This window comes from Thermobia domestica, chromosome 3 (genome assembly GCF_964235325.1).
Source record: "Thermobia domestica chromosome 3, izTheDome1.hap1.1, whole genome shotgun sequence".
NCBI lineage: Eukaryota > Metazoa > Arthropoda > Insecta > Zygentoma > Lepismatidae > Thermobia > Thermobia domestica.
The window spans coordinates 330,238,269-330,310,357 of NC_137456.1; the positions used below are offsets into that span (position 1 = coordinate 330,238,269).

The 72,089-nt window shown below is 34.5% G+C and overlaps 1 protein-coding gene across 4 annotated transcripts; it reads left to right on the forward strand.

The window, feature by feature from the left end:
* Positions 1-5,353: 5,353 nt before the first annotated feature.
* On the forward strand, positions 5,354-58,011 carry LOC145681210 (uncharacterized). 4 transcript variants are annotated; one of them, XM_081752738.1, is made up of 3 exons: positions 5,354-5,482; positions 30,254-30,804; positions 57,653-58,011. In XM_081752738.1, the coding sequence occupies exons 2-3, from the start codon at positions 30,368-30,370 to the stop codon at positions 57,939-57,941; spliced, it is 726 nt and encodes a 241-aa protein (XP_081608864.1). In that variant the 5' UTR covers positions 5,354-5,482; positions 30,254-30,367; the 3' UTR covers positions 57,942-58,011. The 4 variants fall into 4 exon arrangements, with proteins under 4 accessions (XP_081608864.1, XP_081608867.1, XP_081608866.1 ...); XM_081752741.1 differs by lacking the exon at positions 57,653-58,011 and adding an exon at positions 56,314-57,644; XM_081752740.1 differs by lacking the exon at positions 5,354-5,482 and adding an exon at positions 5,492-5,614.
* Positions 58,012-72,089: the final 14,078 nt, after the last annotated feature.

Genomic DNA, 72,089 nt, shown 5'->3' on the forward strand with positions numbered 1-72,089 from the left:
AATACTAATTTATACTATTACTGGGGTCTACTAATTCATAATGTAATAGGTCATCAAGAAAGAGATCAAACCTTGTTTTGGTAATTTTATTCCCATAAAAGGGAACGAAACAAGCCATCATAAGCTCCAAGCTAAAAATCCCAGTTCAGTGACGTCAAACGAACATATTATCTCGAACCAACTACCTCTAATTCATTCATACCAGTAGAAGTGCGGTGGCTCAGTGGTAGAGCGTTCACCTCTGCTGTAAGGAGCCCCTAGTTCAAACACCGCGAAAATAGTTTTGTGGTGAACAACATTATGCTCGGGATACTCCAATTTTCTCCCACACTTTCATTCCTTTCTCATCGTCACCGTCTCCTTTAGCCTAACCGGTATAATAGTGGGACGTAAAACTAAAGATTTCATTTGCACCAGTGTTAGTGCATCTCATCAAAGATATAACAATCTCCAAATTTTATGCCATAAAAGGGAACGAAAAATAAAAAGCATTCGTAAACCTGTACTATTTCATAACGTAATGAATCATCAATACCATATTTTTAGTAATTTTAAAGAATCATCATGACCTCTGATCCAATAATCCCAATTCAATGACGTCATAGCCTGGCCAAGGTACCTCTGATTTATTTCTACCAGCGTGCATGGCCCCTGAATAAGCATAAGTAAAATTTCAATAGGTGACGCAATCCCGGGCCAAAACATCCCTGATTCATTCACTATGGTCCATGGAGACCCAAAATTGGATTATTAAGAGTGTGGTCAAGTCACGCCATTACTACTTCTTCACTAAATTAAAAGACTGGAAATTCATTTCTAATATACTCAACTCAAGAAGTGTTTAAAGTGTTATTACAGGCAGAAGAGTAGTGACAGCTAACACTGCATCTAATAAAAGCATGTAAGATGACATATGTTTATGATACTTTGGAGAGTTTGAATGAAATCAAAGTTGAGGCCATAGTGCTGGGATGTAAGAAGGAACATTCATTCCATTGAACTAATTCCCAAATTGATTTTACATTATATCAAATACCGTTTCTCTTTTCGCTCAAAGGAAATTCGGAAGGAGCTAGCGCCGTCAAAAATCGCAAAATGAATACTCAAGTTTTCAAAAATTGCTAGTGTCTAATTACTGACCCAGGGCTCAACGAAGAAATCTTGCAGTATAGTTATAGGTAGGCCTATATTTCCTGCTTATAATAAAATATTATCTATGTTATCAATTTATTTTTATAATGAAACTTGCATAAAGCACGGAAAGCAATGGGTCCGACATTTTCGTCCGTTTAGGACAGATTTCCGTTTTATACAAATTTGAAGAGCAATATAAAGACACACCGGGACTTTGAAAAGTTTCCGTTAATGACAGAATTGCACTTTATTGAAGTTCCGGTTTATACAAGTTTCATTATATTTTAAAATGTAACTCGGGTTTTGTCTCAATGCCATGTATAAAATATACAAAGACTATATTAATAGATGGAAAATATTATAACAAATTCCAGAGTTTGGAAATTTGTGGGTGCAGAATTTCTTTTTTAATTATTTTTTAAAATTTTATGTTTATCTACAAATTACTGCTACATATGTACAGGCACGTAGCCAGGATTTCGTGAAGGGGGGGGGTCCGTGACATGAAATATTGTGGTCATCACAAAAGGGGCTCGATCACTCTAAACTATTTTACTGGAACATATATTAGTTGGTTTAGCCAGGATTTCGTAACGCGGGGGGGGGGGGGGGTCGCAGTGACATGAATTTCTGAAGGCCCAGGAGCTCGATCAATCTAAACTACTTTACTATCAATATATATTTGTTTGTTAGGACAATAAAATGACGATATGTTGGTAAGTATTTTAATAACAAACTATGAAGAAATTTCGAGCAAAATAATAATAAAAAAAATGTTGAAAAAGAATTTGCAATATTTACGTCCTTCTCCTGTTTGTTCAAATATAACAATTTTCCTTTCGTTATGACCTCAATTATTATAAAAAGTACATACTGAATACTGTCTTGTAAACTATCTTCTAATACAAATAAAATAAAGTTTTTTTGTGTGTTTGTCTGTCTGTGTGTGGCCTGGGGACTAGACGAGTGGACCGAGAGTTACCAAATTTTTGTCAGGGGTGCATTGGCCCAGGCCCCAGATCAAGACGAAGCGTTTTTCTTTTTGAAATTTTGAAACAGTGGGGTCTCAGGGGGGCGTTTACCGAAACCGGTTTGGGAACCAGACAATTGGACCGAGAGTTGCCAAATTTTAGTCACGAATACCTTGGTCCAGGCTCCACACCAGAGTTAAACGTTTTTGTCGAAATTCGAACCAGAGGGGTCTCACGGGGGCGTTTACGGGGATATGTAAAAGTAGTAGAAAATGACCAATATTTATTTATTTATTTATTTATTTATTTATTTAACAATCACCAGATACAGCTCAGAGGCCATTTTACATGGAATATCCAACAACATTAACAATGGAAAGGATTTGGGAAGGTATCGGCCAGGGCCTGCTTAGTAGGTGCCATCCCGGCATTTGCCTTGTAGGACTGAGGGAAACCCTGGAAAACAGGCTGAAATGATGGTGAAATTCCAGTCGCATTAACTTCCAAATTCACGCTATTCGGCTCCGGGCCGGGTGTCATCAGAGGGGGTGAGATACCAAGACATAAAAGTAATCCAAAGTGACCTATATTAGTGTCAAATCCATAGTTTTCGTGGTCGCGAAATCAATGGTGACACTTCCATTAGCGACGACTTGCAAGTATGCGAGCCGGGAGTCAGCGGGAGGTGGATACCGAGACATGTAAAAAATAGCCCAAAATGACCGATATTAGTATCAAATCCATAGTTTTCGCGGTTGTTGAGATCAATGGTGATACTCCCACAGGCGTTGACTTCCAAATACAGCCCCTGTGCGAAGCATGTGTATATTCAACTAGTTTTACAATATATGCTTTCCTTTCTCTGTTGAATCAAGTGCTAACAGAACTTTCTTTCAACATAATATTTGTTTTATGTATTTATATTTTTTGTATTATTCCGTCAGCTACTTCGGTTCCAAATGACAGGTTAAAGGAGCAACAGAAAATTGTCCTTAAAATAACATGTTTGATACTGCAAGGATGCGATGACGAAAAGTTATGATTAAAAATGTCCACGCTGTTACACAACAGCACTTATGTTTTCGAAAGCTTGAAATCTCCCTGACTAGTAGCAGGAATTCTGAAAATTAGATAACTTTTCTTGAAATTTCAAATTCCATGACTCTTCCATACCTCGCTTACCTCGCCACCATATTGCAAGTAATACAAATCTCCTCATAAGAAAGAGTAAGCAAATGGTTCCTGTAGTTTTCTTTTTAATTTTTAACGCTGATCCTTCTTTTTGTCATTTCATTTTGTTTTATCCTTCCTTATTTTTTTCATTTCTGGTCTCGAAGGGGGGGGTCCTGACCACCCCTTGGCACGTGCCTGATATGTATTAAGTATACAATTTAATACTGAAATCAATTAAGTACACGCTACGTTTCTGTAGGTGAATTTAAGAACTGTTAAAAAAAGAAGAAAAATGTATGAGATTTACATATATTTCCGTAGCATTTCATACGAAGTGAGGTCGTAAAACTACGACAGCGCCTCTCTGTGGTGAACCACTCCAACTAACTGAGTGTCTACACTTTCTCTTCAAAGCTCTATGGTATGTATATAATCGGCAAAGATATATATGTGGTAAATTTCATGAGAAAAAAGCAGTAAATAAGAACAATATTACGCAAAAATATTTCTTGTTCATTTAGCAACATTTTGTTTTATTCATTCTAATTTTCATACTTATAATTCTTTTCCTGTGAAATTTACCACAAAATACATTTCCCAGTTATACACATAATAACAGTATTAACTTTATTACACACATGTGGCTGGAGTTAATCAATAGTTATCAATAGACGGAAGTACAAAGGGAATATAAAATGTTCAACCTAAAACATGGAAATACTCAGTGGTTAGCCATACTCAGAAGGGTTTACTTAATTAGAGATTAGAACCTGCATTAAACAATGCGGTAATGAATAAAAGAAGCTTCTATATCTATAAATATGTCAATGAACAACGAAGATTTCAATGTCATATAGATTTCAGTGACAAATTCTACAGCAGTAGTTCGTGATCAGGAGTTCACCGGTTGCACGTAGAAAAAATGGGGGGCGAAGAAGGGGTAAGAAATAATATTGGTGTGGTGGTAGCACCTCCTCGTCCCCTGTAGAGCCGCCACGTTCAATTTTTGCCCATTGTATTTTTTTATATATGAAGTGGAAGGACGCCATTTTTTTCGGAGACTCCCCGCATTCCCCCACACTTTTACTGGTGCTTATAATGTGATTGTTGTTATAAAGTTTCTACTAGATGACATATCAACACTTAATTTAGATACCCGGTAGATTAAGTATGTACACTTGCACTTGTGTATCGCAAAGTAGTAGATATTAGTGTAGAACAAGTAACCTTCTCATGTCGACTATTAGCGATTATATGAATAATTTTATTGAGATTGTGTGTTTTTTTAAATATTTATATTGAACTGGAATCACGGCGAGCAAGGGTGCCTATTTCTCTGTAACTTTGGAGATGGGTCATTCATACGTGTGTTTTGTAGCAGACAAGGGTCTAAGAAGCCATTTATGAGGTTATTATGAGAAATTGAATTCAAGATATGTAAAATATTGTATATTCATTAAAATATATATTCATAACACACATGGGGCATTGGGGAGCCCAGGTCCCTCAGAATTGGCGTCCTTGACGGCAAGTCACGTTGAGTTTTTATGCTAGAGACATTAAACGGCTACGGCTTATTTGGGTTCTTAATGCAGTATTGTTATTAAATTGTATTGATTGACGCATTAAGGCTAATTTAGAAAAGTATAACGATTTCAATGTGTTATTGTTAACTTTAGGATCATTAACCAATTGATGGGTTACCCGATATTAATAAGAAATATTCATGAAACTGAAGGTCATCGGTTAAAAAAAAATAATTGTGTAACACAAATTCATGCTGAGGCTCCTTCAGTGTCATCAAATATTCTGCATACAGTAACGCAACACACACAAAAAAGTAAAATGTCATTGACTACTATCTCCATTATCGTAATATTCTCTTTGCGTTTACGCAAACCGTTAGCGAAAATTCCGTTGTCTTTCCAAAGAATTTTTTATTGACACCGAAAAAATTATACTGTAAAATTGAAGATTAAATGGAGCATGATATTAATGAAAACATCTTTTTTTATTTTAGGCAACGTAACTGTTATCATAAATATTTTGAAGTGTATCGCAAGTATAGCGTTGCCATAACGCAAACCATTACTTAAAGTCTCCATTGTCATTACACAGTCTTGTATCGGGACCAAATAATTTATATCGTCCTGGCATCCTGCGTCTGTGTGAGCCTTTCTCATGAAACTGATTGTCGTTCTCTGGTATGGCGAGTTAAAATCTTTTGTGCTACAGTTTATATTATCATACATAGTATATGAAAATCCGGGTTAAGTTTAGAGTTGCCCTTCCGTTTTTTTAAAATAAAAATTAGGAAAATTTACAGAAGAGATGAGGTAAGAAATGATTTCTAGTTCTTATGTGATGTCTGTGTGTGTAAGTTTGGCAATAAAGTTATGCTTAATACTAGAAAAGACTATTTTTAAAACTCGGAAGGTTCGATGATTCAGTGGCATGACCAGTTTATGTCGAGAACAGAAAGCAACTAACCTGTTCCTACTTCTGCAACTACTACTTCTGCTTATATAATGGATCTGTGTAGTAAAACGGCTTAAGTTTAGAGTTGCCCCTCCAATCTGAAGTTGCCCTTGGATTTTGTAACATACAGAAAACTGTGCTTAAAGTATTAAAAATGTTACATTTCACTTATCTTCAGTACTCCGTGTGTTTCACAAAAATTTGAAAGGTTTTCTTCATTATTTTTGCGCATCCGTTACGCCTGTTCGCCATATTCGCCATATTTTACAACTACCATGCTGCTGAAACCTTCCGCATCCGGCAAATAGTACTAACTTCCACATATCTTTTCTCGTATTAAACATAACTCTCCTGCCGAACTTACATTCATAAACATCAAATAAAAACTTCAAATTATCATTTCTTACCTCATTTCTCCTGTAAATTTTCCTGATTTTTATAAAAAGCGGAGGGGTAATTCTAAACTTAACCCAGTAAAACTGCATATTTTAATGTGTTTACTGCTTTTTTGTAGGTTGGACACTGGGAGGGCAACTCTACACTAAGCGAAAACTCCTATTGTCTGTGCCCGCTCCAGCTGGTATTCTCAAAAAAATTACACTATTATTTTATGAAAATGGATCAAAACTTCTTTAATTTCAAGCTATCTCGGGAGTATGTTTAGTACAAGGGGTCCAGAAGCACGTAAAAAACAAAATTTACAGGAGAAATGACTTATGCAAGTACTTAGACGTAATAAAATAACCAAATCTAACCTAACCTAACATAAACTAACCTGAATCTAATATTAGTAGAAATAAGCGAACTTCTATCATTTTTGGAAAATTATGTGGGGCCCCTACACTAATATAGCAAACTAACCTACCTGTAACTTAAACTAAAGTAAACTAACCTAACTTACCCTAAACTAACCGAATGTGAACAGAAATTACCAAAATTGTAACATTTTTTAGAGAAAAGAGCTGGACCCCTTGTGCTAAACATAGGCCCTATCTCGTTCCTACTTAAATCCTACTTGCCCCTATCATATTCTACTAGCAAGATTCTAGAACACAGGTCCCCCTTTCCATTTAGTTGTAATAAAGACCGAAAACAATGTGCCCTGCGGGTCTCCAACCCGCCTTCACTCGCTGATGCTCGCTCGACAATACTATTTGAAATTAATATTAAATTTTGGTACAGAAAGGGGCATTTATTCCGAAGTTGGGCTTCCGCTTTCGCGACATGCTTTCGCTGTTATCTCCTTTCCACACTTTCTGCAAATTGTGATTTGATTCATTAATCCGTGCTCTTCAGAAACTTTTAAAAGATTTGGCTCGTTATCAACGTATTGCATCACAAGTGTTAAAACTGTTGGTCCATTGCCCTTGTATATTCCCATGTTGATAACATGAATGCTCATTTCTTTCCCACAATGCAACTATTCAGTTACCTTGCGCCGAGTAGTTCCATACGCTTGTCGTATAGTACCATGTTTATAACCGGTTATATACAAATAATGAAAAGATTTTTTGAGACTCTTATATATTATCAAGCACACAAGCGATCAAATTATCCATATCTTTCCTGTAAATTTTAAAAATTTTGCTGGAAGCGGACGCCCAACTTTGGAACTTAACCCCAGAAAGGAATCAACCTAGGTGCTAACCTATATAGGGAGGACCTGTGTTCTAGAACCTTTCTGATTCTACTCTATTCTAGTTTACTATACTGTTTTAAAGCAGCCTTACTTTTCGATTCGCAGGTGGAGCGTGTATTGTAAGGTTTTCCGGATTCTCCATATCAGCCATAGATAAAACGAGTTTTTATTGTTGGTAGGATCTATAGCTGGGACACCAATGTCTGTAACCGGTAGTTCTTTTAGAGAAAAAGAGAAGAACATATGCTTACTTGAGTTGGTATAATGTCTAAATTCACAATGTGCCAACGTGAATTTGTATATAAATAAGTAGATGTTTTACGCAAAAAAATTCTTATTTCATACAGTTTTTCTCATTGTCCATATTTTTCTCCGTGCCGTATGGGAATATCCTACTTAACATTGATTAAACTCAGAGGATTCACCAGAAATAATTGTTGAAACAAATAAATACTCTTACGACTTGCGTTTAAATATTGGGTCCAAGAAAAGGAGATTGAATGCAGAATAGACAAATAAATCTGTGCTAAGTGGCTACCAAAGAGCATGAATGTTATGTACCTTAGTTACATAGTGCGAATCTGGTAGAGCCCCGCCGCAGTTCGCTTGCACGTCCGTAGGACCATGGGCATCAGAAACACTGCATTTGCTTATAAGCGATAAAAGTGGTAAATCGCGACAAAGGCATTTCCATTTTTTTTAAACCTTGATATTTATTTGATGGAGGGCAGGATTTGCGTAGAATCATGAAAAGAGTTATAATTTCGCTAATTTATATTAATGCTATAGTTGATGATCTTCTAAACATTTGGCCTCTTTCGTCTAAATGACCTTTCTTCTATATTAAAACAATTAGGTTTCTAAACCTATATACGGAAAAATTATGTATCATGAAGGTTTGACTTTTCCTCTTTATTTTGTGTGTCATATTTTGTATTGGAAGATAATGGCAATCTCAAAAATGTCATTACGTATTACACTAAGTTCACAAAATATAATAGGTTAACGAGGCATATATGCAACAATAGATCACGTGCACTATACTTTACATATTGTATTTTGTTTATTTATAATAGTGTTTGAAAATAATCAGCATTTCATCTCACTACATTGTAACGATTCATGATGTGAACCCTTTATTAAAAAATGGGAAAATATAAGCAAGTATCTTTAGAGAAGCGGTGGTAGAATTTTTAGGATTCTAGAATTTTGCATAAGTTTGTTTTCGTAAAATTAGCCCAGAAAATCGAAAATTTTCCTCAGCGGTCCAATCCTTTGTACAATCAGTGGCTTGTAAATAATTTTCATAAGTTCCAAAGAAATAGTTTGCTGCTCGTAGTTTTGTTGTACAGTATGATAAAATTGACTAAGAGCATTGACTAAGTGGCTCTGTATGAAAAAGAACTTTCCTTAAATTTTTGTTTGAAATTTAAGAATATGACATCGTCAGAGATGTTTTTTCGCCATTTTTCTCGTAGGACAACGTGGACGTCGCTATCGGGTAAAAATACCAAGAGAACAGTAAGAATTATTTGCGCATCGTGTACTATCCATTACATAAAAATGAGCCCCTGATTTCGCGGTGCTGCCCTGACGTTCACTCAAAACTTATATTCCAATATTTAAAGTTTTTCCAGGAACACGAACTTTGTGGTGCTCTCTAAAGAGGGCAATGTCATCGCGGACTGACCGCGCACTCTGTGGCGTTTTTGAAAAGTTTTTCAAAATATCTTAGGAGTGAAAATTTAAGCGTTGCAATCTTGACATCTTTGTACCAACACGGTCGAGTGTTGATCAATAGCACATGCGGATTTCTGAAACAACATCTATTTCAAAGTAATTTGTTTTCCCACTCCCTCTCCTGTTGTTGGGAAGGAGAACCGGAACTGGTTTCTGGTTTCAAAGCATGTGGTGAAGAATAGGAAGACTGTGTGCGGTAAAAGTATACGAATGGCATGCTAATTGTTACGAACTTATGAGTCTTGTATTGTTCCTGTGCCACCGCCCTAGCGAGGAGGAGAGTGAGTGAGTCCAGCATGCTGTGTCCTGTTCAGAGAATGGTGGTGACTTCAGAATTCTTTTCCATTATAAAAGTCTTTCTTCGATGCATAGTGTCTGATAAACATCGTTGCCCTGCGATGATGTACACCACAAAGTAGATGTTATTGGCAGTATTACTTATAAGAATTACGAAATGAAATTAAACTTTAACGTCCCACGATTATGCCGGTTAGGCTAAAGGAGACGGTGATAATGAGAAATGAGTGAAATGGTAGAATGAAGAAAGTGGGAGGAAACGGGAGAACCCCGAGAAAACCCACGAGCACGGTGTTTGTCCACCACAAAGTCCACACGGCGCGAGCTGGGATCGAACCAGGGACCCCAAGCATCGGAAGTGAACCCTCTACCACTGAGCCACCGCGCCCCCTTATAAGAAAAACGAGTCATAAAAAAAACTTTCGATGCACATAGAATTATTGAATATGGAAACTAACACCAATATCTTCATCTTCCAATATAAATCACATTACACAGAGTATCTACCTATATGCAGGGACGGCGTAAGGCAAACTGGGGCCCGGAACCAGTGAAGTAGACCGTGATTTATACATTTTTGACGTTCATTTACATAATCTTTCTTTCTGTTTACTCCTCCCCCTTTCCCGTTGGTATGTGTGTGTGTTTAGATCATTTTAATCTGAGATATATTAAACAAATGGGGGCGACATTCAGAATCCATGTCTATTTTTTAATGCTTAGAACCGCCTTCAGCTGATATCTAAAAATAAAACTGGACCAGGACTATCATTGCATTTTTTTATTCATTTTTAAACAAAGGACACGATAGAAAAAGGATTAGGAATACAAGTGTAACGGAAACTACAACCCACGGCAGAAATAACATAATCTTAAGAAAAAACAAACCGTAAGAATCAAGAATCCAGAATTTATCCTACACCTATACTATCCTAGTATCAACGCGTACTGTAATTAGATGGAATAGTGGAAGTAATGCTCCTAATAATACATTTAGAGACAAATTTACGTACAAAACATAATGAGCTGATATTGCAAAAATTGCAAATAGCAATATAATCGATACGATTTCTAAATGTAAGCTCTATGTTTCGTAGAATATTCTTGTTCGGTTCTCGCATTTGGTGATTCTCCTACGCAATTTCTCATATAGTTAAGTTTATCCATAGTTTCTCCCTGTCTGAATTTTTCTCTCCAGTACACATACAGTACATATACACTTTTTTCTTCTTACCGAACTATCGGTAAATAATGGCTAGAATAGATTTCTCCCCTGCGTTGTCTTCTTCATTTATCTTTTACTAGGTTTTTCTCCTGTGATAATGTATCATCTATTTAGTCCCACTGCTTTTGCCGAAGTATCAATGAATAGTTAAGCACTAAAATATTTCTCTCTTGCTTCTCTCTTTTTTTTACTATTGTTTCCAGATCTCACACTTGTTTCATGATTATATTATTTTGTATTTAATAATTCAGTCATGTTTATATTCTGTCACTTTATGACTATTTCCATTACCACTTACTAACATACTTAGTATTAGAATATATTATAAGAAAAAATCCTGAATATATTGAATAATTAGGGATATATTATAGATTAATTATGTGAGCACAAAATTCTACTACGGGTTATACCATCCTATTTTTCATTACCACCTATCACCAGTCAATTGACAGATTTTGATGGCTTTTTATTACTCTTTTGGTACTTTTGTATTTTTATTGCCTTTACTTGAAACACGAAACTACTTTCGACAGTAGTTCCACTACCATATTAACTTGTGTTCCAAAAAAATTCAGAATGATACCTTCCTTGCTTTGGTAGCAGCGAAAGTCTCAACTATATTATCAAAATCCAAAGTGGATGCTATTTCATTTTCGATAGAAAGAATGGCCAGATTCGTGAATCTTTCTGGACTCATTCTGGAACCCAAGTATGATTTTATCAATGTCATTTTACTGAAAGATCTTCCATATGATGCGACAGATACGGGCAGTGTTATCAAAATCTGAAGCGCGGTTGCCAAAGTTTCATTCAAGCCCCATTGAAAATACATATTTCAGGATGCCTTGTAGGGAAAAATCAGCAGTCTTTTCTTCGACATAGATGAAATCAATAAAATGCTTCCCGAACTTAAATAGTATCATGTTGTATGTGAACAAATCGAATGATTTGTGACAAGTGTTCCACATGAGAACAATCAGGAGTTGAATTAAATATAATGCTGAAGTATTTTAAATATTTGAACCTTTGTTTTCTTATTGAACATTTTCTTCACTCTAAATTTGTGGGCTGAAATGTAAATTCACACGCCAAAACCAAGAGCAGAAATGGGAAACCAGCTAAGCAAAAGGGTTTTACTCGCTGAAAATTCGACTTGTAAAGAAAGAAAGAAAAAAAAAAACAGAAGGAAAACAAGTGAATCAGCGACTATAGCGTCTGCACTAAAGAGATTTTAGCTAGCAAAGAATGCTAGTACCCTAATAAAGCATTATGTACGTTGATCCCTTCTTTCTGCCCTTCTCTTGAACTGATATATGAATAAATAAATAAATAGATAAATAAACAGTGATATTTTAGGAAGCAGGTTAGCAGACGGATCCCCATTACTTGCATCATAAGACCGTAGAATGTAAACAACAGAATGCTCTTTGACTTTTTTATATATTTTAATCCACACTCAGCTTTTTCCTTTAAATTTCTCTTAGGTTATTGAATAGAATGAAACTTTTATTTTACTTATTTTTCACTTATATTCAAATTTTTCTTGAATTTTCTTGGGAGCCCCAAGAAGTGAAACGTTTATATATATATTACCTGCATTCAGCCTTTTTCTTAACCTCCCCCCCCCCAAGAGTATGAAGCGTTTACTTTATTTTTCACCTATATTCAAAGCTTTTTCCTTTAAATTTCTTTCGGGTCCCCAAGAGAGTGAGAGTGAGATAGGTATGCGCACGAGACAAGATTTGTAGCTGTCTCGTCTTGAAAATGTGCTGTAAAAGTGATGTCTCGACTCGAAAAATGTATATTTCTCTATTGGAAGAGCCGTGTCTCGACTCGAATTTTGTCAGGAAAATCCTGTCTCGGCTCGTCCCTAGTGCAATACTTACGTCAAGATTACAAGAATAGCCAAGGACCGAAATGCATGAAAGGTCCAGAGGCGTAGCCAGAAAATCGTGAAAGGGGATTCATAAAGCATATTCTCTCTCTCTCTCTCTCTCTCTATATATATATATATATATATATATATATATATATACTAGCCTTTAGCCAGCTGGGGGCTTCGCCCCCAGACCCCCGTATTTGCTCGGTCTACGGCCTCGCAATATCATGTGTTCGTGCATTTATTCTTAATGTTGCCTTAAATCGGCCCAACATCCCCAGGTCTCATATTTATAATCCTTTGCTCCTTAATACTCTGCTTAATAACTCACAGCTTATTTTTTATAGCAACCTTTGTTTTGTCAACCACAATTTATCGACTTACTATATAATGAATAATGATGTTGGATTCTCATTTTCAGAGGGTTTTTTTTTTTTCTTATTTATAATTTTCAAAAAAGAAATCTGGGATTTTTGTTCGACCATAACTCTTGCATATTTGTAAGACAAAGGTCGATTCTTTTTCTTGTAACTTTGTAGTATTTCCACACCACCCCTGTGGTATCCTGCTACACGCATACTCCTTTGAATGAAAGCTTTTGCTTCGTCATGTCTTTCGTATACTAAAAAATCCGGAACGTTGTGGTATTTGTGTCTGGGAAGGTTCGTATCATAGTGTGAAAAGAAAGTTCAATATGATTTGTATTTGCACAGGCACCAAGCACTCTCCATAAAGAAGCTTAAAGGGATTTTTTTTTTTTTTTTTTTTTTGCGTAGACTCTTATGTTACTATCAAGTATAAGTGAAAAGTAATTTTTGCAGCAGACATGTATCATACTCCGAAATGAAAGTCCACTGGTGTTGTTTCCTGGGTAATTCCATAGCTATCACTCACTAAAAGGAACTATCGTAGAAGTTGTGGGTAATACAACATATAAAGCAACTGTAACAAACACGTTCCGTAATACCCGTTTCAAAAATCCCCTAAAAACTAAAAATATTCACTTTTGGCTATTTTCCTTTGACGTGCCTAATTTAATCATTGTAATACTAAATAAATTGACCAATAATTTTGAGATATAAAAGGAGTTCCATAAATAAATCCCACCAAAGTTGGATTTTTTTTATTTCTGTTAATTTATAAAGGTAAGCAAGAAAGTTCTGTCGCTTTTGTAGAGGCCTGTGTTCAATTGGACCTCCCACCGTGAGTTGAATGCGAATGAGGATAAGACGAAGGTCAGCTGTTGTTCTGCGTATGTGCAGCATACTACCTGGTTATGGTAGTTCAGTTACATTGTGAACTTGCGTAAGAACAGAGTGAATGAGACTTCCACAGAGCGTCATAAGGGCGTGTATGAAATACGAGTTCAAAGTGGGGACAAAGACAGCTGCAGCGGAGCAGAATTCTACCGACTTTCTTTTTTTTTCCTATCTCAACTATCTGAAAGATAAGATTTTGTATCCCAAGAAGACACCCATTTAAATAGCATAGGAATGTCTTCATCCCCTTTCGACCCCTGAAAATTAAAAAAAAAAATCACTTTTGGCAATTTTTTCACGGTCAGTTCTCAAAGGCTACAATCATGCCAAATTTCATCATTCTAATCATACCGGAAGTGCCTAAACATTTTAGGGTGTAGAAGACGTACCATATAAATGACATGCGAAAGATTTTTTCAGTTCTCCATAAAACCAATCTACGGTTGCAAATTTTCATTTCTGATGATTCACTTAGGTAAAGCTAACGTAAACGTACAAGCATACCGAATTTGAAGTTTTTATTCCAATTCTAAGTACCTAAAACATGAGATTGTAGGTCCAGAAAAAGTCTCATTTAAATAACATGGGGAAATTCTTCATCCCCTCTTTAGACCCCCTAAAAATTAAAAATATTCTTTTTTGGCAATTTTCCTGTGGTTTTGTCCCGAAAAGCTATAATCATGTCAAATTTAATCATTGTAGCCCTGCAGCAAGTGCTCAATAATTTGAGGGTGTAAAAGGTGTCCCATATAAATAACATGGAAAAGATTTTTCAGTTCCCTATAAAACCACTCTAAAGTTGGAATTTTTTACTTTTGGCAATTTTTCTGTCGGTTAGTCCTCGAAGGCCACAATCATGCCAAATTTCATCATTCTAATCTTGCCGGAAGTGCCTAAACATTTTGGGGTATAGAAGACGTTCCATATAAATAAAGATTTTTCAGTTCCCCATGAAACCACTGTACGGTTAGAAATTTTTATTTCTGATAATTCACTTAGGTAAAGCTAACGAAAACGTACAAGCATACCGAATTTGAAGTTTTTATTCCAATTCTAAGTACCTAAAACATGAGATTGTAGGTCCAGAAAAAGTCTCATTTAAATAACATGGGGAAATTCTTCATCCCGTCTTTAGACCTACTAAAAATTAAAAATATTCACTTTTGACAATTTTCCTGTGGGTTTGTCCCGAAAAGCTATAATCATGTCAAATTTAATCATTGTAGCCCTGCAGGAAGTGCTCAATAATTTGAGGGTGTAAAAGGTGTCCCATATAAATAACATGAGAAAGATTTTTCAGTTCCCTATAAAACCACTCTAAAGTCGGAATTTTTTACTTGTACTGATTTACTTAGGTAGTTCTAACGCAAATGTGTAAGCATACCGAATTTCAAGTTTCTATTCCAATTCTAAGTACCTAAAACATGAGATTATATGTCCAGAAAAAGGTCCATTTAAATAACATGGGGAAAATTTTCATCCCCTCTTTAGACCCCCTAAAAATTAAAAATATTCACTTTTGACAATTTTCCTGTGGGTTAGTTCCGGAAAGCTACAATCATGCCAAATTTAATCATTGTAGCCCTACAGGAAGTGCTCAATAATTTGTCAGCTCATGTAGTTTTATATACTGTTAGGATATATATATATATATATATATATATATATATATATATATATATATATATATATATATAATTTATATATATATATATAATATACCCAACACAGTGGGGGTAAGAAACCCCAGTCATCTCAACGGGAGTTACACGAAAATGACAATTAAAAATAAAGTATGTATGTGTATCTGTCTGTATGTATGTATGGGAGACCGGGGTATTCACGAACATTTAAGCTTTGATTATAAATAACTCCTTTGTTTTTAGAGATAAAACATTAACATTTCTTGTGTATAGAAAGCTTGAAGCTTTTCCTTTCTACTGAAATGCAGAGGGAAATCAAAAGTAACATTTTTCAATAAATCAGTGAGATGTTTTAAAAATGTTCCTATGTTCGGGATTGCCCCAGTGGTCGGGGTAATCCAGAACATACTGTTTACTTTAAACTTTCCTTTACGAAAGAAGGGAAATGCATTAAAATACATTAAAATTATACTGTAATTTAAATCTTTAATAGGACTTATAATTACAAACATAACTCAAATTAATGAGAAACGTGCCCAGACCTCATTATCTTTAAAATTATTACACATGAAAGTTAATACATAATAGGATAAACAAATGCAATCTTATGAAATAAATTCAGAAATAACGGTACATTAAGGAAAATATTCATTAAAATGAAAACATTATTTTGAACTGTAGAAATCACATATATACGCATTCATGTTTTCTCCCAAAGACAGTATTTTTTATTAGTCCAGTGTTGAAATGCGGTTAATAGGCTGAACAAAATTAGCTAACTGCTAATGAATGCTACTAGGCTAAATAAATTTTTAAAACACTCTGAATCACACACACAGAAAAAATTGCAGCCTATGATGAAAAATCAGATATGTAAAATCGGATTACTGACTATGATATAATGAAGTAATAATTCTAAAAATAATAAATATAGCAAACTTTTCTAATTAACAAAGCTAATAACGCTCAATACCAAGACATGATGTATTTCCCAAACCAATTTCATTAACTTATTACTTACATTTCAATAAGTAAAACTATTTAAAAATTTTTTGATAATTTATTTCACACCATTGGGCAATCCCAAACACTCCAGGTAATGGTGGACATTCTGTCTGTCGTTTCCCCATGAGGCGTCAATTTATTGTTAAAATTGAAACTAATTATTGACTGCAAAGTGGCTAGTAAGATTACAAAAACCTAATTCCCAAATATAGGGAAATATATAGCCTTATCTGTAATAATATAGATAAGATAAGAGCCAAGTTACGTTGCGCAGATTGTTGAATCAATTTCATAGGTGAATCGACAAACACAGCAAAACATTTTCTTCCTGGTAATCCACTCAATTGACCGCCATCAAATGTATGCTACACTGGTCCAGGTCCCTCCGCTAGCATGCAGCAAAATCGTCTGTTTTGTTACAAGTTTCCTTCGGTGTAAACTTCCTTCGGCATTACCTCAGTGTTCGAGAATACCCCGATTTCTCCTATTCAGTCATGATTTCAGGGGGTGGTCTGCGGGAAATTTCCGTTTTATTCAAGTTCTTCCCTCTCTCTCTCTCGATATAGAAACGCTTTCAAAGTCTTGAATGGAAGACCAGTCGGAAAACGACCATTAGGAAGACCTAGGCGGAAATGGGAGGACAATGTTAAGATCGATCTCGCAGAGATAGGAATACAAAGTAGAAACTGGATGCAGTTAGCTAAGGATATAAGTCAGTGGAGAGCTTTCGTGAATACGGCGTTGAACCTCCGGGTTCCATAGGCCATAGAGTTATATATATCGTTTTCCGATTGGTCTTCCATTCAAGACTTTGAAAGCGTTTCTACTTTCTTCCATTCTAGCTACATGACCTGCCCACCTAAGCCTCCTAGACTTGACGACCCTAACAATGTACTCTTCACGATTCGATTTTTGGATGTTGCAAAGTTCACGAGTCTAACACCGTTGTCATTACTTTCTTTATGCTGACTTTCGTTCCTTATAAGCGGTTTGAAAATATCCTTTTGTTCTATCTTCGCATTGAAATCCCCTAATAGAATTTTCACATTGTATCGCGGGAGTTGGTCAAATATCCGTTCCACTTCGTAAAAACTGTCTTTTATATCGTCACCCTTATCTTCAGTTGGAGCGTGTACAATTAAAACAATAATATCACACCACCGTCCCTTAAGAGTAATAAAAGAAAGCCTGTCAGTAACAAATTCAACCCGTTTAATTGCTGGTAATATTCGTTTGTGGACGAAAAACCCTGTTCCTAACTGGCGATTTTTATTTCCGTCCCCGTAAAAGAACTTAAAATTTCCGGAATTCACAGCTCCATTTCCTTCCCACCTAACTTCCTGAACCCCTACTAGTTCAATTATGTATTTCTCTAACTCACTCGTTACGGATTTTAACGCGCCTGCCCTATAAAGACTTCTAATATTTCAAGTTCCAAATCTCATGTCCATTTTCTTTTGCTGTGGTCCTGCCAAGTTATCAGTCCCTGTCCGAGGCTCTTATAAATATTTCTGAACAAGTGTTTTTTTTTTTTTTTTTACAGGATAAGGTTGTTAGCCTTACCCAAACCCCCAAACTGGAGGACCATTCCTAGTCGGCTGTCCGCGACTGCTTATTCAGTATATTCGCAGCTAACCTCTATATCTAGAGGCCTTCTCCTCGATCCGCAACCTGAGGACGCGCCATGCCGTGGTGACAGGAACCCACGTTACACGTATATATATATATATATATATATATATATATATATAGAGAGAGAGAGAGAGAGAGAGATCTATATATAAATATATATAGATATAGATAGATAGATAGATAACAGGAAGTAACTGAAAATTATCTTTTCCCACATTCTTTTCTTTCATTTAATGCACGTTGAGCGTTCGTAATGTATACTGGGTCTCTGCAATTCATGTTGCGTGGTACCATGGGGTCAACAATCTCTGGCAACATGCATTCCTTAAAAAATCTTGACAATTTTGGAACCATTACATTGCTCCACAGATCTTCATTTCTCTCCACAACTTCAAGGTGCAATGTTGTGGCCTCATCAATATAGACAACGAGGTAACACTTACTGATCTCTGAAATGTTTAACTGTCCTTGGATCTGGTAATAACAATCACTGTTCCGTTTTAGCCTGAAGCTACCCTCATCGGAGATCTCTAGGAACAAACCTTTCCTCCGTCTTATTTCTTCTTCCATATTTTTGCCTCTAAGGGAAGGAAGACATTTTACCTCCACTAGGCCATTCTCTTCTACAATGAAACCTGAAAAACAAGAATAGGGTAAGGGATTAAGCACAGATTCATACGAATTGTAAATCATGTATGTGTTACAAGCAGCACTTTCGCAGTTATAAAAATAGCTGATTGAACAAGTTTTGTGAACGTTTAATTTCTATTTACTAATTACTTACTTTCTCCTAGTACAGTTGAACGGCTGAATAGGCTTTGATAAGAACGTAAAGAAATGCCCATCCTCTCTAGGACATCCTCTCCCTCACACGATATTATAACCACCACAACCAAATATATCGGCAGTTTGGAATTACTTCTGTCGTATCTTGCGGTTTTTCGTTGCCCTCCTCCTACCCCCACTCCCACCCCCTATCAACACAAGCTTTGGAGCTATATGCATTGATATGAAGCGTAATCCCGTGAAGGAAGACAGACAGCGGTGAAAGAATTCGTTGCGCTGAACGAAAAGTTGTCTGACAAGCGAGTGCTTCCTGTCGAGCCACGGTGAGAAAGAAAATATTTTTTGGGCAACTTCAGGTATATTCGTATTCCACGAAAAGCGCCGAACATCATGAGTAGAAGACTTATTCACAGATAATATGACGGCCACAAAAAAAAAGAAAAAAAAAACCTACCGCGAACCTAGTGTCGGTCGTGGTTTGTGGAGAACGGAAGGGGCATAACATTGTGTCTAACAACAAGCTTTCCAATATATTGTTTTGTATGAGTATGTTAAATTAATGTTTGATATAGGAGGAAAAGTTAACTAGAAAACTTTATATAAAGTCTATATTATTATGTAAAAGGTATCCATATTTGGTCTAAGGGAAAAAAACAAGACCATTTAGATAGGAACTGGCCACAAGAGACGTGTCACGTGGATAATGCATATATAAACCAGGTATCTCCACAAAGTGAGGCTCCTTCTGCCCTGGTCAGTAGTGCGTAGTAAAGCCAAGATGAGGTCCCTACTGCAAGTATGACTTTGTGTTTCTCTAGTGGCTGGCTGGCACGAATTAATCTGGAAATTTTCAGAAAGGAAATGAGGATGTTTTCACAAGCTTACCAGAAGTGTTAGAACAGGAGAGCTGAAGCTCTGAACCCAGATCGCCACTTTTATACACAGTAGCTCCCCAGTTGCATCACGATTCTGGGTGGGCACCGTTCTAGACCATCTCGCTTTGGCAGAGCCAGGAATCGAACCTGGGACCCCACGACCAGCAGTCAGAGACGGTAACCACTAGATATATATGGTAAAGTGTGTGCCCTCCCAAGGAAGATGCCTGAATTCAACACTGTTCCCACTACGTCTGGGAAAGTAGCCTACACGCATAAACTATGAAATGCATTAATAGGAAAGACAAATCATGGACAATAAACGGCTCCAGTATTTGCAAAGGATTGTAAGGTCAGATTAGGGCCGCTGCATGTTTATCATCATATAAAAATAATTGCAAGAAGTCAGAAAACTTACCATCAGGACTTGCTCCCAAGAAACCATGTTGGAGATCAATAATTAGTCCTCTTTTTTCTATTGTCCATCCCTTTTCATATGCAAGCCTTTGAAGAGCCACATCTTCGTTATTTTTGCCATATTCAATAGCTGTCGTCCAAATATTTTTTTTGTAAAGTATTTGCTTTACAAGTGCGTGGCATGGCGTACTATCTTTTCGCTTCATCACTTTTCCAAACATCGAGGCAGTGAGTCTGTTTCGCCGATGTTGCTCATATATCAAATTTCCATGCTGACCTCTGGATGAAGATTCGATTGCTGCTCTCTCCTCGGCAGTAATCTGAAATACAATGAAAAGAGTTTTATATGCACACACAAGTAGACCTTGTGTACAAAGTATAACACTGAAAATCTGCATAATTTGAGAAAGGAAAATACAGGAAGGAAGGGTCGGTCCTGGAAGGAAGGCTTTTCTCTCTTGTTCGAAATTCCTTCTGAGGGGTCGCCGCCACTCTCGCACATGCACAAATAAATAAATAAATAAATAAATAGAAACATGAAAATATTTGGTATTATGGTTCCATATTACAGCTCTAATGAGCACAGAGAAAGAAATTATGGTTCTTGTTACATACATACGGTACCATAGTATGGTGGGAACAATAACAATTCGTATAATATACAAGAATTTTCGCACTAGAAGATGATAGTACCGTATATTTGTAGCACGAATCATAATTTCTTCCTTCGTACTCATATAAAGCTGTAATATCAAACTATAATACCGCATATTTTCGCCAGTACTAGCGTTTTTTTTAATAATCAGAGTTTCATAATTTATTTGCTAATTTAAAAATCGCTCCGAATCATGGTGGGTGGGAGTTACATCTCCGGAAGTAGTTACGGATTACGTCTTCAGAAGTACAAATTCTTACCTACAGGTAACTCACACTGGCTCTCTTCTCGTTCTCGCTATATTCCACATAATCTCATTTTGACCCTATTTTTATGCCTCTATTTGACCTTTTTAATGTGCTTGTTCGCCGATATAAAAAAAATACGTGTCGCTTCTTTTTCAATGTTCTTTATGTGTGTGCAATCTTATCACAATCGGTGTGTTACACCTGCGTACTAGGGATGCGCACGAGACAAGATTTGATGCTGTCTCGTCTCGAAAATGTGTTGTAAAAGTGATGTCTTGACTCGAAAAATGTATTCTTCTCTGTTGGAGGAGCTGTGTCTCGACTCGAATTTTGTCAGGAAAATTCTGTCTCGACTCGTCTCGTGCGCATCCCTACTAGGACCCTGCCTTGTAAGTTAACGGTAGAACAACTTACCACTCCAGAAGCTGCATTATGTCCATGACCATAACTCCTTTTACTCCAGCCAGCATCAACGTACACTGTTATGTATGGAACACTATCGGGGTCAACATGTCCCTTCTCGATTGCAATTTGTCTTTCTTTTTCTCCATTTCGCTTCATTTGAGACCAAAGACTATCAGCCCAAAACTGCAGACAATTAGAAATAGAAAAGTAAGGATGACTTCCTAGCACAAACTTAGTCGAAAGGTTTGTGACATAAATCCAAAATGTGTTGAAGCAATTTTGGTGTCTTTTTACTGAAAATGTAAATCAACTACATATAAATAAATACAAATAAATAAATAGAACGATAGTTTAAACTTTGGAACTACAATTCCAGTTTTCCATTATAAGTTAAGAAATGTAAGTAATACAGATCTAGAAAGACAATTGCAAACGTAGTAATTATAATAAACTTTGAATGTTCAAATTTACAATGTTGTAGGCCCAAAATAAAGTTTAAGGAGGTATTCTAGTTTTCTCCAAAATGAGTTATTGTTAGAGGGAAATTGTAAGCCTATTCTTATTGCATATTAAACAAATGTATTACTTACCGGTTCTAGGTGCTGTTCAGTTTTACTAAACAGATCATTACTCATGCAAGGAATGTTCATTACACTGAGTAGCTCCTGAAGATAGGAATAACCACTTCCAATTGTTAGAGTACCCCAAACTGCACTTTCATTTATTGTCATAAATTTTGACCTGGGAGTTTCTTCAGTTGAATGAACTATTTCTCTGTTGCATACCCTGCACTTGAAGTGGATATAACTACGGAGACCAACACGTCTTTCTTTGTGATACTGCAATTTCCCTAAAGTGCAGACTTCACGGTGTTTATCTTGTAATGTCATCGACCACCGAAGGACGTGTCCCAAATCAACAATTCTGCGGCCACTTAACTCAGGTTTCTTGGTGACTTCCGTTTCAGGCTCGATAACATAGAATGGTTCGGCTTCGGTACTGTGGAGAAAAAAGAACTCAATATGAGAATAAGAAACTTTTCCAATTTTATCATAAAGACACAAAATGAAATGTCTAAAAGTTAATAATAACAATCCTAAAATTAAATTTTAAAATTATTTATTTTGATTACTTAATCTGCTCTTATACCTCCCCTCCATGGACGCCCTACGGGGGGACGGGGCCACGGTCCTCCCTGACTCACGGAAATGTATAATGTATAGATCCAGCATTGGGACCCGGGATTGCATTCCCCATTCTACCAGCTCCCACTATACCTCTCCAGAAAATTTTCTTCGGGAGTCGTTGTTACAAAACATAACAAAAACATATGTTAGAACCTTGTAACAAAAAATAATCATATCGCAGATACGCCCTCTCCCCTACCTGATTACGTAATAACTCCTTTGTACGTACAAAAGTATTCTGTGACAATCCTTGTATTAATCACATTTAATTTGTTCCTATACAAAGTTACTATCTTGACAGGATATAGTTCTCAAACAGATATCCGAGTCCGGTGTGAACACACCACTGTCTACATACGATATGTAAAACGTAGAGCTGTAATTTTACTACATAGCTGTTCTCAGTAATATAATAAGCATATTATTATTAGTTTCTGAAAGAAACATAATTCTACTCTGCTTTTCTTGTGTAGAAAATATATAAACTATTAAGTAAACATCCTGACCTCATATTAAAACTATCTTCCTGTTGAAAACTTCTAGAAGAGCTCGTAGGTTCTTCACCGATGTCTTGGTCTGTCCGAAGGCTATTGTCTCCCTGTAGTGGAGTATCTTCCAAATTCTCTGTAACGGCATTTACCGGTTCATTATCACATTCAAGTCTCCGTATTTCCACGCTAGACGACGTGCTTTAGATTGCTTATTTCTTTTTCTCGTCTTTGACAGTGGTCGTTTCTTACTAGCCATTATCACGGATAGAAAATCACGCACCAGCTTCACAATAGAAAAGAGCAGCAAGTGGTTAGTAACACTGATGCTTTCTACGCTTATGGATGAAGTATGGCTACAGTTCACATGGCGGCGCCACCGTACGAAGGGAAATTCGAAATTATCGAATGTTGTAATAAACTCCTACTTTTCTCGAAATACGTACAATTTTAAAAGTAAATAATTATTACAAAAGAAAGGACAACACTCAGGCTATAGAACTATATATATTAATTCATAAACATATTCACTATCTTAGTGTAACGGAAAGTGAAAGAAGAGTGGTACTTTGCAGCGCGTTGTTTTCCCAAGAATTGTTGTAATTGAATTGCGCACTTCTTCAAAGAAAGTCACATAAAAGTTAAGTAAACAAGAACAAAACTTTGTAAAGTTATTAGATCTCTTACAGAAAGTGTAGGGAGTAATATATTTTAGTTTCACTGTTCTTGTTTTATTAATTTAGTTGAAAAGTAGGAATAGCTTATCGTTAATTAATGGTTAATTATGTCATAATTAATTAATTAATCTTCGGAAAAAATATTTCGAAACGATATAAATATCATCATTATCAGTTTTCCAATAAAAATCAGAAATATTTTCCCATTATTTTACGAAAATCTTGAACGTCGTGTATGCCCTTAAGACACACATGTTTTCTTTGAACTGTGTTGTGGAAAAAAAAAAGGAATCAATGAAATAGTGCTTATTTTGTTGTACTCTTTTTGTAGATTAATGTTTATAGGACTATATATGGGATTCGAAACAGTATCACGTTAAATAATTTTCTGACTACGGTATGTAGACTGTAAGTTGGGAAAGTTCAGTTTTCATTACTTGATACTTTTGTGTATTAAAAATATATCTCTGACGCTCTGATCTGTTTTACCGTTGTAGATAGAGAATCTTGTAAAACACAGTTCGAAAATTAGGAATTCTAGTGTTCCAAATATGTGAAACTTTTAACGAAAAAGAATTTACTTGGTAGCAGGGTTGGCTGGTTTAAACCTTGGTTAAAACCAGCTGGTTGTTTCAAAAAAACCAACTGGTTTAAACCAAAAAACGAAAAATGTTCGTAAAAGTGTAACTATACGTAAAATCTTGATGAGCACACATTTCTGGGTTATCACGTTTCACTCCCCATATATTATTCGTACTATATTCAGACCTAAATTCCCCTTCTTTACTCAAAGAGATTATATTACTAAAACAACTTTTTTTTATGTAACTTTATGGATGTTTCTTTTGTCATTTTTTATACTTTGTTATTATTGTTATGCAACCAAGGAAAAATTATAAACATTGTTTCATTTTAATAATGTTTACTATTGATAAAATACATCGAAATGCCGTACTTTTTTGGGAGGGGTTCATACAAACCCCGCGAGAGGCAATTATTAAAATGAGGAATTTTTGGTAATTATTTATGCATAAATAAGTCAGAGCTAAAGTGGACTCAAATAATTCGTATCTTTATTCACTTTTCGTACTGATATGCAAAGTAAATCGATATATTTCTTTAACTTGGACTAATAAAAGTCATAGTGAACTGACTTGGACTAAATTAGTTCTTCTTTACGCTGTAGTACTTTGAAATTGTCCATATGTAATTCTGTATAAAGGATCCACTTGTGCAATGGTTTATCTTTTTCTCCTTCTGTACTAATGACTCTTGACGATTATATTAACAAATATGTAAAGATCACTCAACGTATTTTTACCAGGAGTCCTTCGTGAGTGAATCGGCAGACATATCGCATTTGTGGCATATTAATCCCGGTTTCGAGTTCAAATGGAGGACAATTTCTCTTAGATGTAAGCCCACAATCTGCTTGGATTCCGCTTTAAGCTTATGTGACCCCTTCCAACATTACCCGGTTGTTGCATACTAACATTAAAGCGAACAAGGTTACTTCTGTCCGTATGTGATATGAATACATATTGCAAATTATTTAAACCAAAATCTTCTGGTTTAAACCAAAAAAGAAATGGGTTTTTTGTTTTTTTTTTCTCAATAAAAACCATGGTTTCTGCCAACCCTGCTTGGTAGAGCATGTATTAAAATGAAAAGAAAAGTGTTTATCCCAACATTCTGTGCAGTGGGTGGAGAGTCATGTGGCAGCGCAGCCTTTGAATTCCCCGGCATTATATACAGTAACTGGAATTGCAGCAACGCTGTACGGATCATCTCGTGCTGTTTTGTCGCATTAAGGAAGTTCGCAGCTGGAGCCTACATCATATGAATGTAATAGGAAAAGAAAGTAAGACCTCATGACCTTTCACATCATCTTAATAACAATAGCAATGGATGTACTATCTCAATGAAACATCGAAATGAAACTTTGCATAGCACATCCCAAAATCTATTAATCTTATTACTTCATTCGTTTTCGCCACATGTTGACTTATCGCTGCTGCTATCTTTCTGAACATGTATTATTCACAATGGCTCCATTTGTACTTAAAGATCTATCAGTATCCACATTTTGGAGCTTACAAACATGTTAAAGGGAAAAAAGAAATGTAGCCTTGGCAATCACGTTTTCACCCAAGTTGTTCTGCAATCAATTCCCCGGCCGAATGTACCAGATCAACATGGGTGTTTTCTTTTCTTTCATTGAATGAAAACAACATGGAATGTGTAGGTGACGAGGGCTGTTTATGGTATATTGTAAATGAGGAAGTACTGATGATGGTTTCAACATTTCCCTACGGTTTGTATACGTCAAAAACGCACACACACATATATACTCACATCATATGTGTTGATTGCAATAAAACGGTCAAACCTGCGTTAATATTTTCTGGAGTGTTTCTCGATTTTTTATTCAAAAATATGCGTATTTATTCTATTAGCGGCGGTATTACAGAGAAAAGAAGCACAATTTTGAATGCAAATCTAATTGCAGAACTAGTGAATGATTCGGACTCAAATGGTTATTAGTTAAATAGTAATGAAATTGATGATTTCTTGCTCAATGTTGTATCCGTGAATGAACAACATAGTAACTCTGTTTCGAGTGAATCTGAGGTTGCGCCGGGAAAGAAGAAAAGAAACGTCTCGTCGCGATTTTAAGGCATATTCTGATGTAGCTTCGAGGAACGAAATTCGGGTAAAAGCAAAACCCTTGTTTAGTTGTGCTCCGGGAATTGATCTCTCTACATAGTGTTCCCTGTATAAAATATCTCAGCTGGTTTTACGGATAGAGATACATAGTAGAAAAAGGAACGAATCAACACGTAAAACTGCAGATTGAGAAATAGAAAAAAACTAAAACAAAAAAAAAAAATTCTAAATGAAAGCGTTTTTCTTCAATTGAAAACAAAACATATTTTACACTAATTATTCACATATGCGTTGTACGGAAGCCAGCTTTACACATTGTTTACAGACCAACTGCGGAAGGGCTATTGGTTTGTCTGTCACATGGTGATAGAAGCCGTTCTTTTCTGCTGTTTGACTTATCACTTGTCAATGCTCACATACTGTACAGAAAAAAGCAGGAAAACATATCTCACTTCGAACTTTTTGTGCGAACCTAGCACAAGAACTGCATTCAGCAGGCATTGAACTAGATGGCCCATCCCAATCTTCACCCGGTGCAAGGTTGGAAGCAAATGCGCCATTACCCATACAGAGTTCCCTAATATTCGCAAATCCTAATAGAGTGGGACAAAAGGAGATGGAAAGTGCGTAGCACTCGCACGGTGAAAGGAAGTTTTAAAAAATAGCGTTTATTATTTCATATATGAAGTTGCAGTTTGCGTGGGGAAGTGCTTCCAAATGTACGACAGTAAAGAGAAGTACTGCAATCTCTAGTTGCGAAGACAAATTTCCTGTGAAGTATAAACTCAGTATTGCATATCAACTAAGGTGTTATCATGTAATAAACTTTGTGAGTGCATTTCTTTCTGTAGAAGTGTATTTTCTACTGTGTGCAATGAGTTTAAAAACTGACAAAAAGAAACAAATTTTCGAGGACCACACCCAATCCAAACAAAATAGACGGTTCTTTTCTCCAATTTTCAACAACTTGTACGTTTAATGTATATCTTGTTAATTTCTAAGAAATTAGTTTAAAGTTTCATGTAGATATAATATTTTCAAACTTCCTCTAAAACGCGCCGGACAGTAGAAGTTGAACTACCCGTCTAGCTAAGAATGGTAAATACGCGCCAGGAAAAATAAACGCACTGCTGAACAAGACTGCACTTCCTTACACGTGACGTTTCGATCTTCTAGCCAAGATCGTCATCAGACGTACACACGCGCCAGAAAAAAGTGGCAATGTTTCACTCCATGTAAACTGGGATACCGATGGTGCAGAATAGAGAAAATCGTATCAGATATGTCATTGTTTGTCTTTAAAATAAACCTACCTGTTTGTTTGAAGAAAGACACTTTAAGATCCTTTTAAAAGTGTTTCTTTTTTTTTTTTTTTAATTTTAATAATACACCGCAGCAATTCAAAGATAATGATGTCTCAACTTTCACTGAGTAATATTAAAATTATTAAGTATTGAGTAATGAAATTTTCAGGACTTAAAGTTAATAGATGGACCTACATATCGCGTACGAGAAATTATTTTACGATTTCTTTTCCGATATATAGTCGTATGAACATTAACCAACCAAAAGAGTCCAATAACATAAGCACTCTTTCATTAATTCCTATTTTTCTCAGTTCTCAGTACAAAGAAAAGTTTCATATCTTAAGTATTGAAATAACGACATTTTAACAATAACTAACGAGGTACGACAACGCAATATAAATTTCGAATGATCATCAGGTTAGCATTACGAAGTGAAGGGCGTATCTTTATGAAATTAATAATAGTAAATAAATTACGGTATCGGAAATCTTTAGTATAATACAAGATTGCTAACTTCCTGCAAGTATTAAGGAAGACATAAAATAAATTTTGACTTGGAACACGTCGCCATCTCCGTATGTTCCGTCGCTTCTTATATATACGTAGTTAACACTCAGTGTTAATATGAGCTCCTCCGTGGTTAAGCGGTTAGCGTACGCACCTTTGGCGTGGGGGACCCGTGTTTAATTCCTGGCCTTAGCAGATGTGGCTTGGATTCCACGTTAATCAGTGGGTCCACCTCTCATAAAGCTTCGATGCTGAAAGGGACGTTAAACTCAAAGTCAACTCAACTTAGTATGTTAATTTCATTCGAGAAATGAACTGTAGCAGTTGTGAGATCAGAAGACCCTGGCAGTGTAAGAAATACTGCTGAAACTCTAGTAAGCCTAGTTGAGTCCTATTGGAAAAATCCTTCTGGGCGATTTCGTTGTTCCAGGAAGAGGCATTCACTATTGTAGAAGTAACTTCTTCGGCGGTTTAGGAGAATGTTGTTTCACTAATATTACATAAAGTACCAAAAGGCGCACACGACTCAAACCAGTATTTATAAAACATGGGGAAAATACTATACAGTTGTTTGTATGGTAGAAAAAATTGCTTTTTCTATCTATATAAGAGAGATACCTGTTTAAATCTGAAGAAACCTTTTAATGTGAGCAGGCATTTATTTTAGTAAAATAAACTTGTTGTAAAGTTTTGGTTATGTAAAAATATAACACATTTCTCTCACCTTTATATCTCACTTTAATTTACAAAAGAATTCGGACTTGTAGTTAGCATATATGCCAATAAGACTCTTTGGTGTTAAGATTTTGTGATGTTGATCTTGATGTTTTAATATCGAAAAACTGAATTACATCGAAAATAAAAATAACATATCGTTTTACGAAATGCTTCAGTTCTATAAAATATACCGTATACCTATGCTCTTAGTACTTTTTTCTTTCGTTATTTAAGGTAGTTTTACGCTAGACGATAATAAGATTGTTATAGGCCCAATTACATCTCTATTTAATAGCTGTCTAGATGCTCTTTATATAAGCCTGTACGCCTTCTGCGCGAAAGATTGGTTTATTTCTGGTAAGAACATTTGCTGTTAGGATCCAGCATTAACCAGCAGGTCGATGTTTCACATAACTTTGCTACCAAAATTTACACTAAACACCAATACTCCTAATTATCCGATAAATACCATAAGTTGCTGTATAGAAAATAATTCAATTACAATTAAATTTTCGAAATCGAAAATACCAAAATCTTAGAGGAAATTAGAGCACGCAATAACGACGCAAAATAAATTTAAATAGAAACTGCTAGAGCTACATGTATTTGATTAAGGATGAGAGGCTGGAGACAAGTAGATCTGTCTTTAAGATAATATAATACGTTTTGAAAATGTAAACCATTTCTAAGTAAAATTTGTATAGCATTGTTTTTCATATTTTATTTAAGAAATATAAGCTAGGTATGTAGCGCAGTTTTCTGTCTTCAGGCAATACTGATCGTACGTAGAGAATTCGTTACTTTAAGAAAAAGATTGAAAGAAGGCAATAATCGTACTTAGATAAAATGTATTTACGTATAACAAGAAAGATTATTTATATTTATAACATAAACTATTTATTAAATATAGGTAGTTTTTGTTAAATACAGTTAGCTATCAGGAAAATAGGTTAATTTTCGATTTATCAAGAGAGAAAAGAAAGAAAAATCGGATATTAATCAGCTTTTCAGTAGTTCGTTGTGCTTCTGTATTTTTGGTATTTAGATCTATCGTTACTATTTTATTAGTAACAAAATTTCAAAAATTTTAAAATACTTGTTCCAGTACCTTTTATATCCCTAGTCTTATGCCAAACCATTCCACCCACTAACTCAATTTCACCTGAACTGGCATTTACTTTTGTGTTTCCCGAGCTTGGTGATAAATTTAGATAAAACGAATATTTTTCTTATTCCTTTCAGATTTGTGTTTTTTCCCTGAACATTCAATGCTGAAGATTTCAAATCTCAAACTTGAACATTTTTTTGTGTTAGCGAAACAGCTTCTCATTGTTTCAACGTTGTAATAAAATTGAAATGGAAACAAAAAACGTTCCTGTTAAAGTTGAAGTGAAAACAGAGAACGTGTTATTTCAAGAAAGTAATTATGAACTTTGTACTAGTAGCATTGACGATCATAAAGATCCTCTTGCAATACGCTTGGAATGTAAGGAACGAGAAAGTAGAACGGAGGGAGAGATTTTCGCTCCAGAAAGTAATGAGGATAAAACAATATCAGATTGGAAACTAACCTCTAAAGCAATATGTTTGATCAGGCGTTTGTCAACAGTTGAAGTACCTGCAAATTCCAATAGTTTTCACAGTAACATCAAGCCAAATTGCCCCGATTTAAGAAACAGAACAGAAGAGCCAAGCAATCAGATATCTTCCAATATTAGATATAAGAATGGTCACGAAGGGGACGTTCAAGAAAATGATATGCAAGACGCAGGTAGCAAAGCTCAGGCTATCAGGTACGTTTAGAAGTGTTTATTTAATAAGAGTTACATTTTGTATACTTATTTTTTTCAACTTGTAATACTTCGTTAACTATTCTTTCGTTTAGCTTTAACTGAGTAAATAGAATCGCAAACATTTGAATAAATAAATAAATAAATAAAAAAAACGCATCCTAATGTTTAGCTTATAATTTCAAGTGAGCAATACTTGATCCGTAACGAAATGTCATCAACTTCTAACTTTAGGTTTTCTTGCTTCATTTTTTAATAATGACTAGTCACATCATAGTTTAATGAGAAGCATTGCAAACGATGCTTCATAATCGTTTAATGAGTTGGCAGGCAAGTATTTTTTTTAGAGTTATATATGCTGTGGCCTCTTTATTAAATAATATGGTATTAATTTTTTGAAAGATCGGTGTGGGAAGTAGTGAATGGGACACGGATGAGGTTTCTATTGAACCATGCCGTCTCGAATATATACATCACTTAAATAATCCAGAGCCCTTTATGCTATTTAAATTTACGTATTCACTTAAAAGTGTAGAGTAAGTGCTAGATTGATTTCTAGATAAATTGCGCACAAAATCAAATTAATAATTTAGTTGACTAAAGTTTTTTAAATTTCACAGTGATTTGTTTAAATATTCGTTTCTTAATTTATTTTGAACCAAACTTACAAATTTGGTTTATTCTTTAACACTAAATCTTAAATATATTTGATGGTTTTCAGTTTTGTTTTGTTTCACTCGTATTAAAATATCAAAGTAGTCAATAGTTACACGATACTAATCTTACACGTTCCAGGCGTGAATAGTAATTCTTATTTTTAAATTTGTCATCGATATTTCAGGTACAAACGTCGAACTCCTTTTATTGGGTATTTTTGGCTAATCTCGAGTGTTTGGTTATTGTCATTTTATTGATGGCACTTCGGTGGATTTACTAATAACTAATTAAACGTGCAAAACATCTACATTGAACACATACTAACCTTGTACGTTCCAGCTGTAATGAATAATTACTGCTAAAAGGACATAGTGAACTTCTCAAGGGAACGTATACTGTTAGATATTAAGTAGTCTACCTTTTGGCTGGTCGTGGGGTTAGTGAGGTGTTACTTCGTTTTTATTTTAGGTTTGGACCTGGAATATTTCTTCCACGTTTGTTGATCGTTAGCTTCCTCATTTAGCTACTCCCATATCTTCTTTTATATTTTAAAATCATAGATTCGTTGCATTTTCCTTTCTGCTCATCACTGTCATTCCATCATTCCCTTATGGCGGTATGAAAAAGACAATTTCTTCGGAAGATGTGTTAAGTCCAATTGGAATCTCACGAAAATTGCTGCCTAATTGTGCGAAATTAAGAATATGTTTTCAACACTCAATTAGTTATTTCATTCGCAGCAGAAATTGTTAAGTATAAAAAGTTTTACTTTCTGTGCAATTTATAGATACAAGTTCGCACATTACGAAGATATGCGGTAACTTGTTCTGAACTCTTGGTCTGTAATGTCTATTTAGGGGAATGTCAACTCTACTCTTTATTAGTAAAGAATTATGGGTTTTCAAATGTTTAATTTCTTGATTAATAATTATAACAATAAAAGGCTTTGCAAATAGCACTACATGGGTATATGCATTTTAATCCATTAATCTAGCTCCCTTTTCATTCATTTCACTTTTTTAGAGCAATGCAAAATATTTTTAGTCAACTCCTCTATATTATTATTATTATTATTATTATTATTATTATTATTATTATTATTATTAAAAGTACTAGTAGTGGTAGTACATCGATATTTGTGATGATACTGGCTTTTATTCGTTACCGTGTACTTTCTGTACACGACTGTTACGTAACCAAAGTTTTTACATGCCACCAGAGAAATGTTTGATTTTTTATGGTGATACTTTCAGACCCGGAGCTAGCACGAAACTTCTCACGTAATAAGTATAAATATTCTTTCTTATTCAGCAGTAAGCGGAGAAACGAAAGTTAAAAAAATGGGACAGGATGCTTTTAAAAAATTATTAATTGGACAGGTTGCAAATACGTGGTGATCTTTGTCCCCATTTCTGCAAAAAAAAAAAAAAATGTAAATTATATTTCTGAATTGTGTAACTGTATGCGTAAATTGTTGTTGGTCTATACAGTAACAGGTAATACAGTAATACAAGATAATTGGTAGCATCTTTAAGTAAGAGATGCACAGAGTTCTCACTATTTTGACGAAAATTTATTTTTCACAAATGTACGAATGTTTGCTTCGGTTTTACCTTTAACCTTGAATTATAGTTTTACCCCACCCCAAATTGTGCTTCTTTGCATTATTATAGTCTTAATTTCGTGTAGATATCTTTCCGGAAAGACCATTCATTCAGTTCTAGCATTTGTTTCACTTCATCTGGTATTGCCTAAATTTTTGTCCCCTTCTCGTATTTCTTTTCCGACATCAGACCAAAACTTCGAGACTCATACTACCCACACAGAAATAAAGTCAGGTAATTTTAGTGTAATACGACCTATTAGTTTTCGGTGGATAGGAATCCTAACAAAAAAAGTGTGTGAAAGAATGATAGAATTTGTAATACCAGAAACACATCTTTAATAAGGAGGGCAATTTCTATTTACGTAATAGGAGTGGTAACTAGTTACGGTAGTCGTAGCTGTACACAATAACTAGTATACGTATCTGGTAAAAAAAGAATCTATATTTTGATATTCCTTTCAATTCGTTTTAACAACTGTATTAATAAATTAGTGAATTTAGTTGGTTATCATAAGCACGTATGTCTATATTTATCGGATTATTTCCTAATTAAGATTTTTCTTCTAATAATTTAGTTGTTTGTGTTGGTTATCGATGAATTTACTATTTATGTGTCTAAAAATAAACATACTAGTTCCGTATTTCTGGTATATATAAAAAATATATTTTAGAAACGCATAGGTACCAATTGTACTGCGGTTTATTTTGTGCTAAAGATTTGTGTACACCAAATTCCAAACAAGATCGATTCATTGATTTTTAACGGAGTAGATTCCTAATATTTTTGTTTGCTAGTGCCATTTTCTGGAAAAAATCACTTTCAAATATCATCATGCACCATTTTTCCGTTATTTTATTTATAGTTTTAAGTAGTACTTTTGAAATGCTTTTTCCAAAAAAAAAAAAAAAAAAAAAAAAAAATAATGTAACTACGGACGAATTATCCTAGGATATCTTTGACTTCTTTTCTAATTTCAGACTCTTTCTATTTCCCTGTCTTATTAACCCATATTTTCCCGAATTATTTTTTGTGGCGAATTTTCTTTATATTTTTACGGAGTACTCTGTGATGAGGCATAATCACAAAATTCTTGAAATAAATGATCTGCGTCTTACGTGTACACTTTTCGGAGGGTGGGTCGAAAATGATACATCGGAAATATCGTTCTTAGTCACAGGGGTCGTTTTCGACCCATTGAGAACATGAGGTAAAGTTTTCAATACGTTGTCCTTCCGAATAAATTTGTTAGTCAGTATCAACTGGAATAAGTTTTTACATTAATTCAAATTTATTAATTTAGTTATTACATTTTTGTCAGAGACATGCTGTTTTCATAGATCTACAATGTTTCAACAGTCTATAGAGCTTTGTTCTCTAATTTATTTCTGATAAGAAACATTTGGATAATAACTATATGATTTATACATACGTAAAAATAGATTTTACACCATTTTGTATCTACACTAGCGCACCAATGATGCATATTTATGGCTGAGAGTGAAACGCGTCGAAACATTTGTCATGCAGAAATATTTTGCATTTAATATTGTTTCGTTTTCACAAATCTTCAGATTCTGCTTAAACTTGAAACCATTACTTTATGATCTATGTTGTTGTACCTGAGAATGGGATCTGAAGATTTTGAAGTAGCAACATCCACTTCAGGCCCAGGCTTTAAATTCCATAATTTCCTTAAAATTACCTTGCAAATGCTTATGTGCTTTTGTGGAGGGTCACCAGTATATCCAGCCTTCCTTTCAAGTATACAACAGTTTACGGTAACAACCTTTAGCATCCAGACTATGAACGGGAAATACCACTTCATTCCACGACTGAAAGAGCGATAGAGCTGCAGGTTTGGTCCAGTTTGTCCGCTCTACACATGTTTGCATTATAGTCGGAAACCAGTGCTGACATTTGAATCAGGATCCACTTACCAGACGAAGAAGAACGGCTTGTTGTTGTCTTCAGTGGTTGGGCACCGTGGTAGAAATAATTGATTTCGTCCCGTCGTTGAAAAATTCTTGTGTGAATTGTAGCTGTTGCTATGTGTGTATGTGGCCGTAGGCGTGTGATGGGTACCTTTATTTAACACAGTGATAGACTCCGATGACTGTTAGAGTCCGAAACTTCCAACGGGAATTGGATTTTATGCCAAACTGGGTTGAATTTGGCCTTGGTTACCACGTGTGTATGATCAATATCAGTATAGCGAATGATCAGTATGTTGAAGAATTCATGATACTCAGACTCCGTAGAATTTGACCTTGGGTTTCCATGTGAAATTGATTTGTTGCTAAGGGGATATAGCTTTAATGACTATTTTTTGACGGAAGTATTGAGACACATGACGTGTGTGTGTGAGGTCGAATGCCTCATGTAGTAGAATCACGTGATGAAGAGTAGCGTTTGTGAGTAGGATGATGATGTAAACGGAACGCAGAACGTACACGTATGTGTATGTGTATATCATTCCGTTAGCAGCTGTTCTGAAGTAAGAAAATCGAATTAAAGATGACATCGTTAATGAATATATTAGGTAAGCTTACTACGCAATCATTGGATCCCTTTAAAAAGATGCGTGATTTAGAGATTTGCGTACCATTTCGTATTGTAGACTTTGAGGTAATTACAGTGATTAATGGAAGGAAGGCATGTGTTACTTTTCAAGTAGGACAAAACAGTAATTTTACCAGGACGCTGTACTGGAAAATTAGAAGAAGATAATGGTGCATTATTATCATATTTGCAAAGTGGAAAAATACGTTTAACATGTAAAGGAATGAAGATTAATTTATCTGGACGTACCATGCACGATCTTGAATTTCCTGAGATTGTATCTTGTTCGTAAATATATGGGACGTATACAAACAAGACGAAGCATGATTTTTCCACTTCCTCTTCCTTACCGTTCGTACGTGCAAGGATATCCGTATGCATAGTGACATTAGTCTGTGCATCAGCTACTGGAATGAAAGGTCTATGAATACTTGTCTACCAACTATGCATACTAAGAACGAGTACTTACTAAATGGTACTCTTCATTGGTGCTTGAATATGGTCTTAATTCAATAGAAAACAAATTAATTTGTATTGGATTGGATAGTGACACATTTGAATCAATGATTCATAGCGGCTGAGGAATCGTGTTTGGAGCAAAGTTAAATTTGGCAGAATGTGAGAATCTATAAATTTGACACCGTTTGTTTCAGACTATTTCAACTTTCAAGTGAAAATTACATTTAAAAAATCTCTTGGCCAGAATAACAAACTGGTGTTGCGAAAAGTATTGGGTGAAAAATTAGTGATGTTACAGAAGAAAGGAAAGCTGCATGCTCCTATAATAACAGTGTATAATTGAATTCAAGTGATTGGCTTTAATTCTTGGAAATTTTACCGTGTATTGTGCATGCTGTGAAAAACAGTAAAGCTTGCAGTGTTGTGCTACGTGAATATTTTGACTTATGTATAGATGCTGTTCGTAATCATGAACAATCGCAGTGTCTAACGTGTAGAAAACTTACTAGAATGTATACATGTGTGGACGCAGAGAGTATTATAAATGGAATGAACGTCAGTTTTCCAAGAGTGTCTCTTCATAATAATAATAAGGAAGGTGATATAAACAAGGATGGTGAGAGATTAAAATTGGAAACGAAAGTATTTGGCAAACAAGAACTCATAGACTCAATAACGAGTGAATTGTTTGATAGTGCACAAACACAGTCATGGTGGGGGAAACCAATACACAACGTTTGCTTTGTATGAATGAGGTGGGCATCTGTTAAGAAAGAAGGAAATTATTTTCTCATTTATACTGAGCAGTGTAGTCATAAATTTAGTGCATTTAATAAAGATATAGCGAAACTGAAATGCTTTATTTACAAATAAATTTGTGCTTTGTGTTCGTTTAATGCACTTAAATTTTATATAAATTTTTATTATTTCAGTAATATTTTACGTTTTATGAAAAGAAAATCTTGTAATATTTTTGTTGTGTACTACGAATATTATTTATAATGAGGAATTCACATATTTGAATGTTTTTAAATAAAAGAAAAATTTTCGTATTTAAATTTATTATTATAGAAATTTTTCTAAACTATAATACAATATTTTTTTATTTAAAAAAATAAAAAAATAATTAATATTAAGTTTAAAACAAAATCATATTATCTTATTACTACTACAAGTATAATATTGAATTCACATACTTCTTTTAATGTACAAAAAAGATTCATTCCGTATTTGATTTCATTATTATTAATTATATGGTTGTCATTGAATTTTAAAAAAGTTCTTGATTCTTTTTTTTTGAATAGTATAGAATTCCTTAATTCAATGAATTTTTTTAGAAAAGTACAAAATACGTTTTTGATATATATACTTAATTACTTATTTGATCACAAAAACATTTATTACTAAATGGAAAAAAAAGAAAAACTATATAAAAAAACAAGAGATGACGTACTACTTATTGAATAATAGTATTTACAAAAGGGAGAAGAAAAATTATGGTAAGTTCATCTTTTTTGAAAAAAGTTTTTTTTTTAAACTTAGTTGTTAAATATCATACAGTTTTTGAAAAAGAATTAATGTTCACTGTAGGTATTACTTCATTTTCATATGAAACTGTCATTTAACAATTTTCTAATTTTCACTATAGGTGTTCCTTCATTTTCTGGCTGAATCTGTCACTGAGTATTATCATTTAAATGTTGTAACGTCATTATTTTCTAAAAAAATGATTATGTTGATCACGATGTTCTTATTAAATGTGCCTAGAGTTCATACTTAGAATGATGTTGACCATACACACGATGTCATTCCTTTCTTTTTTTGATAAGAAAATTTGAAAAGTAATTCAGAATTTTTCTATAATAAGAAAGAAATGATGAAATGATATTACAAGAACAAATGAATACCTATAATTACAGACAGAACAATAGGAGATTATTTCTTTATGGTTTTGATGAGAATGTATGATGAAAATCGTTTGAGGACTTTCCTTTAGCCTTGAAACAGAAAAAAATTATAAATAATGTCCACATAGGGACGATTTCACACTTAGAATTTTATTATTGGTGACAGGGTGGCCACTCACCTGGAAAACCTGGAAAACCGGGAAAAGTCAGGCAAATTTTTAATTCTGGAAAAGTAAGGGAATTTTGATGAAAAACCAGGAATTTTTACTTGGGGGAAAATTTACGTTCTGCTGTATTCCTAGTCATTTAGCCGGTTTATTTATATACAAAATAGCTTTGGTCGCTGGGGACTTCGCCCCCAGATCTCTCCTTCCTTCCAGGTTTCGTTTATCTAGCTTTGCTGGTGTGGGCTGCGCATACCTTCTTCATATACTTTTGTCATTTAGTGCTGCCCATGAATTGAGCTGGAGCGAAATCGGGACCATTTTGTAATTAACACACTTGTTTTGTTCGATGGCTGCTCGATTTCCAGAATTCGCTTGGGGCTGCGCCCCTGCATCCCGTTTTGGTAGCCACGTGACTAATATAAAGGCTGAACGGTAGTTGAGTATTTCTGCCGGAAGAGTTCCGAATGTGTGTCGAATTCCACAAACTGTGTGGAATTTTGGTTAATTCGTGTATTTCTATGTGGAATCAAAAACTGTGTGGATTCCACATGCATTTGTACTCAGTGGCGGCAGTATTTTTTGCGACACACGATTAATTGGCTATGCTTTTTACAAATATTTGACCTTTTGACCACCAATTTGAAGTAATGGCATTCCCCTCCCCCCCCTAGTTTTTACACCCAATTTCGCTACTGCATGTACTACTCTTCTTAAAAAAATCAGCTACAAACAAAATTTTCTGATTTCTTAAAAGCACATTTTATTAGTGCTCATTTACTTCAGTTCCGTTGTTTTGTTACACAATATTTCCTATCTATGTTGACCTGTTCCCCGGTTGCATAACCATCGCACGCTACTGCTGGCAAGACAAAACCTTTGGGACCCGGGCTTACCTAAAGTTGTTAATGCCGGCTTTCTAGACCGAAGTCCGCTACTTCTTAATACAGGTAGCTCCATACTCTCTGGGCCAACACCAAAACTTTTGAGTGTCCACAGGAAATCGAACCCGGGACTACGTGCATCGTACGCACACGCGCTAACTATCCGGTTCAGTATATATATATATATATATATATATATATATAGTGGCTGATCCAAGGGGGGCTATAGCCCCCCCTTGACGCTCAGGTATACACTGGATAAAATGGGCTTCGTTCCTGCTTTACACTGGATAAAACGGCAAAATATGGTTTAGCCCCTTCCTTGATCATATCCTGGATCCGCCGCTGTATATATATATACGTTAGCTACGTCGCATCAATGTGTGCTTGTGTAAAATTGTGTGGTATTTAAACATGCTACGCGTGTATTTTGGACCTTATGATCCGGCAGCTGGATTTAAGAGGTTGAGTATTAAGGAGGTAAGTAAAGATAGATGCATATGCAGTTATTAAAAAATATATGAAGCATTAAGAGTTATTTCAGAATACATACGAATCACGATTGTGCTGTTTTATGTTTGCGTGTGAGAGGGGGTTCATACGTCGTGTGGCTTGTAACAACAGCGAAATTATAAATTTATCTATCTTTATTTATCTTTTATTTTTATTTATTTATTTATTTTTTTATTTTTTTGTTTGTGTTCAGCTTTGTGAGTTCTTTGAATTGTTAGTAATGAAAACACGTAACTTTATAGAGCCATAGAGGTGCGCCTACTGAATTTTTGTGATACACTGTTTGCAGTAAGGATGTAGATAGGCCTAACTATTCTTTCATGTAGGCCTGTGTGACCATTAAAGACGGTATCTTTTAGTTACGTGCAAGGGGGTTGGGTATTAATAAAATACATAATTCCTCACGATATTTATGACCATGGGCGTCCACAGAGGGGTTCGAAGGGTCAGTCGAACACTCTGGAAAATTGCATAGGTTAATAATAATTTCTATAATAGGAAGTTATGCTTTCAAATTAAAAGTTTATACTTATTAAGGAAGCTTGTATTCTTCACCCTCCCTGCGAAATTTTCTGTGGACGCCTTTGTTCGTGACTGATGCATAGTACTGTTCAATTACAACATAGTGAAATATATGCTGAGCTAGTGGTGACGGGTTCGTAGCATGTAAATTTCATATTTCCATGAAAAATAGTCAAAGGTCCACAAAATACGTATGCAAAATTTCAATATGATACCTTGAAAACTAAGGTCGCAAAAAATTCGTGAAAATTTCCTAAAGAAAAAAATGAGATTTTACGCTTCCGCGCCCCCCTCCCCCCGTGAGCAGTGTTGAATTTAGAAACTTTTCTCCGGGGGGGATAAAGCTGGATGGATATATTAGAGAAAATCATACCAGTATTAATATCTTTTAAATTTTCTCGTGGGGGCCGCGGTGGCTCAGTGGTAGAGCGTTTACCTCTGGTGCTTGGGGTCACGGGTTCGATCCCAGCCCTCGCCAAGTGAACTTTGTGGTGGACAAACACCGTGTGCGTGGGTTTTCTCGGGGTTCTCCCGTTTCCTCCCACTTTCTTCATTCCACCATTTCATTCATTTCTCATAATCATCGTTTCCTTTAGCCTAACCGGCATAACCGTGGGACGTTAAACTCTAAGATTTCATTTCATTTCATTTCTTAAATTTTCTCGTGTCTTCCGGGGAAGGGATTTTTTTATCTCCGGGGAAAAGTCCCCCGGGGCACCCCTGAATTCAACACTGCATGTGGGATGATCTTTGTTCATTCTGTGAATGAACAATAAGAAAAACCAGCTTATCACTCGTGTGTGAGCTGTATAAGAGTTTTAAAACAACACTATGAAATAAAAGTATACTAACAAATTGTAAAGGCCTGTACGTCGGTATAATAGGCCTAATTTCAAATATAAAATATCTTTATTTTAATCGATTTCGGTCTAAATTCAGTATATCTGCACATAACTACTCATTTCTAATTCAATATGGTTATATTTTAATTCATTTTATATTATAAAATAATATTTAACTGAAAGTTTCAATTTACTGTTTTCAACAATGGAATTATTGCTTGCCAACAATATATGTTGTTAGATCAAAGAAATGCCGAAATTAATAACCAATCACAAACGAGTTCTTTGTCGTGTATTTTTGTGACATTCATTTGTGACGTCAAAGAACGATAGCAATAACCTTGTAGTGCAATATGACAGAGGTTGCTAGAGGAAAAGGTTTAAATAAGGGCTAGGGTTTAAAAATGGGCTACCAGCAATATCTGCGCTCCACAGTGCTGCACTGGGGCGGAAACTGTAAGAGCTCGTTACTTGTATACATAAAAGACGAGGCACCAGTTGGGGGCGAGATCGGAGCATGTGTACTTGTGTTTGTTGGCTGTTCAGTGCGCAGAAGACAATTTCGTCGTGCTAAACGTTTTGTAGGTATGTATATATTTCAGGTTTCTTGTTTCCACACATATTTTAAACCAATTGCCTCATATGAGCTGTATTCTTACTACATAGCGTTTATAATTTGCATATTTAAATCGTAAATATTTATAAGGACACATCATCAAAACATTTCAAAACAAATTGGCGTCATTCTTTAAATATGGCCTACAATGACTGGTCTAAATATGGGCTAGGGTCTTGTGACACCTTTCGTCATTTCACCACTTCCTGCAATTAAGAAGAAGGTTAGTAATCAAGGTCCGAAGGCTGCAGGCGTCTCTTGCATAACAGGTTCTCCATATAACGGTGCTTTGTCCGCCTCGATGGCAAAGTCAGTAACGAAAACAGGAAAAAAGGCATTTGGATTTTGAAAACTAAGGAAAACATAGAAGATGGCAGTAAAAATTTGAGAAAACAAGGTTGTTCCAGGAAAGCAGAGGGGGAAAATGGATCGAAACGGAGAAGAGTAGAAAAAAATCAGAAGTGGGAAAGAAGAAAGATAAAAACGAGGAGTGTAGTGATTCAGAAAATAGATTGTTTTGGTATTAAATTAATTGACAGCGGGGAAAGTGATATTGAACTCCCGATATGACAGAGAATTCCAGAAGAGAACGATGCAAACTGCATGTTTTGTGATATGAAATTTTCAGAGGACCGTCCTAACGAATTGTGGGTTATGTGCGAAATTTGTTTGATGTGGGCACACACTGAATGTGGGGTGCAGATGTTGACATATACATATGTGATTTTTGCAAGTAGAACGTTCATTTGTATTTGGATTAATCTTACTGTTTGATTTGTATTCTTTTAAGGTCTATGTATTTATTTTCGATTTTTTAAAACTGGGGCCCATATTTAGACCAGTTTTTAAAAACGTAAATTTTGGAGCTCCTAAAAAATTAGATTTTTTTTCCAAAGAAATATTTACTTTTTATTTACTTTATAATATTTGTAGTAAAGAGTAATCTTTGAAATATATTATTGAAAATTGAAATTTTCAGTTATATACATTGTTTGAAAATGAAAACGAAAATAAAAGTGGTAGCCCATATTTAAACCTTTTCCTCTAATAAGCACAGCTGGTGAAGGTATTGTATATTTGTTGTTAAATCCGGAGAATTATTTGATTGCAAATTAACGAATAATAAGCAGATAATGAGTAGAACAGTTTCTTGATTTGAATTTTGCAATTTTAAACCGATTTTATGTAAGTCCTGTAATGGTGTTTTTCCAAGAAAATAACTTTAAGAATTATTGACTACTTATTTTTTTAAACATATATTTGTTTAAAAAAGAAATGAAAATTTCAGTCAAAGGAGTTGAGGATTGTCGCAGAGTGCGGGCTCCACCTCCGTTAGCCATTTCCTAGCTATGGGCCTGAATCAAAATACCATGCTTTCGAGTAATTCTTTTTCTTAACACATGGACTTCTTTGCCATATAACTCACATGATTTGTGTTTAATAATGGTTTGCAAGGCCGGCGACAGGGGAGGGGGAATAGGGGACAAATGCCTGGGAGCCTGGAATCACAAAAGAATAATTAAAAACAATAATTTTACTGGGATTTAGGAGTTCGTGTCCCTGAATTGCCCAAGGTTCCTGTCGTGGTGTATGATTAACGTGTCAGTTTTCGTTAATGCGCGTAACCACCCGTAGGAGTGACAAAATATACACTGATAATTTTTATGAATTTTTCCAGTCAGTGATTTGTAAATATTATGTAAAGCGACATTTCTATGATGGGTTGGATTTATTTTCTGTAATTTTGAGCCGTTTATCGACCTTTTCGCACATTGTTTGTATTCGTATTTGAGTTTCCGTTACATTCGATTTTCCGATCCTAAATTCTAGTACAGATTTGTTTTGGTCTGAGGAAATAAGCATGCATATTGATTATAACATTGCGTAAATGTAGATTCGTCCTATATAAATTATTCGCTTCTAAATATGTAAAGAGAATAACGGATGGCTGATTCATGGGCGGCGTTAGGGGGGTGAGGGGGCAGTTGCCCCACTTTTTTGAAATGGCCCATTAATGTAAAGTTTTTGTATATATTAACGGCTCATAGAATAAAAATGGTGCCAAAAAATATTTGCCGCTCCGTGAGTACGTATTTGTTGTCTTCCCGTGCAGTTAAGAAAGCTATAAGAATTGCGTTTTAATTGCCACGAAAAATGGCTCAAAAATTAACCTATTAGCACGCCACAATTCGAGTGTACTTTCATTTCTTCTTACAAGGACTCGATATGTTAGTCTGCCGCTTTGGAACTAATTGAGATAAAATTTCGAAAAAAAAGTCCTTCACAAGAAGTGTTTCTTTCAGAAACAATGTTCCTGGGGCACATTTAGTATTCCGGAGGGGCACTGCAGGTACTATTCTGTTTATTATTATATGATACTGTTATTTTGGTCTCCTTCGGGGGGAACTCTCAGAGCTTCAGGGGGCAGTGCTCCCCCAAAAAATGTCTGGAAGAAACACTGTTCACAAGTTATTCTTTAATTGCACAAAAATCGACAGTTCCTAAAATGTCTTTTCTTCTATCTACTAGTAAGGGATATTTTGATTTGATTTTTTTTTTTGAGTTTAACATTCCGTTCAGCAGTAAGGCTATATGAGACATGGACCAACTGATTAACGTGGAATATGAACCACATGAGCTCCCGCCAGGAATCGAACCCGGGTCTCCCACGTCAAAGACGCGGCATTGTTTTGCAGTGTAATATGCGAGCTTCGGGCAGTAGCGTATATTGTGGGCTATCAAAGCTATCACTGAAGCCCATATCTGAAGTGAACAAGACAGTTGCTACTGCTAATTTTTCGAAATGTGTAATAAAACAACTACAGAAAAGACTGGACTGTTAGTGAAGTTAACATTTAATCAACTAGCCTTATTGTCTGGATCTGCTAGGTCTAGTGATAGCCCAAGTCACAATCCCAGCATACGCCACTGGTTTAGGGGTAAAATTTTGTATATACAATTAAATTTAGTGAATTCAACATAATTCTAGGTTTTAGAATTATTTTACATAACTGAAGTGGGGAGTGATTCTAAGTATTATTGAGTTTTGATGTATTCCAAGAAAGTGAAAATTGTACCTAATGGCAACGAACATGTTTCGGGAAGCTGCAAAAGTATTTCTTTAAATGTCGCAGCATAAGCTTTTAGTATTTACTCTTTCTAACAGTAATAACGTATAATAGCATGCGTGGAATTAAAAATATAAGTTGTTAATTAATTCCCAGTTTCAAAATAACTTTTGCAAAACAAGCCCCATCTAAATATTTAATGCCAGTGTCTGTCTGTCTATCTGTACCCAAAATATTCAGACTACAAGCTAAAGGGGCTACGGGTACCAAATCTTGACGCATTCGCAATTTGCGTTATCACGATTTCGGCGAACTTTCATGTATTTAGTTTTATCTGCGTTTACTTCTAACCCCATTTCCCTGCAAGCATTTAATAAATCTCTGCATTTCGTTCTATTGTTCCTTTATCTTCCCCTATCAGATTTACATAATAGGCGTATGCCATAACCTGGTGAACACCTTTTAGTTCTAGGCACTGGTTGCTATTCTTTAATTTCCTTATAGCATACTCCAGGACAAAGTTGAATAATAATGACAACAAAGCGTCTCCTTGCTTCAGGCCATTTTCAACGTGAAATCTTGCGGACAAGTATTTTCCTACGCGGACTTTGTTTTGGGATTCGCTTAAACACATCTTATTAATCTAACTAACTTTTTCGGTATACCAAATTCAGTAACAACGTTGAGCAATGAGAAACAATAGACAGTGTACTTATGTTATTGATGTTGTTACATATATTAATTTCTGATGTGAATGATTGTACACTCATATTCATATTATTATTATTTTTCATTTCAGTTTGCGTCTCAATCATGTCCAAAAAAGCTACTTTTTCGAACGACTGGCTCTCCAACTCAAAATTTCTCATTGTGGCTTTCTGCTGTGAAGGTCAACAGGAATGCTGCATCTGTAAGATTTGCAGAAATACTTTTAGCCTCAGCAACATGGGGAAACGGGCTATTATTAGCCACATGGAAGGCAAAAAACACACTGCAGCTGTGACGAACTCTCTAGTAACTCTGCCGATAACAACTTTTTGTCAGCAAAAGAATGCAGTGGAATGTAGTGGTCAGAATCCAGGTCCTTCTTGTCCCGCTGAAGAACTGGTTGTAAGTAAAGCTGGTGCTGGTGGCTTCCGAAGAATCTATTAAAAATAAACATGCTAATGTTATGAAGTCGTTTCTAGTGTCTGAGTCAGTAACTAAAGCTGAAGTTCTGTGGTGTTTGCAGGCAGTAATGGAACACTTGTCATTCCGATCTGCTTCCCGACTGGCAAGAAATTTCAAGCTCATGTTCCCTGATAGCGAAATTTGTAGTAAGATGCAATTACAACGTACCAAGTTAGCTTATACTATCGTTCATGGTCTTGGACGACTTTTTAAAGGTGATCTTCTCAAAGAAATAGAAGCTTGCAAGCATTATGTTATTGCCTTAACAAAGTCTCGCAAAAGCAGCAAATGGACCTTACGATTCGGTTTTTGGACAATGAAAGAAACCAAGTGTCAGCAAGATATTTAAATTCAGTGTTCCTCGGACATTCAACTTCAGCAGACATTCAAGTTAGTTTCAAGAATGGTATCTTAGGTTTGGACCTCAAGATGGATGGTCCACAAGTTAACTTCAAATTTTTAAGTGACCTGCAGAAAGATCTTGCAAGTTAACCTTCAGATCCAATTCTTCTTGATATTGAAAGTTGTGGGCTGCAAACTATGAATTGTGCTTTTAAAGCTGCCATGCAAGCAACAGGTTGGATATTAGAAGAATTCCTAAGGGCGTCTTATAATTTATTCAAAGACGTTCCAGCTCGTCGTGCAGATTACATAAGATGCACAGGGTCTTCTGTGTTTCCGAAAAAATTTTGCAGCATTAGATGGACAGAAAATTCGGACGTTGCTTCCCGGGCGATGGAAATATTACCGAACGTAAAGAAATGCGTACAGTGGGCTGTTGATGAGAAGAAAATACCACAGTGCAAAAGCTTTGATACTGTAAGACATTTCACAAATGATAACCTGCTTGGCGCAAAACTTGGGTTTTTCACAACATTAGCAAATACTGTTGAACCTTTCCTGCGTGAATTTCAGGGAGAAGCTCCATTAGCTCCTTTCCTTTACAACTCGCTCCAGGCCATAGTATTGTCTGTTGCAGGTCGTTTTGTGAAAGATAGTGTTTTGGAAGGCCGGCCATTGGTTAAGATTGATTTCAATAATAGCGAAAACTTAAAGCCAGCCAAGTTTGTAAACATTGGGTACAGATCAAAGGATGCTATACGAAAAGCCAATACCGTATCGGAGAGACAGGCTCTTTAATTTCGACAAGACTGTCGAGCAGGATGTCAGAAATTCATACTGAAAATAATGGACAGGTCACCTCTAAAATTCAACCTGACAAGAGCAATTTCTTTCCTGGATCCAAGTGTGTTTGTTATGGATGTCACTGTAGCTGCAAAGAGATTGTCCAATTTCCTAAAAATTGTAATATCCAAGAATTGGATTTCAGGAACATTAGCTGATGAAATCCAAGGTGAATTCAAAGTTTTTGCTAAAAATCTTCTTGTATTGGAAGCAATGAGGACTTATGACAGGAAAAGTAAGAGATTAGATGACCATTGGATGGAGATGCTGCATTTAGGCTCAATACATATGACTGATTTTGTGAAATTTCTCCTCATTTTATCTCATGGAAATGATAGTGTGGAGAGGGGATTTTCAATCAACAAAGAATGTTTAATTGAAAATCAAAGCGAGTTGAGTCTAATTGCACTCAGGCAGGTACATGATAAAATTTCCGCTGTGGGTGGTATTGATAAGTTTCCAATTACAAAGAGGGTTGTCCATGCTGCCCGCAATGCTCATGGAGTATATGTTGATTCTCTGAGGTTTCAAGAAGAGGAAGAGAAGAAACAGAAGAAGAGAAATGCCATTAAGGATAAAGTTATTCAACTCGAGGCGAAGAAAATGAAGTTGTTGAATGATGTCAAGGAGAAACTGTCTGCAATTGATGATGAGATTATTGGTTTGAGGTCTTAAAACATTTAAGTGGATGTGGTCTTAACTTCAGTTTGATTGTAGTGAACTGCAAGTCTGTGATTTGAGGTTTTAAAACATTTCAGTAAAGTAGTGTTCGTTCCAGTAATTTGTGTTTTAGTAGTGGACTGTAAGTGTGTGTACTTTTGTGACTAGTATTAAGCTTAAGATTGGAAAGCGATAGGGATAGACATTCCTCTTCTCGTCCTCTGCAGCAGTTGGTTACAGTGGAGTGGAAACACACAGGAGAATTGAAAATTAGGCAAGTAAGTGATTAAAATTAGACTATTTTTCTTCGCTAGTGTTTTTTGTGATTCTTTTTTTAATAATGATCCTCTAGTCCACATTGCATTTCGCTTGTAGCTTCTGTTTAAGCTTTGAAAAACAATGCTATACCAATTTTAGATCTCCTAGAAATTTTCTGGAAAACCGGAAAATTTTCTGGAAATGTCAAAGAATTTTGAAATTCCAAATGAGTGGCCACCCTGGGTGAATTTATTATAAAGAGAAATTCTACGCAGAAATTGAATGTGTTGAATTACAGAGGAAGGAAATCGAAATATAGCGAAGTATTCTGCATGTCTTTCGTATTCTATTGTGGGTGACATCATATATAAAAATACATACGTGTATATATATGAAGTGGTATTTAAAAATAATAATAATAATAATAACGTACTTTTGAAAATATACGATTATGTTCCTCTGGTGATCCACTTCTAAGAGGGATTGAAATTTTCCATATGTGCTGCATGGGACACATTCTGGTAGAGAGTTCTTAAATTAACCTTGAAACAAACGAACACATCCGTGTCTAATAAAGTTCCAATGCTGCACAGCCCTGGCTTCTTCATCTTGCATAATGTCGAAAACAAAGATAGTGTATCCTTGAGGAAAGCCAAGGCGAAAAATGTTGTTACCATAGATTAAAAAGTAAATACCTGATCCACAAAATAAGGTTTGATATGAAGAATAATATAGGTTTTCTTCAAAATTTAGTTGTAAAGGTTTTCCATTAGTATGTAATGATAAGAAACTAATGTCAAAATATTTTGGGGTACACAGATTTGAAGCTATCGTTCCTGTGTATGCATCATTTTCAGTAAACGCCAAAATCGCTCGAGTTGGTAATACTTCCATGAATAAATTTTTTATTGCTTTTGATTGAAGACCATTTGGAATGACGAATGAATTCATTTGACTTCTTGTGAAAGGATATTTCTCTGATGTTGATTATCGAAACTTGTTTTGTGTTAGTTTTATTGTAAGACTAAGAGCAACCTTTGAAATATGTGAAGCATGGACTAAAATATTTACTTTAGCCTCAACAGAGAAATAATTAGCGATGAGACAAAAATTTGTCTTAGCAGGAATTAATTTGATGCGTAGTTCTCCTTGGATTAAAAATGTATTCTGATTAAAAGTATCACAATGAAGATGTCCAAGCATGTCGAATTTTGCACTGTTTTTGCTAATCTATAACGCTGTTGAAATCCCTTACAAACACTAGTTTTTGCATCCATATGTCTAGTAGTATCTTGAAATCATAATGGACATTGAAAATGAGTGTTTTAGCATAATCATCATAATTTAACTTTTTTTCTTACGGATGATCGATAGAAATGATTATGACATAGAAATGCAATCATTTTTTTACTTATTTAAATACCTCACTGAACATAAAATTTAACGTACATTAATAGAAGTCATACCCATACCGTTTCTCTTGAGCTTAAATATAAAAAGTGTGTGTGGAATATTTATGTATTCATCACTTGTTCCTGGTATGACGAATTCTATGCCTGTGTCATCAGCTAGTGAACTGATTGGTTTATTTGTAACAATATGATTATCTAGTATACTGGTTTGCGTTATGAGATGTGAGAGGCTAGGATGATGATTTAATGGAAGGTGTCTGATAATTTCCTCTTATAAATTCTATTTTTCTTTGCTTTCTGTGTACGTTTTTTCTTTTTACTAGTGCATTTCTTCTTCCTCCTATGATGTGTAATGATGAAGGGTTAAAGATAGAATGATGTGTAATTCTTTTCCTTCTCTGATATCCAGATGCTGACATACATTTCAGTGTATTTTTAGCTTTGTGCAAGCTTGACTTCACTTCACCCATTCGCTGATGAAAGGATTCGTTAATATTTTGTTTATCAATGATGAGTCGATAATATCATTGACGCCAGATTTTGATAATTCCTTCGTTATTATTTTACGCCTTGTTTTACTAATGACATGACAGAGCGAAATAATCCTCCAAGGAAACTTTCAATAGCATGTCCATAATGATAATGTGATCCAGCATAAACCTTTCCAGCTGCAGAAAGAGATGGTTTTTATAATATGTAAATATGGATTGCTCATAGTTTTTGATGTTTTCGCTCTGGTCAAAAATGTAGTTTACCGCATATATTTCCGAAACTAATGCGAGTGGAGAGCCTGTAAAATCTCTTATATCTATTTTTATGTGTTCAAAATGCATGTTGTTAATAAGTACATAATGTGGAGGTTTAAAATGTGTATAGCACTAGTTCCAAATGTATGATCCACGGTAGTTATATTTATGATACATAATAATGGTGACCGTTTCCTTAGCCTTACCGGCATAACTGTCGGACGTTAAACTCAAATGTTTCGAAGGTTTATAGTAATAGTGCTACTGATCTCCAAAGACACGGATTCTATTATATCACAATATACGTACATTGTATATGGAAGTCCTAAACGTAAATTTGGAACTGTTTTGTCTTGTTGCCTGTTCCTTATATCTGCTTTTGGATCTAATTCCAACATCGCAATAGCACCTGGTAATAATACAATGTCCACATCTGTGTTTTTAGGAGCATTTCTTATAAAATCGCTATTCCTTTCATTAATGTAATATGTATGTAAATTTGTGAATCTGTTGTGTGTATTAATTGGCTTTATCAAATATGAAATATCAATATAATAACGGACAGGAATATGTACAAACTTCCGCTCATCAATTTTTGGACGATTGTAAACATTTTATTATTTTGTTCATTAATATTTAAATTTGAATGAGAATAATGAAACTCAAAAATAGCCACTTTCCATTTTTCACGGAATTCCATTCTTTGATGAAGTTTAGTAGTGTATGATGTTATGAGGAAAATATTCCATAACACTATTACTGGGAAGCGTAACTGAAAAAGCTCCATCCTGTTCCATTGCATTGTTCTTTAGTTCAAAGAACAAGAATATACTTTCCGATGAATAAGAGATTCTATTCTGTTACCTTTTCTTACGGTTAATGTGCGTATGATATTATTTATGTAAAAAGTTTTTGATAACGTTATAGGCAGTGATTCCTTTCTAAAAATAGTCAATCTATCGGTTCTTTGTTTAAATCTTCTATTTGATAAACAGGTAGATCTCTAGGTATTATTTCGTTCACTTTAAATTTTTTTCCACTTCCAGTTTTGCATGTATCCGTTATCAAATATATCTACTTCTACTAATTCGTACTGTACCACCAATCTTAAGATGTTCTAAAAAACATCTAGTTTTCTTCTTCATTTTACTACAATATTGATTATGCCCCATTTGCAATAGGTTATTTTGAGAAACGTTTGCAGATAACATCTTAACACTTGAATGATACCTTTCATTCTGTGATTTCTCAAGAGGAGGCAATACATTTCCATAATCATACGTTTGATACTTTGTGTGAAATTCTTCCACATTTTTTCTTTTAGAGTTCTGTTAAAACGCTCTGCAATTCTAGCCTTTAAATCAGAACATTGGTTGTAATATTTTTTATTTTGTTTCTTTAAAATATATATCTGTATTGCTCTATTTGTAAACTCACTTCCTTTATCTGTTTGGAATATAACTGGTTTCGAAAAAAAAATTCATAAAAGTCCTTGAAAGCCATTTATTTTTTTTAGATTTTATTGGCAGACACCAATTATATCATTCCAACACATCTATCACTGTAAAAATATAACGATATTCATCATCAAATGTATGAAGAGACTGAAGATCATTATTCCCACTCATCGTCAATATTGTTCACCACACAGAAATCTCTTTCTAAACGACGACGTACTGGTTTGTGTTATGTATATGTTGATTGTTTCAGTAAGCACTTTCCTATACAGCGTATTGAAATTTTCTTCTTTGTAGCTACCCACAATTGTTTAGCAGTTTAAAACAAAGCAGAATGTGAAGGCCTGTTCTAAATTCTGTTAGAGGACAAATGTAAAATGTTTTGCAATTTTTGATCCTAACTAAATTCACACTTTTCCAGGGCTGCTGTTGATGTTGATTGTATACGATTAGAAATTGAGATGATGCTAAAGTCATTTTGTTTGCGTGTTCCATTTCAGTAGCCAAATAGTAAACTTAAAAACGGACCACTTAAAATATAAGTTAATAATGCTGGTAAGAATCCACTTGTTTCAAAAATAAATGCTCTTTTTTTATAATGGAGTTTCCATTGTTCACAAGATATTGAAGTGTCGTCTTGTATCACATTAACCTTGATTTCCGTATCTTTATAAGATATAGGTTACATTTCAATGCATTATCAGAACATTTGCAAATACTACGAATCACTGAAAAGTGCATTTGACACTATAGCTTTAAGTAATTTAGGATTTGCTTTGCTCAGCGTACGAAAATCATCCTCGTGTTTTACTTTGGGGCCATATTTATAGAACGAAGAAACATTTTAAAATTAATGTTATAAACACATAATGATAAACATCGTCAGGAAATATATTTAGAACGATTTTCATCTGGTGTATCCTGTTTGAAATTAATAAATAAATAACCGTATGGTAACGTTGTTGTGTCGTTCAAATTTTCTTGAAGATATTTTGATTTCTCATTTGTTATTTTGGATTCTCAGGAATTACCTGATAACTCATATGTCTAATTTGTGATTTACTCCTTGGAGTTTTAAATAATACATGATAAAAACTATTCAAAATCTTACAACTACTTCATTTTCTTTGATGAAATATGTTTGAGTAATAAATATTACTCTAAGATTTTTATGATGAAAATCTTTTGTAAAGAAATCAACTATATAACTTCACTTCATACATATCATAGTCAGTAATAACAATATGAGATCCACTTTCAGGTAAAAAGTCTTTTGTTTGAGGTAATTCTTCAATGAACTGTAATTTCAATGACATCTCTGTGTATTTTCAACTTTTCATAGTACCAATAAGTATTACGAAATGTTGAATTAACCATGCGTGATAAATTGGAAAGTAGTCGTGTTACAAAGGAAGTTTTTCCACATGCATCTGATTGAGCAACAAGGCATGAAAACCAATATTTCCATGTCGTACTTATGTTAAGGACTATGTTAGTTTACTCTGCAACCATATATTTATAAATGTTGGTATTACATTTCTCTTCTTTTGAATTAAGGAGTGTGTGGTACAGTTTCATACGCGTTTGGAATTCTACGCCGTTTTATGTAATTCACTTTGTACACATTTGTTTCGGGAAGGCTAACGATAGTATGATCTGTCCTTCAGCACATTTTTTCTCATTTGTAATTTTGCCTTCTATGGTTAAAGACGACTCTTCTTTTTCTTCATCTTCATAAACTATCACTTACTTCGTCACATCGAAATTTAACTGTTTGGAAGAATCATAATTTAGTTAAAATCCTTGTATTTTACGTACTTGATACTCTTTATTCGTATTGTGGTCAAAAATACGTAATGCATAATTCTTCGGACCAGCTGATACATATTCTGCGATATATGTTTACTATTTTCGAATAATTCATTTGTTAAATCACCTAAAATGTCACCAGTTGGGATAGTGCTTTCACCAGGTTTTTGTGTATAAATTACAGAATCGGTTTCAAAATATAATACTTTTTCTAGTGGCTGATCAAAATTCTTATACAATTCCAATCTAGCTTCTACTGTTGTATATGCGGCTGTGACGTTTACTCTTGATAATGAAACAGGGACTTGGTCTGACTATTGCCGATATACTTATAACATGCCATCATTTACTAGAAATATTTGATGAACTTCTAAATCATGATCTGTTTTCATATAATTTCTTGGGGTTGCTAATGATGCTTACTTGTCACATGTTCTCACGTTGACCAGTTTTCAGAAATAGAATTTAGCATTAACTTAGATATACTCCTAGTTACTAGATTATGTTTTACTTTCTATATCTAGCCGTATTTTTTCTTTGTCATAAAATTGTTGAATGTACATCTCTTTTAGCTCATCTGTCTCACAACAAGATGACCATCCACTAGCTTCCATTTTTGCTTTTACATATTTATGTATTCTGCAAACAATCAACCACTTTTTGTATTCTCACCATATTGAACAACATCATAAGCTCAAATCTCATGAAAATCTATTTGTACCATTTATCCAATAATTTCTTACTTCATCTGCTACGCACGTACCATGTAGAACTCATTCTTCATCACTGTGAATACAAGTTCACTCATTTCATTCATCACAATATGTACGTCAAAGGGAAACATTAATCTGTCATTTCATTTGTAAGGCAATATACAATGAGTTTTTAAAGAAAACTTAACTAATCATTCTACCTCTTCAATGCTGGGAAAATGGAATCTCCAAGCAAATAGATTGTCTGGTGACGAATTGCAAATTAATTACTTTTTCATACGAATGGGTACAGTCCGCAGCAAAAAAGCCTGCAAGACGAGGATGTAAGTTTATTGCCAAATTACGCATAACAGCGCAGGAAATCAAAATAACGTCTAAGTAACACGAATTACGCAAGGAGAAACATAGGCATCCTCCCCTTCACGTTTATTTTGGAACTTAGAGACTTCGCCGTTTCACAATAAACTTACATGCTTTTGTTGCAGGTTTCTTGCTGCGGACTGTACAAACTATTAACGTTTACAAATTTTACTTTTTCTTCAGTCTTTTCTGTTTTGTGATACAAATGTATGGCATTCGCACGCTCTCCATAAAAAGCGTCACTAGGATTCAATGTTGTTTCCTGGTATGGGTGGTTTATAACAAATTTCTTCATCTCATCATTTCTTACCAACTGTTTTTTAAATCCACAACCCCATATTTCTTGTACTTCACATCCAAAATCCTTTAATTTTTGAATCTTCTTTGCTGCTTCATATCGAAATTCCATGGTGTCTTTAGCATTGTTACATATGTTTTTGTCGATCGTTATGGTAGCAGAAAATAAAAACGTGTGTGAAATACACATCATATTCCCACACGTGTCTTCTTCCTGTGTCGTCTGTCCATTTACCATCTACCTTGATTGATGCAATTCCCTTTTCCTTACTACGTGCAACATTCGTAATTTGAATTTTTGTTGAGTATTCTTCCCTTTCAATCAATTGTAGGTCTCTCCCGCGATACCCGTTCTTTGGTATCATAGTAATAGTATTGTAAAGTACTCAAAATCTTCACATGTATTTTGTAAATTTATTTGGCTTATTGTCAAACAAGAAAGCGATATTGAAACTGTTTAGGAAAATAAAAACATAACGTAGGCGTCACACCACAATGATAGGAAGTTTTGCTATATGGAAATAACAAAGTAAGGCATTTCATAAGGAGACCTGAGCTAAGCTCTACGCTACAACCAGGAAGTATCTGAATTCCGGAAAAGGATTGTGCTAGGTTAGTACGGGCAGTGGACGGGATTTGGAATGAAGATCGCATAGTGAAACGACATCGATTGGAGGTTATCAAAGCTGAAGTACCTGTCCACAAATATGAATTTAGTAATTTTAATAACCATCAGGACATTTGACCTTAATAACTCAGCACATTAGAACATTTGTATAAAGAGCACAGCTGAATACTTTTTATAATGTAATGTTCGAAGTAAATAAAACTTACCCATAATGTAGCTGTAACTTTTCTTATATTGTTCATCCTGACATTTGTCCTCGTTTATTTTATTGATATGCTGATGTAGTTATGCGGTGAAGGTTTGATCCTATTTCGTCCATTTGTTTTCTTTTTGTCACAGATAGTACATAGCCGCTCAATCAGAAGTTTGTACTAAATAGGAAGGACGAATAATGATCCAGTTTTTGTGATCGGAATATGTATCATGAGCCGTAATCTATGAAAGACTTTCGTCACAATTCTGAAAGTATGTCTTCCCGCTAAATAGTATTTACAAATGGATTGAAAAATTCAAAATTATTCGCACAAATACGCTCAATGTTGACAACATTTTTGGCCCTAGATCGTCGTCCGACTCTTTCCTCGTGCGTAACACCAATGGGACCATTTTTGAATTTTTGAATCCTTTCCCAGAAACTGCGTTGCTTGAGGATACTGTTCCCGTAGTCTGCCGAAGGTTTCGGACGGATTGCGGCCTCTGATGCACCTTCCGATGGCAAAAACCGGATCACTGCTCATTGTTCCTGTTTGCTGCAAATTATTAATGCTGCGCCCATGATCTATCTGCAACAAAATAAGGAATTAGGATCGAACGATGACCACAAGGGGGTAGCAATAAGATTAACGGTCAGATATTAGTATGCACAATGCAAGAAAATATATAGCTACATCGCGGATATTTTTTTTTATTTTTCTTCGTATTTATGTCTGTTACATTTCTTTTCATAACCAGATTGGAGGCTTTTTTACACGCAGTTTTAACTTTTAAAATAATAAACAATAAACACTGACTTTTTTCAGGTGCCGGGAAGCAATGAAAGCAACTGCCGGGAACATTTTTTGACAATCCATGCAATAATAGTGTTGTGAATTCGATATAGAATATTGTTTTCGTTCAATAGCATGGCATCAGCTTATTACGAAGGACCTATTTGGCTTGTCATAAGGACCATATTGTGTCGCATGATTAACTCAAATGTCACATTTCGTGCTAAATCGAGCCTAGAGATTCGAAATCCAAATCTACGATATTTCAGGCACGTAAGCTCCGCGAGGGATGCTCTGGATAATTAGCAAAAAATGCATATATTTTATCATTATTTTTTTATTTTTCTGAAACAACCTACTTTTCAGAACATTCTATCCATTTTTACTCTATGTGCTATAGGTCGGTTTTAAATTTTTCATTATGTTCCAGCCGTAATCTTTTAATTAGCTATCCCTGTATTATATTTGTGGACCTGAGAGAGAAATTATGGCAAGTGCAAGCCATATAGGAAGGACAAAAAGAAGGTTTTGAGCTGTAGACAACTGGAAAGCAGGAAGTGAAAACTTGTTTCCTCGATAAACAATAGATTCTCTGCAACAATATATTGTCTTGAAAATACTTTTTCAGTTGTGTGAAATTAATATTTGATGACTTATACTACTTTACTTTTTGCCACAGACTTTTTGATATGTGAGGACATCTTTCTTCATTGATTTTCTGTTGAATTTAATATTCATGATTCGTTGATTTTTTTGACTGTTATAATAGGGAAGACATTTATTTTTATGTGTTGCAAATTAAGGAGGCTCTGTCATGATAGCATTGGAAATTTTGGAAGTCTCTAACACTAAGAACCAAGATAGATAAACTTTACGCATTTCCTCATTACCTTAGCATCGAATTCTACAATTATAATACTATGTATTTGTTATAATTTTGTGAAATATTAAAAAAAAAACGATTCTCAAATAGTTTTGTATCGGAACAGTGTTTAGATATGGAACACAACTAAACACGTAGATATTTTTCAATAGACATTAATGTCGTAATATTTATTAAAATTTGATACCTCAAAACATCTTAGGATAATAGAATCACTTGTAGGCATTGGTAAAGTGCCTGAAATAATACCTTTGTTCAAACATTAGGAATTGTTATAACCTTTTTATCTTTATTTTACTTCTAATTGTTTTCGTCGTTTTACTAACAGTTCGTGGTAGTTGTAATAGTAAAGATTCTCGTAATCAGTATCTCGCCATTGCTGCTGTATTTTAGAATTAAGAAATGTCCCTTCTTTGTTCTTCAATGTTATTTTTATGCTTTTCCTTTTTAATTAATTTCTTACTGGTTCCATAAACACATTCTTTGCAGAAAAGCGAATACAGTTTTTGCTCGAAATCAGGCAATTTCTCATTCAGATGAGAAATCTGATAGTAGCAAAACGTTTTGTAAAGGATTAACTTTAGCGCATATGTCAAGATCACGTAAAAGTGAAAAAGATCATACGCATCAAAGGTACGTAAAACGAATTAATATTGGAGCACACATGTTACTAAATACAGGAGAAAAACATGAAGAGTGTGGAAACGAGTTTACTGCAAAATCAAATACGGAAACGCACATAGTTATACATACATGTTTCAAACCTTGTATGTGCTAAGAGTGTGGCAGGGGATTTTGTCAGAATTCTACTTTGAAAGCACACATCTTAACACATACTGGTGAAAAACCTCATATGTGCCAAGAATGTGGGAGGGGGTTTAGTCAAAGTTCTAACTTAAGAAGACACATCTTTACACATACTGGCGAGAAACCTCACCGGTGCGAAGTGTGCATAAAGGGGTTTACGAATAGATCAGATGTGAGAGCACACATGTTAACGCATACTGGTGAAAAACCTCACAAGTGCAAAGAGTGTGGAAGAGGATTTAGTCATAGTTCTAACTTAAGAAGGCACATCTTTACACATACTCGTGAAAAACCTCACCAATGTCAAGTTTGCAACAAGGGGTTTACTAATATCACAGATATGAAAGCACATACGTTAATACATACAGGTGAAAAACCTTATATTTGCGAAGAATGTGGCAAGGAATTTAATCACAATTCTGCCTAAAGAAATCACATCTTTACACATACTGGTGCAAGACCTCATAAGTGTGAGGAATGTGGAAAGAGATTTACTCGTAATTCTGATTTAAGAAAACACATCTTTACACATACTGGTGAAAGACCTCACAAGTGCCAAGTGTGCGGGCTGGGATTTCGTGCGAATTCACATGCGCGAGCGCACATGTTAATACATACCGGTGAAAAGCCTCACAAGTGCCAAGTATGTGGAAGGGTATTTGCTCAAAGATCTTACTTAAGAAGACACTTATTTACGCATTCTGGTGAAAAACCTCACAAGTGTCAAGTGTGCGGCTGGAGATATAGTACGAAATCACTTGCCAGAGCCCACATGTTAATACATACAGGTGAAAAACCTCACAATTGCCAAGAATGTGGAAGACGATTTACACGTAGTTCTGATTTAAGAAAACACATCTTTACACATACTTGTGAAAGACCTCACAGGTGCCAAGTGTGCAACAAGGAATTTGTTACGACGTCAGAATTGCAAGCGCACATGCTTATCCACACAGATGGAAATGCTCACACGTGTACAGAATGTGAAAAAAGGTTTAGTTATACTCGTACTTTGAAAAGGCACATCTTAACACATTCGGGTGAGAAACATCATGCATGCCTGGAGTGTGGAAAGCGATTTAGTGAAAAAGGTACTTTGATATCACACATCAGAACACATACCGGAGAAAAACCTCACAAGTGCGAAAAATGTGGAAGGGCGTTTCGCCAAAGGTTTCATTTGAGAGCTCACATCTTAACACATACGAGTGAGAAGACTCTTACATGCGAAGAAAGTTGAAAAGGTTTTATTCGGAAAGATAATTTGAAAGCTCACATCAGAACACACAAGTGAAAAATCTCACACGCGTTAGAGTTTTGAAAGGGATATAGTAAAACTGCATTTTCATAGCACACCTCATAAATTAATTGGAAAATTTCATATTCGTAAAAGTCTTGAATTTGGTCTTAATTCGATTATTCTAACAAGCTGTCGACATATTGAAGTTTGTTAAGGTTAAATAACTAAAATTCAGTATTTGTACTTTTGAATTAAAATAATTGTACACGTGTTTCAGTGTATTTTTTAAAATAATTTTCCTAATGGAACAAATAGGACGGCGTACTCTTCAATAACCACTCCATACAAGCTATTCGAGTTCACACAATTATGAGCCTTTAGGAGTGGAAATATCTCCAAGACGAAAAAGAATAAATGTATAATTTTACTCTGAGTATTAGTGTTCGCTAACATTAAATAAAGATGGTTACGGGCTGTCGAACTATCCTTCAAATACCATTCTTCTCTGACATCTCGCCTCTATTCTAACAATTCCTTGTTAATACAATCACAAATATGTCAAGTATCTTGTAGGAATACGACAAAAGCTTAATCGTTATGTGTTGTCCACCATGTGATGGTGAATGAAGGAAGAAAGCATCTAATGTGAAAGTATTTCAGTGAGTCACTAGTAAGTGACATACTCAGCTTTTATCTCTGATTGTTCTATCTAAATTATTGCAGCACAGCACTTGCCTACGGGTCCACGTTAGTGTCATGTTCTTAATTGCAGTTTAATCACTGTCAATTGAAGCACGTATTTTATATTATAAATGAGCTAAGCGTGAGGTAGATATCCATCGATCGTAGTAAGAAGGGCTATCGCAATAGTAATTAAAGCCAGCTGTTTCAGCTCGTCTCTACCAATTGTCTTCCGTCCGATGGTCACCTTTCTCACTATATACATATAAACACATTAGTTAACCAGTTTTCGTTTGAACAATACTAATACCTGGATAACACACTTTATTTTCTAGTCATTTGTTTTCGTCTTAATACGCCAGGTGCCAAGGTCATTACAGTGGCTATTCTGCTTTCCCTGAAGTTCAAAATTTTTCTCTCCTTAAATGTTAAGCCTACAGAACTATTTTGTTTTATTAGTATCAACCCGTTGGATTTTATGTAGTGTGAAGTTCGAGGTTTGTAATCACGATTATACATACTATTGGAAAGTCTAAGAAATTTCCAAGAGAAATAAAAATGAAATTTTTGTTTTTAAAGACCCACGAATACGCCGATAAGCGTAAGAGAGAAGGGTGATCAAGGCAAGTGAATGATGATCGGAGAACTGGTGATGTAGCACCTGAACCTCGCCCGCTGAAAGAGAAAATTCAAATATGTAATGTAGAGGGAAACAGAAGTACCCCGAGAAAACCTATAGACACGATGTTCAACACAGCTTACTTCCCCGGGGATTGAACTAGGTACTCAAGCAACCAATTCCACTTCTCTGTAACAGAGCCACCTTGCGCCACAAAGACAAAAATGTCTATATGCTAATTAGTAATGTAGGAATGGGCCATGGCCAGCGCTGCATGTTTTGAGAGACAGGAAATTTTCTCGATCCAACTTCCTTTCCTACTCTAGTATCGGCAATTTACTCGTTGGGTCCAATGTGCCATTCATGTAGTGTTATCTAACTCTCACTGAAATGTTATTTTGCTATTATAATTTTTTTAATATTCTTGGAAAAATTGAAATTTTCTTGCATTGGTTCCTTGGGATCAATGGGGAATGGTAATGCCATTTCTGTATTGCTGCGACGTGTTGGTCCCATGCAAATAGGCATAGACTTTGTCATCTTGTAAGTTTTATGAACATTGATTTCTATATTTTTCGGTGAAGTATTTGTAAGAACAATCAGTATTATCAGAGCAGCATAAAAATTATTTCGGAACACTTTTGTACTAATAGCGATTGAGGGTGAACAAGATAAGTATTTCACCTCAAAAAATGTTTCGGTCTCATGTATTTCGAATATAATTGCAACTAAATTTACTTTTGTGCTTTTTTTATTTTGAATTAGTTCATCAGAATAGAAACAAGAAATTATCGACTCATGAAAATAGTTCTTAATTTCACAAAATAGACCTCTCTGATGATCATGTGGTACATCACATGAAAATCCAGATTTTTCACCGCGTAGTGGAAAATGAAGGTGTTTGCGAATCAGAATCGGATGTACGAGAAAGGATCAGAAAGTAAGCTTACAAGCCCGATATTACTCGAGGTTCCTTTCTTATAGAGGAGGGAGGGGAGTGCAGTGATTTTACTGTATGAAGTTGACAACTCTATAGAGTTTTAACTACCTGCTACCTAGTGCGCTAGTTGTAGGTAAATAAAGAGGGGACTTGTTTTCTGACACAACATATAACCACAATTAAAATTCATCGGCAGGAGGTAGAGGTCTAATCTAGGACTTTTCGCCGAGTGCCTCATCTTCCTTCAAGTCAGTCCGCACCCGCATACAGTCCAGCAGGTCTCCATGCTGTTGAAGCACTGTCATAGGATGTTATGGGATGCTATGGTACTTGGGTTCAGTTCTCGGTGACGCTGCGATACATTGTATTATTGAAAGTAATTTAACTTAGTTTTATTTGCATAATCACTTATTTTTATTAAATCATGTTACTTGATAAAGGAAGGAGAAAGTACCGTTTGTAACATAAGATTCTCTGTATTCATCTCTTCCAGAAATTTCTTAGATTGACAAAATTTAAATTATCCGGAAGATTGCGTCTGGAGATTTTAAGGATATTTATTCAGCAGAATGTTCTTTCTCAACTGAGTTTTCTCAAGAGTTTCCACGTGCTTGCTGGAGCCATTGTTGTCCTGAAGTATCTCTGAAATCTGCAATCTCATGTTTTCGGGTACATAAAATTATTTCCATGGAAATAGAGGAGTGAGTAAAGATTGAGAGCCGAGAGAGCGCGGACAGTAGAAAGAGACGCGACAAACTAGTAAACGCGATGAGCCGTAAATAATAAACAAAACGAACATGTCACTTTATGATACAGTACTACACTCAAAGTAACGAGACAAAATTAATCGTTTTAATTGAAAGTGTTCGGAAAGTTCGTGCATAGTTCTTGTTTGCAAGTGTTTGACGATTACCAAGTTTCATTATTCCAAGGACATTTTTGTAATATCCAAAGCAGAGTTACAGAAAAGGACTCTTGGCAACATGGATCCAGAAGTACACAAGGTATGACATTCTCTTTGGCCAGATTTCCTTTTTTTTACTCCAGACAATCTTTCAGACATTTAAACACGTCAAACCTAAGAACATTAAACTCTATATCCAATAAACTGATCTAGAATGAACATTAAGCTTTTCTCTAAATTCAACGCCAGCACCATTTGCCACAACTTGAATTAGTTTTAGTTTTCGTTGCACGCAGTTTGCCTAATTTTTCAGGGGCATGTTCATAAGGGAAATTTAAGAACTTCTCTAAGTTTGGTCTTTTTTTCTCTCTTAAGCTACAATCCCCACATTCACTTCGAACTAGAGTAGACCAGGCTAACATGGTGGATAATGCTGAAGGATCCCAATATTTACATTAGCCCACCAGAACATGGTTGGCGATGCTTAACGGTCCTACAGATAAAATAACCGAAGTAGTCACGGCACAAACGTTTAAGCCGGAGATCCCAAAGAAATTATTACCAATCAGCTGAAGTATTAGAAATTTGAAAATTTAACTAATTCCATTGTCCCTCGTTAGTTATATTAAACCCCCGCCCGCCACCCATTGTGGAAGTATTATGTATTAAGAACTTAGTTTGGTGGAAGGAAATGCTATCTTTAAGAGAGAATCATAAGGTTCATTACCCGGTGGTAAAAGACGACGGAAAACCGGCGACAATGTTCTCTTAATCTTAATATTATCACCTAGATTTAGGGGTATTGTGTAACTTTAAGAAATACTGTCCAACTTTTAGTGAAAAAGAGGAAGGAATTTTTAGGGACAACATTTTGTCATTACGATACAAGAAATGGTTTTTACTCCAATTTTCAAGAAGAAATTTTGACTTGGAGAAATTAATTGAATTAGGATTTAGAAGACATTTTCTACCTACGATATCAGAGGTAGTCTCTAACATTACGAAATGCATTATTCTTTGTATTAAAGTCCGCAGAACCCAATTGTATCATATGTGCTATTTTTAGAGCTGGTGTAAATTTATTAAAGATAGAAACATGGTTAGAGAGATTTAGACATAACTTCAAATGTACTCCAGCTATCGAAATCGCTACCTTAGTTCAGACCTTTGCTCGATTCGAGAAGCAAGCTGAGATAATGGTATCCAGTGATAAAACACATTTGGATTTAGCTGCCTTTGCAGAGATATTCATGCCTCGTAATGCATGGCTAATTAGTTAAATGGATCTATCTAGTAGTAGTTATCATTAATATGTAAATAGTTATTATCATAGGTTAAGGGAAAATATTAGTGTAGATAAATTCAATTGATGTACGATATTTCATATTTAGATTAAGTAACATAATTTCATGCTAATAATAATAATAATTTAAAAAAGTATAGAGAACATTGTTGACGGAGAAGCATAATAAACGAAGTTAGATTTCTTATGTCAGATATTAATAAAAAAAAGGACTTCTCACGTCTTCACGGCATGCAGGTAAACATAAAGATAAGACAATGAAGGTCACCTCAACATTTGAGCGAACTTGATACGTAGGTTATAAAGAATAAGGTATAACATGTCTTTAGGGCATGAAGAAATGAGACGACATAAGTGGTTTAAACGGAACAAAATCAAGACTAATAACTAGAATGGACTATCTCCAAAATAAATATTAAAGATTGAACTGATTTATTATTAATTTAACACGTAGATAATATATAATTAAGTAACAAACTATAGCAGTTTGAATTTGATAAGAACATCATAAAAGTCCTAAACATATATCTACGGATATTATATTTTCGTCACCATAAACCTTGGATTAGTGACCTCAGACAATTTTGTAAAAAAAAAATCTGCGTTATTTTTGTCACAATTTAATATTAGAGCACCGGAAAAGAATATTATGCTCAGCCATAATTTACCTATGTATGTTCGAATTAGTAGCAGCTAAATAGGAACTGCATGGGATCTACAGCATACATTATATGACAACTTGGCCGTAAGGTCAATTGGATTGCAATAATTTTGCACAATATCACGCAGATTACATTCAGTTTCAATTACAATTTGTTGGAATAACGAATTTTTGGTATTGACTAAAGAGTAAAGGATTGTGAAAATTATTGAAATCGAATGCACTTCCAGTAGCGCGTAAAAGTAATGTTATATTTACGGTCAAGTATTCTATATTAAAGTTATTAATCATACTATTAATAATACTGAAATAATAATACAAACGCAATTTGTTTTTTCTATTTATTAAAGAAAATAGGAAGACTTAACTAAAAACAAATACATTTTGCTTTCTGTACACACAAGTAGTACAGGCATGTGGAACATCTTAATTTAACATTTTCTTTTTAAATATAATAAATACTTTGTATGGACGCTATTCGATAATTGAGGCCGCGGTGACTCAGTGGTAGAGCGTTTACCGTATTTTATCAACGATTTATATGGGAAAGGTCCAGCCAGAAATTTTCCACAGCGATCTTCAACCATATTTGAAGAAATTACGTTAATTCCTATATTAAGAGAGGTTTATTGTGGAGTTAGCGTCTTTCTGAAAAAAAAAATGACTAAAGCGTAATGCTAACTATTCTATTTAGAAACACATTGGATATTTTATCAAAGATTTATGTCGAAAAAGGCCACTCACGAAATTTTCACATCAATCTCCAACGAAATTTGGAGAATTTTAAATAATTCCTATAATAAGATATGTTTTCCGTGCAATTAGCGTCCATCGGAAATATTTACTAACGCATGATGCTATCTTTTGTATTTAGAAACTCGCTGGATAATTTATCCAGGATTTATATTCAGAAATGTCTGCGACCACTTTTCCGAAGAGATCTAAAACCAGATTTTTAACAACGAAGTTATTTCCTATACTAAGAGAACTCTTTCCTATGATTAGCTTTTTTCTAAGAAATTGACTAGCGCGTGATGATATCTTTTGTATTCAGAAACACATTGGACATTTTATCAAAACTTTTTATCCAAAATGGCCGGTCACGAATTTTCCACAGCCATTTCCATCCAGATTTAGAGAAATTACGTTAATTCGTATTATAAGAGATTTTTTTCGGAGTAATTACCGTTTTCCGAGAAACTGACTTACGCGTCAAGCTTCTTTTCTATTTAGAAACACATTGGATATTTGATCAACGATTTACATCAATAAAGGCCAGACGCGTGTTTCCCACAGCGATACAATATAATCGTTTCTATAGCTACTTATGATTTCATGTGGGATTTATTTTGAACACATTTCTATGTTGAGGTTTTGTGATTTATTATTATTATTATTATTATTATTATTATTTATAAAATAAAATCACAAATAAAATCTTAGTGTATTTATATAAAATCATGTCTTATTATAAATTATATATATTTTTATCATGAAAGTTTTTTGAAATCAATTTCTCTTTTCCCATAAACAATACAATATGTTTCGGATAATATTACATATTTGTTATCATAATCACTAAAGATTACATTTTTTAAAAATAAAAAAGAAACATTTACATAATTAGAGCGACTTTTCACTATATCCTCGTCATATGTTCATACTATTCAAAGATTGAGTTGAAAATTTCTAATGAAATTAAAGATATAAATATGTAAGTGTGAACACTCTACTTATGTCTCTTTATACATAGGGGAGACGGGTGCTGGTTGGCAGCAGGGGTTGGTTGAAGAATTTAAATCCTTCATTAATTAACAAAATGAGGTGTTGCTATTCTTGATTCTTTTGGAGATACCTCATTCCTCCCATTCTTAAGATAGATATTCTTTACCTTATAATGATCGAACTTACTTGCATCTGCTGTCTGTTTACCACTTCTATCAGTTTGGAACATTACAACTACGAAATCAGGCATATAAAATTGTCTAGAATTAAATTGAGTAGTAACATCGTACTCCCAGAAAGAACCTACAACAGTCTTCTGAACAAACTGATAAGTATGGAATGAAAACATGATTTTTTAAAGGTTCTTTAAGAATCTTCAACTTTAACTAGTTTTCGTAAATAGATTCGTATTCAATAATAGGCATTCTTATCTCCATATTCTTTACTGTTATTTTTCCATCATGAGGAGCTGTTGCACCTGCTCCTGTTCCAGCCCATTTGTACAAGACATCGTTATTGTTTTTAGCTTTTGCAAATGCTAATCTCAATCCACTTTTCAACATAACCTTTTGATAGTCACTTAAAAAGCTTGGAATTAATCATAATGGGTACAAAATGCTGAAGTCCTTTCGTAGACCAAGTTTATCATCTGTTTCAAATCCTGCTTGTTTTAGATATTCAACTTCTGGTTTGGAAATCTTTAGTGTTCCAATAGCTGTAGATGTTATTCCAGGTAGTTCAATCTTATCTATAACAACTCCATGCATTTTAACCTCAACTTGAGAAAAGAAGAATGGTAAGAAGTTATCTACAAGTTTTATAGTATCATTTGCACCAAATGTTCCTCCAAATGATGCACCAACAACTTCAAAAGTCATATAACAATCTGCTTTGTGTGGATGTATAAACCCTTCTCCCACATCGAGATCAAACTCAATATCTTTGTTAGTTTCATTCAAATTATTAAATGTTCTTGTGTTAGGTTTAAAACTGTAACTCATAACTCTCAATACTGTCCATTTATTATAAAGAAAATCTTGAAACAACGCTTTTATGGAATGTACCCATAAAAGAATTATACATAATAACATTTAAAAAACTTATAATCCCCATCCTAAATTAACCTTAGCATTCGTAGCAGTCCTAACTCCAAAAGGAGCTAATCGTTCAGCAATTGATGCATCACTACTAAATGCTCTATTTCATGCTTTAGTTTCTAGTTCCTTATCTGCAATATGTCTTGACTTTGCATCTTTATTGTCTCTGTAGTATATATCGTGTTCTTTACAAGCCTCATCTAATGGGTTGATATCTTTATCTCCTCTTTCTAACTTTTCTTGTAGCTTAGTGCCCGGACTACAGTACGAAAATCCAGGAATATGTAGCTCAAACGGTAATTTATTAATTAAGTCATTTACTAATCCTTTTCCAAACTTCTCATCATTCCAGAATCGTGGTGGCAATGTATTTAAGATCTTAATCAAATACCCTATAGCTTCCGGATCATTAGGAATAAATTGTGAAAGCTTATTATTAATCATACTCACTATACCTACTTTCTCATTATAAAAGTTATTATTACCAACCTTTTCTTCTCCATCTATTACTATTAACCGATCAATTAATTTTCTCACATCGTCCATCCATATATATTCTTTAGATAATTCGTTGTATATTTTTATTCCTTCCCCAGATTTTGGTGTTTTCTTTCTTCTTGGTATTGGAGGTTAATATGGCTTAATCATCCCTAATAGGAGGGATAATATTAATGTACTTAGAACCTCTATTAGATGCTACTCTTTTATCTCGATTATATTTTTGGAAGTCAGCATCTAATTGTATTATTATTTCCTTGTACTGTTCAAAATCATCATTATCATAATCTTGAATGGTTTTATTAGTTACCATTAATTATCAAATCATCGCCACTCAATTTAACTTCAGAATTTTCTATCTTATTTATTATTCTTCCATCTTCTTCAACAGCTCTTATTCCAAATACACTATACTTTCTTCTACTATATTATACTGTTGCAATCTTACCAAATGATTGTGCTGTTGTTAAAGGCTCTACTTCTTCGACTTTGTCTTTAGTTTTTCTCATTTGTTTTATTTCTCCTGTTATAGGTGTATCATTACTACTTGGAGGACTATCATAAGTTATCTTTTTAGGTGTTTCTAGTAGACTATAATCTATTGAAGCCGCCTTATGTACAGCTGGAACAAGTTCAGTTATTAGATTTTTAGTTTGTTCTGCTACTTCTTTGATCTCACTTCCTAAATTTTGGATAGCATCAATTACAGGTTGTTCTTGCGTCTTAAATTTATCGTATATACCTGTCCTTTCTTTCTTCCAAGATTCGAAGCCCTTTATGAAGAACTCCTTTAACTTAATATTCTTATTAATTTCTTTCTCATCCATTTATTATATAGAAAACGAACAAGCGTCAACAAACGTCAAAGAACGTCAATAAACGTCAAAAAACGTAAACCGTTAAAACGTCAAACGTGAAAAAACGTCAAACGTTTAAGAAGTGTTTTATCTTGTTCCTATACTTACCATTCCTTGTACCTTCCTTGTCATATCAATTACTATAAAACCATAATCTTCTTGCCAACATTTTGAACATATATCTTTAAATTTATCATAAGGCATATCTCCTCCAACAAACTCGTTATACACATGTTTAAGATTAGTATCGTCTTGTCTAAATACGCATAGGATATTAACGTTATCTCTTATAAGCTGTTTAGGTACTTTTGAATATGTCTGTGCAAGATAGAAACAGTCTAAATGTCTATGTCTACCTCTCGTAAAGTAATTTCTAACACTATCTTGGTTCTCCAAAATGTAATCATCAAACACAACGACAGAGTATTTTTCACATTCATCAATAGGTACAAAAGAGTCATTACTGCTTAAGAACGTTGCTATTTGCTTATTGAACTTTAGTTCTGCTTTTTCAAATCGATCTTTTAATTGCTCATACTTTGGCTGATTCATGCTTTTAGAATACATGTAGAAGTAATTATTGTTTAACCAACCTGGTTGTAATAAGAAGTTAAATAACAAAAAAGTTTAACCACAACCAGATGGACCCATTATAAGACTCGAATATCATCAGGTATAAGTTCTCCATTTGTTTTCTTAGCTGCTGTTTCTTTTATCATCTCTTTTACATCCCAATTAATAGTTTTCTTACTCATTTATTATAGAGCAAATCGTCAAGTCCCTGGGCGCTAACACCCTTTATGATCTTATATCTTTAAGTTGTTTTCTAATCTTATGCAACGTATTTTTTATATATTCCTCATCCATTTCGCCATTTAATGTTATTATTATCTCTAACTGTTCTTTAAATGAGTTAATACAAGTGACAATGGTTTTATATTCGTCTTTTCTTTTGCTTATGTTTAACTTAGAAGACAAACCTGTTATAATAGCACTTCCAGTTGCAAGAGACGTTGTTAATATTGAGTAAATTGTTACGGGTATAAAAATATTAATAAACCCAGTTGTTGCAGAAAGTATAACCGATAACGTAATCAAAGTGTAGTATGCATATGTAACAATTCGTAGTTTTCTCTTTTTCTTCTTTAAGCTGTATTCTAACTTTTGAATGATATCTTCTATTAACTTGATTACTTTCTCTCTTGGAATATCTCTAGGTAAATCAAACTCGTTCATTTATTATATAATAAATGCCTAAGGTATTTAAGTTAATGAGTGATACTTCTGTTTTAAAGAAGAAACTCCATTATGAATTAGACAACAGTAACAACTATTTATGTATAGGACTAGTTGGGTTTAACACAACATAGTTAACTCCAAACATTACAGAAAGAAAAATAAATTAACATTTTGTAGTGATGATAATATACTTTCAGAGCAACATATAGTTCAACCTAATCAATATAATTTAAAAGAATTAGAAGAATATATTAAATCAAATCTTCCATACTCCACCGATCCTTTTAAAGATATTAAATTTACTGAGGACAGAAATAACAATAGATTTAAAATATTTAACAGACATTGTGACATAATTTTAGATACCATTAATACCATATTAGGTTTTAGTGAGAAAAACTTAGCTAGTAACATAGAACATATTGGAGATAAGGTACCAACGTTTCATCCTTTCGATACAATTAATGTTCACTGTAATATAGCAGATGACTTGTTTGTTAAAGATACGGAGTACACACATAGAGAAACAGGAATTATAGCATCATTTAAAACATGCTGAGTTTAAACATAGTATTATTTACGAGCCTACTTATCCATTATTTTTCCCTATATCTAAAGACAAGGTTGATAATTTTGAGATAAGGATAACAGATGAGAATGATTGCTTAATTGATTTTGGTGAAGCTACAACAACTGTACTTTTACAAACCAAGATTTTCTCTCAAATAAATAGGAAGATGTGTTCTATGAAAGGTTGTATGTTTAGTGTTCCTTACAGTGAACTAAAGGATTTAAATATCGATCATGTATTAACAAAGAAACAACTTAGTGATAAATCTAAGAAACTTAAAGAAGGTAAAGGAATGGATTTAACTCTAACTACTACACAAATGAAAAATATTAAGAAAGAGCATATGGGTGGTTTTATCTTTACAATTCCAGCCATTCTAGCATCTTTAGGAGCAGTTGGTTCATTAGCAGGTGGTGCAGCAGCGATTACTAAAACTGTACTGGATGCTAAGAAGAATAAACAAGAACTTGAAGAACACAAGAGACACAATATGGCTATGGAAGAAAAGCAGGGAGCAGGTAAACCAAAGAAGTCAAAAAACTAAAACCATTGACCAACTTCGATATAGAGAGGTTGGTTAAAGAATTAAAGGTAAATAGATTTAGAGGTATATTTATGAGTGACGAACTTCCACAAGAACGCTATGTAAATGAGTGTGGTATAGTTAACTTCGATAAATCAGAAAACATTGGTGCTCATTGGATATGCTATTGGAAAGATACCAACGAAAGGTACGTGTTCGATTCTTATGGTGGTGTTCCTCCTAAACAACTAGTACAATATCTTGACACCGAAAACTTATTTTACAATGACGAACGAATACAAGATTAATTCTGTTATATGTGGTCATCTTTGTGTTAAGGTTTTAAATCTTCTGAATCAAGGGTATTCTTTTAGTGATGTTATGTATATGATTAAAAATGATTAAATATTATTAAGTTTAAGTGCTTTTATGGTTTGTATCCATAAAAGTTTTGTTTAAGATAAATATGGAAGCTATACACAATAGATTTTTAGATTATTTTGAGAAGCATGGAGGTGAACTAGATGCACTAGATAGATATAATTTTTATGAGTATTTTCAGTATGTTAGTGAGATAGACGTAAGAGATAGAAACAACGTATATAAAGTTATTGATTTATGGATAACGTTAATACCTAAATTTTTGTACACGAATGAAGAGTTGAAAAAGTTAGTCCAATAATTACCATAAAGGAGTTGTTGTCAAATTATAGCTCTAGACCATTAGAATGCAGTAATTGTGTTAGTAAGTCATTAACAAAAAGTATGAATAGTTATATTTGTAATTGTTCTGTAGAGAGTGGTTGGGTTTACAGTACTAATGAAGTAAATGAAAGCTGGTTGTGCAAGAAAACCATGGTATGATACTACAAAAAGTTTTAAGTTGCAGTTATCTCGTTTACAGGATAGAATTATTTCCAAAGATGTGTTCAAGGTGTTAAATGATGAAATTAGAGAAATACCAAAAGATTTAATATCAACAAAAGATGTTCTAGAAGTACTAAAGAAAAACAAATGCATAGAATATTATGATGATGTCTATTTAATACACTATCACGTTATCGATCCAAAACCATTAAAATTACAACATATGGAAGAAACACTTATAAACGAGTTCGAATACTTACACGAGGTCTTTAAAGAACTGTATCGAAAAGAGTATTGTTTATTAACTTAAAATGTGTTTTGTACTATCTGTTGGAAAAGCATGATGTTCATGTATATATTGATTTTAAACACTCGCCTAAACAAATAGAGATGT

Bases quoted from the DNA above. Each gene is read 5' to 3' on its own strand.
- LOC145681210 (XM_081752738.1), top strand. From the start codon at position 30,368: ATGGAAACAAAAAACGTTCCTGTTAAAGTTGAAGTGAAAACAGAGAAC. The intron at 30,805-57,652 runs GTACGTTTAGAA...CATTCTTTGCAG, and splicing joins AGCAAAGCTCAGGCTATCAG to AAAAGCGAATACAGTTTTTG.